Source organism: Solanum verrucosum, unplaced genomic scaffold (assembly GCF_900185275.1).
Source record: "Solanum verrucosum unplaced genomic scaffold, falcon-dt-bn FXZP01000287.1, whole genome shotgun sequence".
In the NCBI taxonomy this organism is placed as follows: Eukaryota; Viridiplantae; Streptophyta; class Magnoliopsida; order Solanales; family Solanaceae; genus Solanum; species Solanum verrucosum.
Genome location: NW_026020292.1, coordinates 15,978 through 88,066, shown reverse-complemented (window position 1 = coordinate 88,066; position 72,089 = coordinate 15,978). Strand labels below are relative to the sequence as shown.

Genomic DNA, 72,089 nt, shown 5'->3' with positions numbered 1-72,089 from the left:
AAGAGACTCATTCATTCATTATCATTACTAAGACACACCAAGATCTCCCTTAAATATCTACTTGTGCAATGTCTAGACAATGTTCCATTGCACTACCTATCCTAAGTAGTACATCCTTAAGAGACCCTAATTCATTCATTCATTAATGTGGGGGAAGAGCCTTAACCGACATAGACCATGGAGCTTGACATGGAATCCCGGTAGTACTCTTACCGGATGAGGGATCCCTACTTGCCTAAGGTAGGGTAATTCTTTTAGCCTTTACGTGGTAGAGACCACTAGCTAGTCCTATGTGGGCACATAGGTAAGGGATAGAAGGATTACTTCTAAGTACTCTCATCTCAACTCACGAAAGAGAACATATCTTAAGGGTTGCTACTAAATACTCACATCTCAACTAACGAAGGAGTATCCACCCATCTTAATATCCTCTCTTTGCTAGACATTAATCCCCCACAGAGTTAGGACATTCATTTCACTCATTCATTTAGTGATAAGGATTGCTACTAAGTACTCTCATCTCAACTCACGAAGCAGTACTCATCCTAACCCAACATTCATACATTTAGGGATAAAGATTGCTACTAAGTATTCTCATCTCAACTCACGAAGGAATACCCATCCTAACCCTCATTCATTCATTAAGAAAGCTCTTGGTTTCAAAGATGAGAAAACATTTCATCTAGGAACCTCATTCATTTAAAGGAGTACTTTATGAGACTATCCTTACAATAGACCCAACTTTCATTCATTAGCATTAACTCTCATTATTTTCATTCATTCACACATTCTTTCGTTCTTTCTTCACTAGGTGTGAAAGTTGGTAAACTTAGTCTATCTTAACCTCACCTTCATTACAAGTCATTCAAAGAAGACAACAACCAAGCATAACACATAAAGTCTCTACACAAGGTCACCTTTCATGCTCTTAGACCATACATAAATTCATATCATGTCACATTACCTTCATATAATCAACATTACTCAAAACAACAATCATCCAATTTTGCCTACAAGGCCATGATCACAACATGCTTATAAAGTAAACACCTCCCCACTTTCAAATGGATCAAACCTCACAATTCTAACATCTACTACATATATATATAAAATACTAGAATCAATATATATATATATATATATATATATATAAAATACTAGAATCAATAATTTATTCACAACTTCATCATCATCATAAGCCTTAGGTCACAATTGCCCATTCAAGGCAACATCCAATATAATATAATTGACCATCAATTCCTCATAATTCAATATAGAACAATACATAAATCAATAGCCCATAACAATCTACACATTAATATCACATTATTAGCTCATAATCAATAGACCCACTTTAGACCCAAAAATTAGGATTTCAAGATATGCAAGAGTTCATGGAGTTTTTGATCTTAAAACTATCAATATTAACATAACTCATCGTTTGAAATACTTTCATGCAAGAACCCAATGTTAGAATTGAAATTGGGGTTTTTAGTGTTTTTGAAAAACATTGAAATCACTTTGATTTGGCTCTTTGATTAAAAGGAGAATCAAAGATAAAAGCCCCATACCTTTATGATTAGTTTCCTAGGAATTTGAAGGAGAAATCAATAGGAACCCATCCCCTAGCTAGAAGCTTCATCAATGTCTTCCATGGAGTTCTAGATAGAGAATTTATTTGAGAGGGAAGGTTCAATTTGGGTAATGAGATCTAATTCTAGGTTTTGGTGTTTTAACCACTTAAAATACCCTAAAATAGGTAGAATAACCGTTTATAATAATTCCCCAAAGTACCCAAACTATTCCTCACTTAGTTGGACCTTTTAAACAAGTCAAACTTGAGTTTTATTTTCACAGATTTCTTTGGGAAACAAGTCCGCGACGCGGACGTGTTCCCACAAGTTTCTGCAATTTAAATTTCAAGACAGAAGACTCCGCGACACATCCGCAACTTGGACCAAACTTTTGTCCCTTGGTGGAGCTAGTCCGCGACGCAGACGTGCTCCCTCCATGAGCATATTGCAAGTTGCCTTGGCAGCTTGTTTGGCCAAGAGTTGGGGTCCTTCTCGGGGACCCTTAGGGTGGTCCCGGGGAGTCGTACCCAAATGTTTTGACCCTAAATACATTTATTAAGACATTAGGGTCACCCCCACTGATTTTAGACTCCAAACAGCACATAAAAATATGAACAACATACTAGAACACACCAACACGTAAAAGACTTGTTTCCGAACGTCTTGGTCGTCCCTTGACGTTTGACTTCCAAACTCTTTAAAACTGACTAAAAAGGCTATTTTTCATTATTTTAACATGTTGTAAATGCATAAAACCCATGGGAGGCTCTACTTTATCCTACTTCATTTTGAGGGGTGTTACAATATCCCCCACTTAGGAACATTCGTCCCCGAATGACACTTCAAACATTATAAAGTAAAGACTCTAGGACTAGTAGCCCACAACAAGCATGTAATATCAGTACTACTGCACACATCAAGGAGGAAACATCAACTCCACATAAAAAGCATTACAATAAGACTTTCATGCAATTCAAGGAAGTAGGAATAACATCTACTACTCAATATGCACAAAACTTTACCATTTCTCATTTCTTTGGAGGAACTCCCTTCTCCATAGTATATCATGCTCATTACAACATTTATAGGCTCACCATCCAATTTCTCTCAATAGCATAATCATGCAACATCAAGATCGCATCAAGGCATGCTCAACTAGGCATCTCATGGAGCAATTTAAACAATTCTTCATAAATGCATATAAATCATGAGGGACATAATCATGAAAACTCATTTATTTATTTAGACAAGAATTCAACTAAAATATGCACATCATAAGGAGAACATGGAAACTCAATTCACATTAGACTCCAACATGCAATATGCTACTAAGAACTCTTTGTTTCAAGCTTGAATTAGAATAGAAGGAAAAGATAAGGATATCAACAACCTTACTACTCAACTCATCATCCCCTACTTAGGGTAAACCCATCTAAAGTTATCATCAAACAACAAAGAAAATTGACTTACCTTTATGTGTTCCCTTATCCTTGTTAGCTTGAGGCATATAGAAACGGTTCCTCTTAGGAGCATTTGGATCCGAGCCATCATGAGCAACTTGATTGGTCTCTTTCCCTTTTGTCTTAAGTGTAGGGAAATCTCTCATCCTATGACCCTTACTCCCACATCCAAACATCTATCCGTACCGGCAAGACACTTGCCCAAATATTGCTTCCACAAGTAGCACACCTAGGCCTCTCAAAAGTAGAACCACCTTCATTCCCTCTTTGAGGTTTAGGGTTAGACACCCTATCATTGTTGACTATTGAAGAATCTTGGTTGTAGAACCTCTTCTTAGACATAGATTGGTTTTGTTCATCCGGTCTAGCCCTCTTCATATCTCTATTCATCTTTCTAAGCTTTGTCTCCTCAAGTTGTTGAGAATAAACCATAAGCCTAGAGATATCCATATCATGATGGAGCATGGCCGTATGACACTCTTGTTCAACCAAACCGGAAACCCCCATCACAAACTTATTCATTCTAGCCCTAGAATTTGCTACGAAGGTAGGAGCATACTTAGAGAGTTGGGTAAACTTGAGAGAGTATTCCTTCACACTCATATTCCCTTGACGTATGTTCATGAACTCAACCAACTTTTGTTTCCTCAACTCTAAAGGGAAAAATCTATCAAGAAAGGCCGTCTTAAACACTCCCCAATCTATTGGGTCAGTCCCTATGGGTCTCTCATCCTTCCATTGCCCAAACCATACTTGAGCTATATCCTTGAGTTGGTAGGAAGCCAACTCCACCTTTTCCCTAGGAGTCACTCCCATTGCATCCACAATCTAAGCACCTCATCTATAAATTTTTGTGGGTCCTCATCTACCTTAGAACCAAAGAAGGTAGGAGGATTCATCCTTGTGAAATCCCTTAACCTTGAGGCTACGGTACTCTCAATAGCATTCACTCTAGGCCTCACATCTATATTTTCTTGAGTAGTCATGGCACGGGCCAGGGAGAGAAAAGCCTCTCTAATCTCCCTATTAGTAATATCTGGGGGAACCACCGGAACCATATTCGCTTGCCCACCTAAAGGTGCTTGACCACCTTGGACTACTTGGGGAAGAACTCCCCCATCATCTACCTCCTCTTTCGCTCTCCTCCGGTTAGCCCTCGTATTCAATCCTATAACACACAAAAAATAGATTAGGAAAATGACACTTATAGACCAAACTGTAAGGCACGACATCAAGAATAATGAAAGAAAGTGAAATTTTTATCGTCCTATAGCAACTCGCTCATAGATGTGTCGCGATTCACACCGATGAACAAGACTCTACTAGACGTGGCTTTTGAGACTTTGAATCTGTAAGGAGAAGATTGATTCACTCAAATCTGTAACGACCCGAGAGCACCCTCTAGCCATTACATACGTATTCGACCTCTCGGAGGTCTTATACAAGCCTTAGCATTCATTCATCGCATAGATCATAAAAATCACTATGAACTTAACACTTTTATTCAATAAAACCATAAGACTTCAAGAGTCATCAATATTTGAAAACATCAATACGTAAGCGGAACTACTAAGTCTATTTAGACAATCTTAAACAAGAACTTAAAACATACTAAGGGACAAGACCCCTTACAAATGAAATGAAACTTAAGTGTCTATTACAATGACTAAGAAACTTCTAAGCATAGTCCTCGAATCTTGAGGACATACCAAAGAATTGGAAGAGTGAAGCAATCCAAGCAACTCCAAAGCATAATCTCCTCCTAGTTACCACAACCTACACTTGTAGTAAATTAGAAGAAAGGGGTTAGTACAACACACGTACTAAGTATGAGGATATGCAAAACATGCTAAAAAGGACATTTGTTCAGAAGTTATGCTTTCATGCCATTTTGATAAAATCTCATGAACATCAGCATAATAGGCACCTTACAAGTCACAACCAACAATACAAAGTCATATGCTTCACAGTACCTCATAAACATACTTAACCCATTTACCTTTACCTTCTTACCTTGGACCTCCACCTTAAGTAACCCTTAAGCAATACCTTTGTGCAATGTATGGGCAACGTCTCATACCATCACCCACACTAAGGCACCACATTCAGGCCACACAAAGTGCACTTGCATGCCCAACCTTCACCAATTGATCACATGAGACATATAAGCACATAAGCCAACAAGTCACTTCATAAAACTAGAGCACTCATCAAATGTCATCCCAAGACTCACCTAAGTAAGACATGGTGAAGCAGCCCATACTACCTCTCCATACCACACGCAACTGATCCTTAAGGCTACACAAGACAAGCTTCATACACATATCAACATAAATCGTTGATTCAACTTAATGCATTTAGACAACTTCATTCACTAATAACATAAGATCATCACATACATTCAATTCAAGATAAGCACTTACAATCAATTCATTACGACTTACTTTCACATTAGCATGCTCAAAGACCAACATTTTCATTAATTAGCCCAAAGAGGCTCATTCACTCATTATCATTACTAAGACACACCAAGATCTCCCTTAAATATCTACTTGTGCAATGTCTAGATGATGTCCCATTGCACCACCTATCCTAAGTAGTAAATACTTAAGAGACCCTAGTTCTTTCATTCATTAATGTGGGGGAAGAGCCTTAACCGACATAGACCATGGAGCTTGACATGGAATCCCGGTAGCACCCTTACCGGATGAAGGATCCCTACTTGCCTAAGGTAGGGTAATTCTTTTAGCCTTTACGTGGTAGAGACCACTAGCTAGTCCTATGTGGGCACATAGGTAAGGGATAGAAGGATTACTTCTAAGTACTCTCAACTCAACTCACGAAAGAGAACATATCTTAAGGGTTGCTACTAAATACTCACATCTCCACTAACGAAGGAGTCTCCACCCATCTTAATATCCTCTCGGTGCCAGACATTACTCCCCCACGGAGTTAGGACATTCATTTAGGGATAATGATTGCTACTAAGTACTCTCATCTCAACTCACGAATGAGTACTCATCCTAACCCAACATTCATTCATTTAGGGATAATGATTGCTACTAAGTACTCTCATCTCAACTCACGAAGGAATACCCATCCTAACCCTCTATCATTCATTAAGGAAGCTCTTGGATTCAAAGATGAGAAAACCTTTCATCTAGGAACCCCATTCATTTAAACGAGTACTTTATGAGACTATCCTTACAATAGACCCAACTTTCATTCATTAGCATTAACTCCCATTCTTTTCATTCATTCACATATTCTTTCATCCTTTCTTCACTAGATGTGAGAGTTGGTAAACTTAGTCTATGATAACCTCACCTTCATTACAAATCATTCAAAGAAGACAACAACCAAGCATAACACATAAAGTCTCTACACAAGGTCACCTTTCATTCTCTTAGACCATATACAAATTCATATCATGTCACATTACCTTCATATAATCAACATTACTCAAAACAACAATCATCCAACTTTTCCTACAAGGCCATAATCACAACATGCTTATAAAGTAAACACCTCCCCACTTTCAAAGGGATCAAACCTCACAATTCTAACATCTACTACATATATATATATATAAAATACTAGAATCAATAATCTATTCACAACTTCTTCATCATCATAAGCCTTAGGTCACAATTGCCCATTCAAGGCAACATCCAATATAACATAATTGACCATCAATTCCTCATAATTCAATATAGAACAATACATAAATCAATAACCCATAACAATCTACACATTATTAGCCCATAATCAATAGACCCATTTTAGACCCAAAAATTAGGATTTCAAGATATGCAAGGGTTCATGGAGTTTTTTATCTTAAAACTATCAATATTAACATAACTCATCGTTTGAAATACTTTCATGCAACAACCCAAGGTTAGAATTGAAATTGGGTTTTTAGTGTTTTTGAAAAACATTGAAATCACTTTGATTTGGCTCTTTGATTGAAAGGAGAATCAAAGATAAAATCCTCATACCTTTATGATTAATTTCCTAGGAATTTGAAGGAGAAATCAGTAGGAACCCATCCCCTAGCTAGAAGCTTCATCAATGTCATTCATGTAGTTCTAGACAGAGAATTTATTTGAGAGGGAAGGTTCAATATGGGTAATGAGGTCTAATTCTAGGTTTTGGTGTTTTAACCACTTAAAATACCCTAAAATAGGTAGAATAACCGTTTATAATAATTCCCCAAAGTACCCAAACTATTCCTCACTTAGTTGGACCTTTTAAACAAGTCAAACTTGAGTTTTATTTTCACAGATTTCGTCGGGAAACAAGTCCACGACGTGGAGCTGTTCCCGCAAGTTTCTGAAATTTAAATTTCGAGATAAAAGAGTCTGCGACACGTCCGCAATGCGGACCATATTTTTGGCCCTTGGTGGAGCTAGTCCGCGACACGGACATGCTCCCCCCATGAGCTTTTTGCAAGTTGCCTTGGCGGCTTGTTTGGCCAAGGGTTCGGGTCCTCCTCGGGGACCGTTAGGGTGGTCCCGGGGAGTCGTACCCAAACGTTTTGACCCTAAATACATTTATTAAGACACTAGGGTCACCTCCTTTGATTTTAGATTCCAAACAACACATAAAAACATGAACAACATGCTAGAACACACCAACACGTAAAAGACTAGTTTCCGAACGTCTTGGTCGTTCTTTGACGTTTGACTTCCAAACCCGTTAAAACTGACTAAAAAGGCTATTCTTTATTATTTTAACAAGTTGTTAATGCATTAAACCCATGTGAGGCTCTACTTTATCCTACTTCATTTTGAGGGGTGTTACAAAATCAATCTAAGAGAAGATTGAATCAATTTGATTGAAGCCATAAAGGTTCACTCATACAGATAACAAGTAAATCAAGAGCCGCACTAGACAAGCTCTATGCGACTGGCTCAACTCAGAAGGCATTGAGAGGGGATCGATCCCGGGTCATCCGTGTGGATAACCACCCTCCAAACCAACTGAGCCATAAAACTTTCATCTTTCATAAAACTTTGTACACACTTGAGTGAACAATTGAAAAAGAGAAAAGAAGGAAATGTTCTAAGTGTAGGTTATACAAGTAGAGGTTGTGTCAAGAAAGAATTTCTGATCAGACAAGTTTTTAGGATCAAAACTCTGTACAACTGAAGTTTTCTTCAAGCTCTAAAGAAAACCCTTGAAATCCAAGAGGACTGGACTAGGCACCACATTAGTGATCCAAACCAGTATAAGAATACTGTGTACCTGTTTATCTTCTGTTCTTTGCCTATTTATATTATGTGAATCTAACTTGTAGGAAGAGTCAACTACTCACAGTGTTCAGTCGACTTCTATTATTTTAATTCACCCCCCCCCCTTAACTTTCATATCAGGCCCTTTTCACATAAATCAAATATCTTACAAAATAATTTTAGTATATAATATAAAGAAATAGTCATACAATTTTTTAAACAAATGAATCACTATAATATAAAATTATAGTACATATAGTAAAGAAAGTCTAAACAAATGAATAGGGAACTTGGAAAAGTACAATGAAAAATAGGAAAAGCAAATAGGACCAACATGCATACGAAAGTTGAAGTACAATTTTTTGATGGATATGGTAATGACTTGGTCGATCATTTTTGGAAAGTTTTATAAATTTACAATTTCACCCTTTGTGACCTTGACCTGCGTCTTTTATGTTTAGGTTTTGAAGGATGAGTTCGAACTTTGAGTGAAAAGTTGAAAATTTGGTAAGTTTGTGAATTTGAAAGGCTAAGTTGCTTAAAAGTGGTTTTCGGAGAATTTTGGAGTTTCGAGTGTCAGAATGAAATTCGGTCAATTTCATTAGTTCTGAAATGTGTAATATGGTATATGAGCTTTGTCAGTTTCTAGATTCGGAGCCTTTATGAGGATTTGAGGTCCTTAGTTGTGAAATTGTGGAAAATTAGTTTTTGGATTAACTTTGGTCAACATTAGGGGTTCGCGTGCTCAGATCGGAATTCTGAGAGTTCTGTTGGATTCGAAGGATGATTTTAATTCTAGGTGAGGTCTTGATTGATATTTTAGAGGTCCCGAGTTTGTTTTAGCCTTTTTAAGTGTTAAGTAAGTTTCTTGTGGTTTTCACGGACGTCGGATTAAAGAGACCTTGTATCCGTGTTTTAACATTTCAATTGAGTTTGTAACGTCGAGTATAATTGATTTGCATATGTGGTTTGTGTGCTCGGGGTTTCAAACGAATCCCGAGGTTCCTTTTGATGTTTTTGTGTGTTGGGTATTTTTCTGGTGCCTGAGTTCTATACCATTCACTTCAGCTATAGGCCTTCCGCTTAAGCGAAGGCCAAACTTTTCGAAGGGTTCGCTTGAGCGAACCATGGCTCGCTTTACCGATGGTCGCTTAAGCGGAGCCTGGTCCGTAAAAGCGAGACCTCCAGTTTAGGTAGGTGTCATCATGACTCGAGTTTTTGGGTCGTGATAAAATTGGGATCAGAGTTCCGATTAGCCAGTGTCGTTGGTACAAATCTCATGTTTGGTAGAGTCTTGTGGATCGGTGCGGCGACGTTTGTATTCTATCTTTTGGAGGATACATGGCATCCTTAGGAAGATTCCTTCTTTTGACCCTATATCGAGTGTTGATTTTGTTAATTGGTTTCTAGAATCTTACTTGCTACACGTGGTTCAGCGGCAGGAGGTGATGCCCCCAGGCCAACATATAGAGCCACAGTTAGGGGTAGGGGGTGACCCCAAGGTTGTGCGCGAGCTACAACACCAACTCAGGATCGGGTCAGAGATGTGATGCATGAACCAGTTATGGAGCCATAGCCAGCTTTTATTCCTCAGCAGTTGGTGGGGCCGAGACCAGCTCATCAACCACACGGGCCATCTATGACACCAGACTTACAGACGACTATCACTCAGTTACTAATCATTCTAGAGAGCATGTAGCAAGCCCCAACTCCAACTATGTCAACACCATAGGTTCACCTGGTAATAGTAGATCCCACATTGAGGTGCCAGCAGAATCAGTTGTCGCTCGGCTAGTTATCGCACCACTTCTTCGAGGTTTTTTGGGGATGTGTGGTAGGACGGCCACGAGTTTCTGATGACCTTTAGAGAGAAGTGGTACACTTTGGGGTTAGTAGTGAGAGGAGCCAACTTTACCGCATATCAGCTTGACGGACCAGCCAGACAATGATGGCATTTATATATGGTGTAAACTCATTGGGTCACCTCTCATTTCTTGGATCAAGTTTTCAGAGGCCTTCTTAGCTATCTTTATACCGAGGAACGTTATCGAGCGACTCTAAGATCATCGTACTAGGTTGTAGCAGGGCACCAAGACCGTGTCGGGGTACGAGAATAGAGTCCACGAGCTCTCTAGGCATGCTATAATGATTCTACCGCTTGAGCAGGAGAGGGCTTATTGCTAAATTTGTGGTTTGAGGTTGCAGTTGCGGATCGAGACCGAGTCTATGACTTCAGTGGGCAGATCCTTCTAGGATGTTGTTGACCACTTTCATACTATGGAGGAGCTTTGTCGCGAGGCCTAAGGGGGCAGTGATAAGAGGGCTCGTCACCAGGGCAACTTCAGTGGTTACCAGTCTAGGGGAAGGGGCTCTTATGATAGACCTACCAGTGCTACCAGCATCAGAGTCAGTCTATGTCATGACCCAGATCTCTGTGACTGGAACTCACACTAGCCCTCAGGTGGGAGAACCAATTACTAATCCCAAACTATCCCATTAAGCATTTCAAGAAGCAAAATCATTATATATAACACTAGGAAAATAGTTTGTAAACAATATAAGATCAAGTTCCCATAAATTAATATCCATTATCATTAAAATAACTATGTAGAAACATTCCCCTACAAATTGAAAGTCGTGGTACCAAAACTCTAATAAGTCGAGATTATAGAGATGCAACCCCAAAACATAAATAACTAAAAAGAGTCTAAAATCTCGAATATGGACTAGAAAAGACAAACAAATCCATGGTAGTTCGGACAAAGTGCTCACCCTTGAATTCAAATAGCGCTAAGGTCATAAGTGAGGTATCGTATCATCCGACTAAATATGTCATATATTCAACAAAGAAAGAGCAAGTGCAATATTAATACATAAATCACCGTGTACTGGTAGAATCATACGACCAGTCCCAAAACATGAATGTAAATAAGTAACCACAGTACAGTAATACATGCCAACACATATATCAATAATCCACAAAAGGTATAGACTTCCAGTCACAAATCTTAATGTAACCAATGCATGCAACATGTCCCACATGATCACAACAACACATACAATCCTCTCATGGAACCCATAGATAAACTGTTAGTGTATTGGTGTGGTACCCGAGCCAACCATTAATATTTCATACCAAGCATGGTATTCGAGCCAATTGTTAGTATCCTGTACTGGCGTGGTATCCGATCCAACCAGCAATCACAAACAACATGCACAATGACAATCATAATGAACAACCATTCTTGAAACCACAAGTAAATAAATAAGTTTATTGCATGAGATTAGTGCCGGAAAAGTGAGCTCATATTTTAATGGGTTGGGCAAGTGATTTTTTAGATGGGTAAAATATGGGTTTAAACTTATATTCAATCCATAGAAATATGTGTATTCATCGGTAAATTATGGGTAAAATATGGGTTAGCCAAATGGGTTAAGCTTCCAACTTTCATTCACTTAGAATTCATGATATCACCAAAAATATTGTAATTTCCCTTCCTTTTTATGTTCTTTAGTAAAATTAATTATTGCTCTCCATAATTGAAAAAGTGAAGTATTTGGTCCTCCAATATATATATATATATATATATATATATATATATATATATTTATCAAATGTAAATTTCTTTTGTTGATTAAAATTATATATTTTTATTTTTTCAATTTATTTTATATTGGATAACAAATATTAGTGTAAAGTTAATTAGAATTCATGATATCACCAAAAATGTTGTAATTTCCCTTCCTTTTTATGTTCTTCAATAAAATTAATTTTTGCTCTCTATAATTGAAAAAGTGAAGTCTTTGGTCCTCCAAATAATATATACATCAAATGTAAATTTCTTTTGTTAATTATAATTATATATTTTTATTTGTTCAATTTATTTTATATTGGATAACAAATATTAGTGTAAAGTAAGCAAATCATATATTAGAATTAGTATTGCTTAAAGTACATTAAATACATTTTACTCCTAAAATGCAAATATTCATTTACTTTGAAATTAGAAATATATTTCCCCTTGTTATTACATAAATTTATTTTATATTGAAAAGTAGTAGAAATTTTTATTGACTTAATTTTACGATACAATAAAACTAAATAAAGTATTTTCAACATTTTTCATCCAAAAGAAGACTAAAATATTTTCTCCATATTGAATTCTAAAGTATTTGCTCATGAAAATATGGGTATATATATGAGTCAACATGTATTTTAACCAACTCATTTGTTACCCAAAACCATTTTTACCCATATGAAATATGGGAGGTTGAAATATTATCCATTTTATGTAACCTCTCCCAAATTTGATCCAACCCATCGATTTGTTACCACCACATGAGATTATCAACATGATGGCATGCCACATTAGCTTTTTAGTTTTCTCTACATGCATTGCATAAGATCCCTTTGTTTAAAAAAGAATGACATGGTTTGACTTGGAATGGAGTTTAAGAAAAGAAAGAAGACTTTTTAATCTTGTGGTTTTAAATTAAAGTTGTGTCAAATGTACCAAAATGCCCTTTAATCTTATGGCCTTAAACATGCCACGTGGAAAGTTGAAGTGAAAGTATTGCCCAAAAGTAAAATGGGTCATTCTTTTTTAAACAAACTAAAAAGAAAATTGGGTCATTCTTTTTGAAACAGAGGGAGTACTATACAATAGTTAACATGAACACATTACATAAATTGTAAAAACAGACAACCATAACCTACCTCAAAACAAGCCTGAACGCTCTAAAGAACCCGAGCTTTCCCCTTTTGTAATGTTTAGTCTTGTTCTTGGTCTAAACATTATCAAAATAAAATAATCAACTAACAATGGCCTCATTAAACCTGGATTATTACTTACTCCTAACCCTAGGATAATTACATGATCATTCTATCCAAATAAAGGGTTTACCATAATTAATTCAAGTCAAAATCCTCCCCCAAGAGTAACATCCTAGATTATAAGGCAAATTAAAATACGAGTTAGGGGAGTAATTAACTTACCTTTACTAAAGAAATTAGTGGAAAAGCTGAGGAGAGTTGCCCTAAATCGCCTTTCCTTTTTCCATGAATGAAGTTACAAAAGATAAAAGGTTTTGGGACATTTTTTTTACACAAAAACCTGACTAACTCCGCTTTAGCATCCCGATTAGCTCTAGCGGCATTTCCATAGAAGCCCACCCGCTATAGTGGGAATTAATTTACCCTGCTATAGCGGCTTGCACAGAGGTAGAGACTCGAAAATCCTCCCCAAATCCCCCTTTTTTGCAACATGCATTCGAATATTGGTGTTTTATACTAACCTCTTCACGCCAATTCCAAAATTGAGAGTTCTACATACCTTAATTCACTTTTGAAAAGCCCTATGGATTCCTTAATGTCTTAGTTACTAGAAAACACGATCCAATCTTAAACATACCACCTAATCTATTCTCAGATTTCCCTAGACCTCACTTTGCTCAGAATTTGTCTGAGACTGGCCTAGCCTATGATTTCAAGTCACTATCCAAAAAAGTTTTTGACCCAATTGTTTCAGAATTTGTCTACACATAACTACTGGAAAGAGTTATTATAATAGATACCAATTTACCCATCACTCGTTGATGTAATGTCAAAAATATATATTTTTAATCATTATTTGTCTCACATTTAGTATTTCATTTGTCTTTTTTGAACATGAATTTTATGAATTGTGCTAAATAATGTATTTTATTTGTATAATTAAATTGATGTGAAGATGAAGAAATTTGGAGTTACAAATTAAAATGGAGATTATAAAAGAAAATCAAATAGAAAACTTAATGGATTAAATTGAATATTATATTATATTGATATATATTCAATCGTTGCAAAAGGAAGTAAGGAATTAATACTGTCACGTGTCAAACTTTAAAGGCCCTCCCAAATTATTGAGGCGGTTACATAGTTTCACGCGTACACCAGTTCTCATTTCTTTGGGTTTTAGGTTTTTCAATTTGTTTTAGACTCAATTATTTCATTTAGGTTTTTTTATATTTATAAATAGTGCATAAGGATAATTATAAGGAGAAACATCATACTTTATAGTGCAAAGTCATTATACATTTTAGGGTTTTTTCTTCTTCTTCTTTTCTTAGACGTTAGTTGCTAAAGACCCTTGTTCTGGGATGTAGCTATGAATGATTGTTGAACATCGATTTTACAGATGAATTTGGTTATCACATAAATTATTCTTGTATTCATGATTTAGTATTTCATGCTTGATCACCATAGAAATAAAGTCATTGTCTATTCTTGAACTCGAGAAACAAATAGGTAGATAGACCAGAGAATATAAGGAGCACGATCTTTCTTACATATCACTTGTTTAGATTTGTGTTCAGGATTAACACCCGGATGAACATTGTGCTTGATTACGAAACATGATGGAAAATAATTGCTTCACAGTTGAGTCTGTCTATCCCCGCACAACGATGTAGTTAGATGGTCAACTGAGATAAGTAGTTAGAGGTCGAGAGATCATGATTATAATATCAACCCTATAAATAAGTGATTTTATAACCTTATGAAACCCATGGATGAGATGCGATGCATGAATTCTTAGTATGCTACAATCCAAAAAAATTTCGATCATTGTAAGTTAATCTTATTATTTGATTCTTTTATTCTTTTGTTTACAAATAAAAATCAAACTATGTTGGCACGCTTGGATAGATAAATAAACTAATATAATTTAGTAAAATAGTGAATCGATAAGTCCTTTGGGCTCGATAAACCGATTCTTTTAGAGCCACTATATTACTTGCGCGACCACGTACACTTGTGTGTGCATTATGAAGCAACACTCGTCCCCAAGCGATCAAGCAAGAAAAAGTTGGGCTGAATCAGAAATGAAGTAGTACCTAAATCCTCAAGCAAGTGAAGGTACTTATTTTATATGTCTCTCATTTTTCCGAGTAGCATCCTCAACCGGACGATGCTTTCAATGAACCTTCAATGATTTGATCTCTTTTGTTCTCAAATTCCGGATATCTTGATTAAGAATCGCAGTCGATTTTTCTTCATACTACAATCCTTTTCTAGTATTATCAAGTCTCGCTTGATAATATAATCCTCATTTCTATGGTACTTCTTCAGCATGTGCACATGAAAAACTAGATAAACCCAGATAAGTTTGGTGGCAGTGCTAACCTGTAAGTCATTGACCCCACACTATTAAGAACCTCATATGGATCAATGTAACGAGGGCTAAGCTTACCTTTTTTTGTCGAATCTCATTACTCCTTTCTACGTTATGCTTGCTCAAAAATTGATCCACCCTTTAAAAAATGTTTAAAGGTTCTATCATAGTAGTGAAAAATAACCCTCAAACCTTGTTGGGCTTGATTTTGAACTTTGCAAAAATTTCACCCAAAATAATACATAGTAGCGCAGCATGCCAGCCAATGCCCTAGTCAGGGTGGCATGATTGCACCAATGTTATGCCTTTTTCACTCTCTAAAGTTTGAGTTGTGGTGCATTGCACCAAAAAATGCCACAATTAGGATGATGCATTGCATCAGTCAATGCTCCAACTTTCTTAATCTATAATGCTTTTGAACTTCGCTCCTAGCTTTTCTTCAATTTTTATTTGGAATTGTCACTCCCCAAACAAGGGTAGGCGTGACTAGAACTAGATATTTTATTCAATCGAGTTAACCATACTAACCGACTCAATTGTGGGACAGAAGGTCAGGCAACATTACATCTAAATTACTAAGCATGGACTATTAAGGTCATAACCTGAATAACAACAAGTAATATAGATGAAAGTAGACAAAACTAAAATAATATAGTACTAGCTGGCTGATGAATCCGCAACTGAAGACATATATATGTACATACACATATATACATGCCAAGACTATGGGGCTGGAGACTGAAAGTTGCAGAAAGATACCCTCTAAGAGTGTCATACGCACTAGTCAGGACAAGGCCTCGACTATACCCAAAATGTACAATAAAATTAAACATCTTATGGAAGTTCTAGGAAGAGGTGGAGCTTATCAACTAACAACTGAACCTCGAATCCTAGCTGATGGGTCGATCAAAATCTCTACCTGGACTTTCACGCACGAAATAAAAATGCAGGATCCCAGACAATGGAACATCATTACGAATAAAAATATACTAGTATGTAAGGCAGAAAGTAGAATCATAAATAGTTGTTGTAAAAAGGTAAAAGAGATACCACCTGAAACTGAAACTCTTATAACCTCCATGACTGACATTCGACTTTATATAAATTAAATATGCATGGTATGCTCGTGTAATCATATGTTGTGAATACATATATATAAATGTAAATACATGTCATACCCGATTAAGTGTTAGTAATGGTGGTGTCTTTCGGTAACTAATCAACATCTTATTCGCCAACTTATGGTCATCTGTGTCTCATACATATACGTATAAATATAGGCAATAAGCCTCATACCTCCCGATTATAGCTCGGGAGTAGAATACATAGCATGTCATGTCATGAATTTGTAATGTATATATGTTACCATAATCATGTTGTCAATCTTGGCCCGTTGGTACTCTTGTTCTCATTATCTCGTAATCATTTTCGTATAGCATGCAAATATCTCGCAGAACCTCATATACTTGTAAAATAAATTGGAACACTTAACTCAACTTTAGAAAGGTAACTTAAAACTTAGTTTCTATATATTTTTTCTTATTGTAAAAGAAAGTATTAAAAAATTATGTCCTTTAGTTGTTTAAATATATGATTTACATTTGAGAGTTTTGGAAATCGACGTATCATTTTAAAGTTATTCAAAATAACATATTAGCGAGAAAGGAGGCTGATTGCAAATCTTTAATGTTCCTCCGCAATCTTTTTAAGTCACAATACCCAAAGAAGAATAAGAATTTATACACATGGACCTATAGTTAATGGAATCGACAAAACGACATATAGACGCCGAATATCCTATATAACAAAACGAGTGGAATATCAACATAATGAAGTCACGAAAATAATTCAGTTGTGATTCAATGCCTTTTACAGAAGGTCTTTCTAGCAGTAGGTTAGTAAAATAATGCATTTGAAGATTTAGGAGCTTTCTAAAATTCGTGCTCAATTGAATGACAACGCTTAGCCTTATCATACCTCGATTCTAGGTCTTTTTGTATTAATATGAAATGTACACCTTCCTTACAGTATGTAATCTACACAAAATCAAGTGAAACGACCATAACAAACATAATATTAACACGTTAGGGTCAAAGTAGGAATTTAGAGATTACTAGGAGAGTGATCAACTTGTCATAACTTTTTTAAACGTATGTTTCATTACATTTTCTTCTCCAAATTACAACCACAAATTATTGACATAACTGACATTTTCTAGAAGCTATTAACAATTGGAGGGCTACGAAATAGTCCACTACAACCAAATAGAGTATGCTTGCAAAACAATAAAAACTCGGTGTATCGTCACACTCCCCATTTCCAACCCCAAAAAAGCCACAACCAAAACCCCCCAAAACCCAACCATAAGTATTTAAACCTTTAAATCCATAATATATTTAATACAACCCTAAAATTGTTCAACATAGCCATAATAACTCTAACTCACGGCTTCCGATCATCATCCCGTGAGTTTGTCCAACAACTACATCTGAAATCATGTATTTCTCCTCAAAAGCAATAATGGATTAAAAGGGCAGAACTTTAACTTAAACTTGATGAATTTTGTAGTATTTTAATTTGTCTCCTTGAATAATAAACAGTCTTCTCAAATACAAGACCTTAAATAAAAAAGAAACCATTTGAAAATCACAATGCAATAATAACAGTAGCATTACGCCGGTTTATCTTACAATTAAATACCCATCTTTACTTCTTCTATCCCAGATGCATATAAAAAATAACCACACACATACAAATCATTACCAAAACATCCAGCAACAACATCATCATGAAAACACTTCAAAACAGCCCAACATCACATAACAATCCAAATACACTTTTCCACCCATCTATTCATATATTCTTACTTACATAGCTTAGCTATAACTTGGATTCACTCAATAAAATGAAGGGTGAGAATTATTACCTCCAAACATAAGCAACACCACCTAAAAACGAGGCTCCTTAACCTTGAAGAATCCTTCAAATTACAATCAACGAGGAGAAAAGAAGCAACTACAATCTCTACAAACATTCCGAGGGTGAAACCACGTTGAAATCTTATAGATCTTGGCTTTGATGGTAGGGGAACCCTTAGAGAGGATTTAGGACTATTTTTCTTCTTATTTGTGCTAAAATAATGAGATAAAATGAAGGGAAATCAACTCTTATTAAGTTAAATCGGCATAGGGGCTAGGAGCCTACCTTCACATGCTTGCTTGTGCAATCTCACAAAAATGTAAATATCTCTCTATTCTGAATTTATATTGCTTTTATCAAACATTCTACTATTACAGAAGCTAAGTGTGGGTTAAACAATATTGGTATCAACATGTCAGTTTAAGGGTATAAAATTCCTATTTAAGGAGTATTATAGTCTTTTCATATCTAATGTAACGTGTCTCAACCTAAAATCTCAACAGCCACGGTCGGCAGCACTACAACTCTCTCTCTCTCTCTCATTAGAAGTTTCACCTCATTATTCTCGATGGACATTGTGTTTTTTCCCCTCTTATTTTTGTCAAAATTTCTCTATTTTGATTTCAAATCTATCTGTTACGTTCTATATATATATCATTCCTCTTTGTTTTAAGGTAAGGAGAGAATCAAGTACTCCCAATATGGACAACAAAATTCACGTTTTCAATAAGCGCACAATGCAAAGATTTGGAAGACTGGGTTTATCGATTTATATAGAGTAAGTAATTCAAAGTTACTTTGAGTAATTACGTACGGATCATTCCTGAAAAAAACGAAATAAGGACCAACATATGCAAAAGAAATTCATGACATACTGTTATAAACCTTTCCCAAATTCATCATGTCATGGTACAATGCATGGAATGATTGACTACGATTTGATAAAAATAATAGTAATTGAACGCACTCCTTAATTAGAAGGTACTAATATTTATTTTCGATTTTTTATTATTATCTGCATATAGACACTGAACTGTATGTTATTTGAGTTGTTGTTTCTGTTTGTGATATGTGCCACCCAGTAACTTTATATTAAAAAAATACTACTGTTGTTGAGTACAAATTGAACTCCGATTCAATATTACACAAGGGTTCTTTCAAAAGAATATTTATGGATAAAAAGTTAAGGTGTACGATGTTGAATAAGGAGTCCTAACAAGAATTTTCGAACAATGTTGCTTTGTATTGTAGCTCTTAAGTTTAATAATGCATGAGTTTCTTTTTGAAAACATATATATGTACACAACTACAATTGGCTAGAGATGTACCATATATAAATTAAGTATAATGATTTTGTTTCTTAACAATTGAAAATTTCATATCTTGCAAATGAAAAAACTCATTTAATGGTTGATACTCAACCATCTCAAACCTATTTGAGATGATTGATTAGACTTGAATACCTATGCTCTGATCCAAGAAAATTCACCCAAAGATCAATATTTTGTGAATTGAGGACATAAATTGGAGAGAATGGGAGGAGCCAATATTTAGGAAGATATGTTCTAGATTTATTAGTGAATTATTTTTTGAGATGGTTACTTGATGATAACATCTTCCTCCAGATATAAGAGGAGCAGAAGTAAACGGTATTATGAGACTCAATATTACAAAGTGAAAAATGATATATTTCTTTTTTTATATATCTACGACTTCTTAAATCATTGCTTCATAATTTTCTGAATTTTCGTCGTTGTATATAGGTGTCACGACTAAAATTTACAAGTCGTGATGACACCTATGTTCCCAACCAATAGGTAAGCCAACCCAACATATTTTACCAATCTTAACTAATTAATGAGGTAAAAAGGTAAACAACGAGTAAAAATCTTCAACACTAAGTTCTTTATAAATACGAAATGTGGAAAGCTAAAATACCCCCCAAAAATTGGTGTCATAAGTACAAGAGCTTCTAAATATGATGCACGTCTGAAACTAAATGACAAATCCAAACATATGGGATATCCTGTCTGAATAATAAAACAACAGAATAAATAAAAGATAGAGAGAGGTGTGGGCTACAGAACAGCCAAGCAGCTCACCATAACTCCAAGATACTTCAAACTTGGACTCAAAAAGCTCCACGAGAAGTGCTCGTATTAGGAATCGAATCTGCACCACAAAAGAGTGCAACAAGTGTAGTATGAGTACGAAACCACATGTACCCAGTATATCTCATAGACCGACAACAAAGAAGTAGTGACCAGAGTTTATATAAGAAAATCAGTCCTTTACTTATACAAGTTTATATTATACTTACCAGTCAAGTTTCATCAAATAAGGATAATCAAACTTCACGTAATGTACAACCACCAATAAAGCACATAAACAACAATAATAAATGATGCAATGAGATGCAACGCAATGTGACACCATGAAATAATATGCCTCAGATGTCAAGTACTCTCTCAACCGTATATATATGATACTCCTCTGAAATACATCGAGAGTTCATGACCCATGGGGCACTCACGAGGTCCATATACCGATACAGACGATCTCTATGTGTCTGTGCGGACAATCTCAACGCACTATCATAAATCAAATAATTTATGCATAGACGATCTCCACGTGCCCAAATTATAATCTTAACATCTCACCATCCCAGCACGGACGATCTCCACGTGCCCAACTTATACTGAATTTCATGTCAATGCATGTGCACAATGTGATTTCAAATAAAGGGGATGATGGTGCATCTCAATCAATCAAATATCAACATAATACATAATCACCTCAACTATCACAATTATACGGGTTCAATAAAGACACACAATCACACAAAAAGTTCAAGTCAATAATACATCATCTAATGCTCATATGCTTTGGCATTCTTGAATTAAAATCCGCATTCTATAGTAATAAACTTTCCCTTTATAACACCGGTACTCGTACCAATGCCTATCACACCATTGGTACGAGACCCCTATCTTTCTCCCATACCTATTGTCTATTCCATTTTTAATCTTTAATTAGGAAAATGTCCTTCAACGAAGTCTAAAAGTTTTAACATACCTTGAATGCCGGACACGTGCCACGAATCCTCAAGATTTTTCCTTCCCTTTTCGCAAAGCTTCGGAACGTTTCCAATCTACCAATTATGTAATATTTGTAAGCACGCGAATTCTTAGACACTCATATTATGATATGTCTATCCTAGACCCAAAAACTCACTCAATCTCTAATCAAGCTCCTAATTTTGATATAATTCATACGTCAACAAATCATATTCGCTAAATTTCAAGCCTAAGATTAAGCCTCAATCTCTCCAAATGTCCTAAAATTCAATGTTAATCAAATAATATACACCTAATAATTAATTACCATAGAAAATAAACTTGATTTACACTATAATAATAATAATTGAAATAGTCCGATTTTCAAACCATGCGTTAAACACCAAAATCCCAGAACCTCGAAATAACTATCATCTATATCCCTGTATATTAATTCTAATTGGCCTAAGTCATATGTGGCCCCTTAAAGTTGTCCGCATAATTCATTTAGACGCCTCAACTAGGGCGAGTACCTATTGAACACTTTAACCTTAAGAAAAATTTATATCTATTAGACACAAAATGATAATCAGTTGAAAAATAAAACTGCGTGTAACTCAAACCCAAATATATAACATGTGTACCAATGAAACAATGACACGTGGCGGTTGAATTCAATTTAAATATTCCAAAAAGAATTTTAAGAAAATAAAAATTAACTCTTTTAATTAACACCCCCACCATCCATACGTCATCTTCTTCTTCGTGTTGAGACCCTTTCCCCTTTCCGTCGGCGCCGACACGCAAATAAATCATCGCCCCACTCTTTCATTCCCTTTCATCGGCAGCACCTCCTACCATTGCCATCATTTTCTTTCGATTAATAAATATTTATCATAGTTACATGAAATAATAACAATTTTTTGCCTGAAAAATAATTGATTCAATTTTCTTACATCGGAATAAATGGAGTTTCGCCGGAATATTTGAAACCTGAAAAAAGAAGAAAAAAATAGAAGAATAATTGGAGAGGGTGAGAGAGAAAGTTGGAGGGGTGAGGTGGAATGATGTTGGATGGAAATCGTTGAGGCATCATCCTGTGAAGAAGAAGACGTCCTGCTTTTTTTTATATTGTTAGTTAATTTTTTTTTGGTTTCTTTATTAATTAATGTCAACGGTCAATAAAGCAAAAAAGTGTATTTTTTCAGGAAAAAGAAAAAGGAAAATGTTATTTGGGTATCTTCACGTGCCCATGGAAAGTGAAGAACACATTTTTTGCCACATCAGTATTTTGTGCTTAATAGATACACATTTTAAATATTTTAGGTGTTCAATAGGTACTAGCCTTAGTTGAGGTGTCTAAGTGAATTATGCGGACAACTTTAAGGGGTTGCAGATGACTTAGGCCATTCTAATTCTACACATTACTACCTATGGCAATCATTAATTAGCAAATCATTGGCAGTTCAATAAATAAATAAAAAACTAAACCTTGGCAATCATTAGGAAAATCATTGGGAATTAATGTAGAAACAAAACCCTAGAGATTAGGAATTTACAAACCGGAGTCACACGTAATACTTTTCCGTATACCCCAACACTCACTTATTCCCGTATAAAATTAAAGCTAAGCAGAATTTTTTTTACCTGAAGATCCAAATTTTATCCTTTTTGTCCTTCCTGTTGGTTGCCGCTGGAGAGTTCTCCTGTATTTCCCTTGTTTTTTTTTTTTTTTTGTTTTCTTTTCCAAAAATATAATTGGGTATTAAAGTGGGAATTTCCACTAACTTAAATTCAATATATGGGTCAAGTGGTAAAGGATACTAAATAATTTATGGATGTGGCCCATTAATTATTAACTATTAATTATTGGGAAAATTGTACATAATGACAAATTATTAATTCAAATTAAATGTTATAACCACACTTTGATTTAATTGTGCCCTGTAGCAAACTGTTTGTCAGTCGCCTCTCTCCCTCAAACTCTCAATCGTCACTTTCCCTCTCTCGCTCGCTCTCTCTGTCACTCGCCTCTCTCGCTTTATACAAACAGAAATATATATATTGTGTTTCTGTTTGTATAAAGCGAGAGAAAATTGTATATACACATGCAAATATATATATCTTCGTCATATACACTTATAATTATACAATACAAATATTTCTCTGTCCAGTTCTCTTTTGCCTTTCTCTCTTTCTCACTCTATACAAACACAGATTATACAAAATACAATGTATAATTTATGTTTGTATAAAGCGAGAGAGAACAATATTTGATATACAAACGTTTTATTTTGATTCAATTGTATACAAATTCAAATTTTATACAGATATACAAACACAAAAAATTAAATTGAGAGACTCTCAACAATTTATACAAACGAGAGGCTGACAACAATTTATACAAATGGCCTGCCAGCGAAATTATATAAATCTGAAGAGGAGCCAACGAATTATACAATTGCTTCTTTTGTATATATGTATAGCGACATAGCCTAGTCATAGCATGTTTGTTATGGAGCGCAATTATGCAAACTTTGTTATAACATACAAATATGAATTTTGTGTCTGCTATATGTGAAAGTTGCTCTTAATTGTTTACTAATTATTCGTCAACTAAAAACTCGTAGTTACTGAATAGTTTAAAATTTCTTATTTAAATTTTACAGGAAAAGTCAAAATAGTCCTAGTTTTCAAAACGACCTAGTGGATCGTTATAGTAGGATTGTGAAATACATGCATGGTTTTAGTCTTTCACTTCATCCCACACAATCCTAAAGTTTGAATTCTAAACTTCAAACATCAGGACGCAACCTTGAAGTTTTAACTCTACAATTCAAACTTCAGCCTGAAGTTTAAAACTTTTAGGATATGAAGATTATTATCTTCTTATTTTAGTTTTTCTTTTCAAAATATTATTATAGATTTTGAGTTCAATTTTGTGTTTAGAATGACTTGGTAACATTAAAGGGATAAAAATAAATGCTATTAAACTTGATTACTTGCTAATCATCTTCAAATCAACAATAGAAGGAATTGTGAGAGTAATAATTGATTTGTGAATTATGATAGATAATATTGTCGGCGGAAATTAAAGAAGTATGGCATATTTAGATGGCTTGAAGATACGTACGATAGTGAAGTTTAATGTGTTAGTCTTCAAACTGTTGAAATAAACATAATACTTTTAACTATGGAGCTTTAGGACATGCATAGAGTTCAAATTTCAGGATCTGAGCATGCATAAAATTTAATTAAATCTGTCGAGGGAATGATAAAATTTCCTTTTTTGAGATAAGATTGTTAGAAATTATAAGATAAGCTCTAGCTAGCAATAACATAAATATAGAAGTTTGCTTTCGTCTAGATGGGTTTGGATGGAATTTCAAAATTGTAAAATAATAATATAACATCTATGTATGTAAGTTCGTCATCCTAATTTAGATTACTTTATATTTTGTTGTGATCATCCTTTTCCGCTGCTAAATGTAGGTGTCAAGCTGATGAAAGGCATGAAGCTCCTTTTGTATTGGAAGGTTTTTTTTTCGAAAAGAGTACATTTTCAATAAGCTAAGGCACAAATGCAAGCACATGGACTATTGTGGAAGGTAGTTTTTGCTCTTTCTTTTGTATTCATTTAAGAAAAAACAGATCCGATGGATTAAGACTCAATTACTTTTGCGTGGTTTGCATTATATTGAGATATGTGCATTAATATATATTTCATTCAGTACTTTAGATTAGATTGTAATTACGGCTACTAATCACTTCAAGAAAATGTGATAGTAGAGAATTACATATACTTTAGCATGTGTGATGCTCTCATTATTGTTAAAGTATTATCATTTGCAATCTAAATGGATGTAAACATCACTCTCCAATAATTAGTGTTAATTAGTTGTTGTTCATATGTCATAAGTTACCTGCACTCTTTTTTCCTTTGTAATTTTACATCAAAACAAAGTTTAATAGAAAACATTACTTGCAATATTTATATATAATATTTGGCCACCGTCTAGTATTGTATTGCAAATATGCATCAAACACCCTTATTAAACAATTTATTGTTCTCAAAATAAGACAAAACATAGATAAAAGTGACAAAATAAATATACAAATTCCCCCCTATCACATAATTTACCAGAAGTATCAACTCATATCGTATTTAACATGAGAAATTTGGATGTGAATTCATTAAATTGTATTTTCTTGTGATTAAAAATATCAAATTTGTAATGTTGTTGTGTGTTCCACTTCCACAGTAGTTGCCCTTTTGAATGGTTCACATTTTTGTATGGGGATTTACCAAATCAAACTAAATCTAAATTTAATAGTACTTAAATATTTGATATCAATTATCAAATTATTAAACTCAAACTTTAAAAGTACCTAATGGATGTGAAGACGCGGAACCATGATTAAGAATTTGGGGGTTCTAAATTTCCTTTAGACCCGTCAATCAATTTTGTTAGGGTTCACAAATTAATATACATATATATATTTAATTGATTTTTTAGTACAAATACAAGATCTACAAAAAAGTTACTGGGTTTGTCTGAACCCACGAATCCCCCACCTAGCTCCGCCTATGCCCCTTGTAAAATTCTTAAAACGAAAATCAAATCAAATATAGTATATATTTATCAGTTTGAAAATTATTGATATTGATTCGATTATTAGTCATACACGGAAAAGAAATTCAAAAGTCCCAAAGAGGAATTAAAATACAAAATTAGTTAGCAAACAAAGAACTACATAAATCCCACTACTTTAAATCCTAATTACTAGGAATTCCTTTAGTTTTTAATATTACTTTCTATATATATACCACTTTCGGCAATCGGATACATGTACCATAAGCAGTTAGATACATGTATCTAGCAGATTTAAAAGGACGAGATAAATGATTTAATTGATTTGAATTAAATTATGTAACTTAATTCCTTAATTAAAGGAGTAAATGATGAGGTATTAACAAACAAAACGAATTTAGTGGATCCTTTTGTATCAATTATTATCAGTTTTAATATGAAATCTAAATCATAAACATTAGTAATTCTGAAATTGTAAACTTCATCTTTCTTTCTCTTCTTTTTACTCTCAATATCACAGTATTATCAGTTTTAATATGGAATCTATGGAATCTAATCTGGTTGTGTGTTACTTGCTACATACTACCAGCCACGTTCTTTCTGCATTTAAAGTTCAAGAAAAAACCCATCCATCCAGTCACCAACTATGAAGGAAATTCCAACTTAAGATACTCAAATCTAATTCTAATCTTTATCGGAAAATAAATTATTTAACCCTTAATAGTGATTTGGTGTTAAGGCATTCGGGTTCATGAATCTCTAAAATCGAATGTGAAAATTATAGAAGGAAATAAGTTACACCCTTTAATTCAAAGTAATAAATTGTGTATCTCGACTTTTAAAATCGATGGATACATGTATCTCGTGAGTAATGATACATGCATCTTAATGACAAAATATTCGAAACTTTAAGATACAAAGAAAGGAATTGATGAAGAAGATGAAGTTTACAATACTCAGATACATGAAAGTAGTGAAAATCACAGTATTGTTGAGGCATTCGGGTTCATGAATCTCTGAAATCGAATACGAAAATTATAGAAGGAAATAGGTTACACCCTTTAATTCAAAGTAATAAATTGTGTATCTCGACTTTTAAAACCAATGAATACATATATCTCGCAAGTAATGATACATGTATCTCAATGACGAAACATTCAAAACTTTAAGATACAAAGGAAGAAATTGATGAAGAATATGAAGTTTACATTACTCAAATACATGAAAGTGGTGAAAATTGAGATACATTAGAATATGAGCGAAAAATTGAACAAAATGTAAATGACTATCTTGGAAGGGGCGGGTATGGTAAGTCCTAAAACAATATCATTTGACATTCATTATCGCTATCATAGTTCTCAATTTTTGAAAGATTTCTGAGAATGATGACCTCTCAGCAGGATCAGGGCCCCAACAATTCTCCATTAGCGCTTTTCATTCGGGATCACACCATGGTGATTATCAATAAGTAATTATGAATGTGTGAATTACATAGGGGTGGGGGTTAGATACATACGAGTAAATGGGATTGGGATGAGAAACGATGGTGTGATGGGATAGAACGAAAATTTTGAATTGTTAGTGTCCCATTAATTAAGGAGATTAGACTTTAAGATAATTATTCATTTCCATGTGTTAAGGGATTTGTGTATCTAATTAAACTTTTTAAAATATATGGTATAATTATTAAAAAATGGTATTAAATGTAAAAATTTTAAACTAGAAATAAAATATGTATATATGATAGTGAAGAATGTCTTATTAAATATTTTTTTCCAACAAAAAATAACCAAACAACCCACCAATCACTCATTAAAGCCCAACAAATCTTGACGAGATTTGATTTTTTACCCCGCAACAAAAAATTATGGAGCTTGGATCTGAATTGGTCTTTTGTTGGACATTTTATTTTGAAATTATTTGCTTTTATAAATAAATTATAAATAATTTTATGATGAAAACATATATAAAATATTTTAAGTTATTCATAAAAAATAATATATTATGTAGAGATAATTATTAAAAAAATACATATAATTTGTTTGTTCGGTTCAATTCAATAATTTCTTTCATTTTTTAACAAAACAAAATCAAACCCATATAAAAATTATTTACTTAATTGATTTGGTTCGTTGAATCCAATTTTTACCCAAATTGTAAACACCCTCAAAGTCTTTGAGTGTTACAAAAGAATACTTTATCCAAAAAGTACCAGATCTAAAGGAAAAAAGTACCATTCTTTAAGCGTACTTTAGGGAGAAAGAGCAAATTGTTTCATCAGTCCCCATATCACAAACAAGTCCACATTTGACTCTTTTTAACTACGGCAAAAGAGTAGAGATCTCCCAATATTTTTCAATTCCGTTCGCCGATTTGCTTCCGCCGCTGCTCGCCGGCGCCGCCGATTAAATCCAGGGTCCACAGATATTTGTGATAACAACTTCTATCTATTACGGTAAACTGTTTGGTCGCTATTTCATATTCTTTTTGGCTTGAAATTTGAATTTTGGATTATTTTTATTTTTAGCTTGATTGAACTGAATATTTGGGTTTCGGATATCTGTTGTTGATTTTTGAGCATCTTATTGCGAAGTTTGATCATTTAATCAACTATGTCGGTGTCAATGTTGAACTGATTGAGATCGTTTACAGGAAACTTTTTATTATTTTTCCTCTCTACTTGGACTTACTTATTTTAGTGCTTGATAATTGTTTTATTGAGTTTGAGGCGCGCCTTGATGCCAAATCTTAAACAGTTGAGTTGAACTGAGCTGTCTGTCAAAGGTTTCGATTTGGCTTACCTCATAACAGCCTGAAAGTGTTGATGGAAGTAGATCTTGTGCTAAAGATTTTATAGCTCAGTATTGTAGAAAGACATTACGGGACCTCCTTTTTTAGTTTCTTCAAAGAATATAAGTTCAAACTTTAGTAATCAAACAAAAAATGGAATTACTTGCTGTGAAGGTTAAAAGAGCGAGGAAAGTAAAACAAGGAAATGAAAGGCTGCATTGGATTGAATTCTCTTTAAAACATCTTTTCCGGAGTTTTCTTGATCATCAAGTGTAGTGTATCCTGCTAGGAGTCATGAAATCCGGCTTGTTAGAAAAAAGGGTGTCTAATATGTTATTTTACAAAAAAGTGTCTGATATGTTATTTTACAAAAAAGTGTCTGATATGTTATTTTACAATGTTAGCCACCCTCTTCATTTAGTTGATCTTGATAGGCAAATAATTCCTTTTGGAAGAAAACTAAAGTTTGCGAGGATTTTTCGGCGGAAAAAACTTACCAGCACAAGATGTTTGCACCGACCATAAATGAACATGTGATCTTGACCTTCTTTATCACCAATTAAGAATATAATTCATTAATTCATATGTATTCTCTACTTGGTTTGTATTTGATGCTTCTCTTAGAGTATTTTTTAACTTGGCTTGGTACAAGCTGGATTGTGTGAAGTGACTCTTCTTGAAGACATTTTTACGGACTGCAATGAAGTTTTGACCTTGAGGTTGAGTTTTAGGAAGGTAGATATATTTTGAATGATATATTAATGCATGTTACCTTGCTTAGGACATCTAACATGTCAAACCTTAACTTTCTTTGGTTAATCATATTCTGATGATTGACTAAATGTTGGTGTGCACTGTGCAGGTTGTAGCTCTTTGCAGGGATCAACTTTTATCTAAAAAGGGAAAGATCAAGGTAAACCATTAGAATTCCTCAGTTAGGATTACTAAAGCGAGATTAGCTAAAGCACATCTGTCCTATTGACAAGGGTCTTCTGCTACCAACTGCTCGATCAATGTTCACCTTTAAAAAATCTAAATAATATCAGTTATTACTCATTTCTTTTTAAAACATCCTACTGAGAATAAAGTGTGCCGGTGCGATTGAAAGTGCCTACTTGGTTGCTGTTTCATGGATATGAAGTCTCCTTATGGGGTGAATGTTAAGAATTGATTACAATGGATAGGGATTTTGGAGAAGGCATGCCGGGACAGCAAAATAACTTTGAACAAGCTCGTTATAGTTCTATAGACACTAGAACAGAGGTCATTGGTTCTTCAAACCAGAATTTTTTCCAGGATCCATCAAGTTCTATCAATACAGACATAAGACCACCTGATTTCACTGTACCAGTCGGAGCTAGACCTGTAATGAACTATTCCATTCAGACTGGCGAGGAGTTTGCTCTGGAATTCATGCGTGAAAGAGTTAACCCAAAGCAGAACCTCATTCCTCATGCTTCTGGGGGTACTGCGGGTGCAACTTCTTGTATGGACCTGAAGGACAAAAGTGGAATATCTCATACAGGTTCTGAAAGTGGATCAGATATCGCCATGATCACCTCAGTTGGAAAAACTCAAGTTCAACATCACGAGAGGTCTACTTCTGTAAATGAAGGGATAAGCAACCACCAAGCTGTGCAAACTGAAACTAGAGCCTTATCAAGAAATAACAACGTCCATGGAATTCAAAGTCATATGTCTTCTAGATCTAGTACATTAACAAAGTTGAAGTTCCTCTGCAGTTTTGGTGGTAGAATTATGCCTCGTCCAAGTGATGGGAAACTTAGATATATTGGAGGTGATACGCACCTCGTCCGTTTAAGAAATGATGTTTCTTGGGAGGAATTCAGGCAAAAGATGTTGACTATATTTAACAATTGTCACACAATAAAATATCAGCTTCCTGGTGAGGATCTCGATGCATTAGTGTCAGTTTCTTGTGATGAAGACTTGCAGAACATGATAGAGGAATGTAATGTATTAGAAAGTGATGGATCACAAAAATTGCGTACATTTCTCTTTTCTTACAGTGACTTGGATGATTCTCTGGTTGGTCTGGAGAATATTGAAGGAGATTCAGAAATGCAGTATGTTATTGCTGTCAATAGCATGGACTTTGGTTCAAGAAGAAACTCCACTGCTCTGGCAAGCACTTCAGAAAAAAACTTGGATGAGTTTTTGAGTGCAACAATTGCTAGGGAGAATGGTCAAGTTGCTAGGCATGTAGCAGGGGCTGATACTTCTGATCCAGTCATTGGCATCCCTCTAACAAGTCAATCTGCTCATGAAGGTGTATCAATTTCATCACATAGAATACTTGGGTCAAACTTGGGGCATGACTCCAATCAACTGGAATACTTGGGTCAAACTGTACATCATGGTGGTGCTGAATGGCAACCTTTACCCTCTTCCATATCAGTTGACAACTTTCCAGGTGTAGGTAGCAAAAACCTGGTTCTTCCATCTATGCAAGTGCAGTATAACCATGGTTATCATCCACCCAACTCTTCACAACTTACAAATAACTTTCTTGTAAGTTCGAGTCATGGTTACATGAATTGGAAAGGAGACATCGATCCCGAGCAGTCTTACGAGAGCTCACATATGAATGACCAAGAATCACATGCTACAGTAGTGAATCTGAAAAGAGATAACTATCCCCGGGAGATGTTTGAACTTAGTAAAGCAAAACCTCGAGAGAAGGAAGTGCCTGAGGAGGGAAATATAAAGATAGAAAGTTCTTTTCAGAAAATAAATGAGCCTGAAAAAATGTGGCCTTTGGAATGCAAAAAAGTTGTTTCCTCAAACCCACTGAATGATTCCGCCTCAAGTCACGTTTCTAGAGTTGAAGTTCCGAATTTCACTGCTGTGGCAGTTGTTGGAAACGATGTTATACAATCTAAAATTAATGACAAGAGTCAGGAACAAGTTCAGAGTTCAGCATCTCCTGTAGCTGTTCAGGAAGAAAAACTTGATAGGTTCACAGAAGATGGCTTCTCCGGATCTGGTAGAATATCAAATTCTGGCTATGGAGACTCGGGGGCAAACCCACATGACATTAGCTACGAACAACCATCAATTCCTCCACGGACTTTTCGCTCTGAATGGATACCCAGGGAACAACCCGGCCTCAATCGTTTATCCAAATCTGATGATTCTGCTGCCTCGCAATTCATAATGGCCCATGCATATTCTGAAGGCTCACAGCAGATCATAGAATCCGTTAATAAATTGAATGATGGGAATGTGGCTTCCCAGACTGAGCATTTTGTACCTTCTGGAAGATATGGGAATGTGGCCCCCCAGACTGAGCATTTTATACCTTCTGGAAGATCTTTGTCTGCTAATCAACAAGCTACTGCAGATAAAGGGGTAAAACTTCAGGAATCTCAAGAGTTAAGTGTCAGTGCCAGAGAAGTTGATACCAAGGTTGGTGGAGAACTTTCTGAAGCAAATTATAAGCCTGAGCTGAAAGCTGCAACTTATGCAGAGAAAGTGAAATCTGGACTAAGTGATCCTATCTTAAGCAATAATATCCAGGCTGAATCTGCTTCCAGGAAGACAGAGCTTCATTGGGGTGATGCATCTTCACATAGAGTCAAGGGAAATAAAGAAGCAGAGCAACTACACTCTTTGGCTGAGAAAGAGTGTCAGGTTGGAGCAGCAGTTTCCACAGGGATACCCTCTGGTACTGTTGGTACACTTGAGCATGGAAGCATTCTTTTTGACATTAATGACCGCTTTCCCCGTGATTTTCTCGCTGATATATTTTCCAAAGCCAAGCTTATGGATGCCTCACCAGTACCTGCCCCACTGTACAGTGATGGAACTGGTTTGAGCTTGAATATAGAGAACCATGAACCAAAGAACTGGTCCTTTTTTCAAAAGATAGCTCAAGGTGATTTTGATAGAAGAAATGTCTCTTTGATGGATCAGGATCATCTTAGTCTGTCTTCTACTCGTGCAAATGTTGATGATGGGGTGTCTATGGATTATGGCTATCCTCCTTTAAAGGGTGATGGAACAATGATAGATCATATGGACTCTCAACTCAATATTGAAGCTGAGTTCCAGCAAGCATCTCCTGAAATTGTTGTCCCAGACACCATGGATTTGCCTTCCGAGTACAACCCTTCTCAAACCACTGACGTTCAAAGTATGCAGTATGATGTTGAATTGAGTTCAAAAGTACCTGAATCGGGTTATCAGGTATTTTTTAGTAGTTCAGATTTCTAGCAGCATTATTTTGCTTCAATTTGAAATTATTGTATTTTCCAGTAACATGCTAATATGGTGAAGTAAATCCTTTTATATAACATGAAGGATGAGAACCAAGGAGCTCAGAATGCTGGCTTTCCGCTTACCAATCTCCCGCTTGGAGACTTTGATCCCAGTTCCTTGCAGGTACTGTGGACTTTAGCTAGAAATTTTTATTATCTTTGGTTTCACGGCGAAATATGTATTTTTATTGGTGGTTGGATATATGTATAAAAGATGCCTTGATAATTAGAAAGAGAACTAAGGCTACTTTTGGAAAGAAGTACTTGGAAGGAAGTAAGAGGAGACGAATGATGCTACTCCACTAATTATTTACTTATAATACATCACCCTTTCTTAACGCTAAATTTCTGAAAAAATGCTCAGGCACTTTTCCCGAGACTGACCTTCTTTAGTCTTTCAACTCAATCGGATATACTACTCAGGGGGATATTCCAGTAGTTTTGACCAGAATCTTTTTCAGGTTCCATTATTTTACATCATGGGTGAAAGGAGGATCTATTACAATGCTGGTTTTAAGTCCTATGACATCCAATTAAAAAGAAAAAGAAAAAAGTTCTATGATATTACCAGAAACTACTTGGGGGTAGAAATATGATTCGACTGGATCGAACGTACCAGAGGTTTAATGAGGCAAGTAGCTATATTAGCCTTTGGCAGTGAATAGTATATGTAGTTAAGACGGTTTCCAAATAACAAAGAACCACAGTAAATAGGTGGAAAGTGAAGGACCACTTTCTTTTGCACTCTTAAATACAACGAACATGGTAGGTACATCAGTTGTACTGCTGTACAAGGGAACAAAAAATTGGTAATTATCACACGAGAGGTCTCTTTGAAGGGAAGGTTGACGAAACCTAGAAAATTGCAAACTTCATAAGCATCCCAAGAAAATAAAGGAGCCAGTGATCTTCAGAAGCCATCAAAATGAAATCTCATATGAGAAGGCCCTCAGAAGTGGCGGATTGTTTTCTCGTTTTGATTGTGTGTGCTGTGGGAGCCGGGAGGTTGGTTGGGGTTGGGGAGGAGAGGGCTTGTCATTCTTACTGCTTTTTGTTTCTGCATATGGCTTGTATATAGATTGTTTCCTACATTTTATTAGTCTATTCTCATACATTCATTATAGCCACTTTTTTTAATGAAGTAAATTCATTATAGTCAATTAAACATCTTTTCTAGTAATTAGGCTTACATGGGTCTTTGCAGCTATTCGTTCTGTCAATCTTTGTTGTTAACTTGCTTTCATTCCATTATAGATAATCAGTAATGAAGATCTTGAAGAGTTAAAGGAATTAGGTTCTGGAACATTTGGGACCGTATATCATGGAAAATGGAGAGGGACTGACGTTGCCATCAAGAGAATAAAAAAAAGCTGTTTCACAGGTCGGTCATCAGAGCAGGAGAGATTGGTGAGTTTCATCTTAAACTGCAATTGTTAAGATTAAACTAGAAGTAGGTAAAAAGTTATAAAATATCAGTCCAATCATCTCCTAGTTGGGGAGATGATGAGGCAATCCTTTTGCCCAAAACCCCCGAAATATCCACCACTTGAACACTTCAGTAATGATGGTGTAGAACAAAAATCCCCAAAAAGAATGTTGTGTTGCCCTCGGGAGAAAAACCATGCTGTTTCTATATCATGGTAGAATCTGTGAAGTATTTTCATGTTGATTCTTGATTGCTTCGATACATTTTGCAATCGAGAAATCTCTAGATTAAACGTAAATTGTACACCTAATTGATACTTTATATCATTCCAAGTTACTATATACATACTTGAAATGGCTTTTGTTGCAGTTTAGAAAGAGTCAGGTAGAGAGCTTCATTGCAGTCTAGTATTTTGTAAAATGAAAAACTTATAGAAGCTTTTGAATACATAAATTTTTTTGGGTAAAAAATACATCTTTTAACTGGTAAGTAAGAGCTTTTAAGTACATATATTGGTCATGTTTCTGCTTTCTTTCCACTAGCTATTTCGTGACAGAACTTGGGAACTATTTCCAGACTGTGGAGTTTTGGCGTGAAGCTGAAATTCTTTCAAAACTTCATCATCCCAATGTGGTGGCATTTTATGGTGTAGTGCAAGATGGGCCAGGAGGGACTCTTGCCACAGTAGCAGAATTCATGGTGAATGGTTCTCTTAGACATGTTTTACTTTGCAAGGACAGGTGTGGTAATACTGGATAGTACACTTCTTAAATTATTCTTTTTGTTTTCTCTTTTTTTCATGAAAACTTATTACGTTCTCCTCCCTACTTGAACTGTCCAGACACCTTGATCGTCGCAAGAGGCTCATAATTGCAATGGATGCTGCATTTGGAATGGAATATTTGCACTCGAAGAATATTGTGCATTTTGATCTGAAATGTGACAATTTGCTTGTCAACTTAAAGGATCCTTCTCGACCCATTTGTAAGGTGACCTTCAAGAATGTGCTGCTTTTGAGTTCTTTCAATGGATTCTGCATTTGCAAGAATGTGCTGGTTTTGATTTGAAATGTGACAATATGCTTTTTCTTTCTATAGCATACAAGTCTGATCATCATATTCAGCGTATTAACCAATATATTAGTACTACCCTTCGAAAGTAGTACATCCAAAACATATAAAATGCAGTTAATCCTGCCATGGTCCAAGCTATTATTGCCAAATTCGTGATACAACCATCCAACAACAACAACATACCCCGTGAAATCCCACGAGGTCTCATACCTAATAATAATGTAGACCTAAACCAAGCAACAGGTAGAATACCACAGAAGGACTCAATACCTAATAATGATGTGATTTCTGTAATTGGTGCATGCTTTCTAGATCTAAGGTTGGCTTTTTACTCTTTTCTGGATTACTAGCTTAATAAATGCATAAACAGAGTTCCTAACCCCAAACTTTAAACAGCTTCTTCAGTCACGTTGATAATCACTCATCATACTTGGTACAAGTTTATTATGACAGTTAGGGGTCGTTTGGTAGAGTGTATAAAAATAATGCTAAATAGAGTGTATTAGTAATGCTTGCATTAGCAATGCATGTATTAATTATGCTTGCATTAATTATACATAGATTATTTTTATGCATTGTTTGGTTTGATGCATTAAAAATAGAATGCATTGCATTAAAAAAATTGTTTACAAAGATACCCTTCACTATTCTGGTGGAAAAGATATAAAAAAGGTATTTAGGGGCAATTGGGTCTTTAATTAAGTTAATGCATGCATTAAAACCATTGCATTGCTAATACCTAGAAATCCATGGTATTAGCAATACACACCTTAATACACAATAGAGTGTATAACTAATGCTTGCATAGTACCAAACAAGATTCTAGTAATACACAAGGCTAATGAATGCATTATTTGTTTTAATACACTCTACCAAACGGGCCCTTAGGGATCGTTTGATAGGGTGTATAAGAATAATGTTGAATAGAGTGTATTAGTAATGCTTGAATTAGTTGTGCTTGCATTATTGCTTATGCATTGTTTTGTTTGGTGTATTAAAAATAGTATGTACTGCATAGTTTTAAAAAAAATATTTATTTACAAAGATACCCTCCACAAATATGGTGAAAAATATGTAAAAAAAGATTGAGGGGCAATTGGGTCTTTTAACCATGATAATGCATACATCAAGTCCTCTTGCATTACTAATACCATGCGTTTCCATGTATTCGTAGGAAAATACACTCAATACACAATAGAATGTATAACTCATGCAAGCATTAGCTATACATAGGTTGAAAAAGTGTACCAAACAAGGTACTACTAATACATAAAGCTAATGCATGCATTATTTCTTCTAATACATCTACCAAACGATCCCTTAAATCTTCATCAAGTAAAGGACAACAAAGATGCCGTAGAGGGATCAGTGCAAAGTTAATGGAAATTGTGTTGTGTAGGTGGCTGATTTTGGGCTGTCAAAAATTAAGAGAAATACCTTGGTTACTGGTGGTGTCAGGGGAACGCTTCCATGGATGGCTCCAGAGCTATTGAATGGTGGAAGTAATAAGGTTTCCGAGAAGGTAAGCTTTGAATTCCTCTTTTACGTTTAACTCTTCAAATGTGATCGCGGAACTTATAGTCTATTTTAGACGTGATTTTTTTTCCACTTCATGTGGGGGATATCGGTACTTAATGCTTATTAACTCAACATGCTGTTATAAAATGTTTGCCAACTTCAAGAATCCGATGAATTATGTGGTCTCTCTTTTTGTTTTGAAAATGGAGTTCAGATTTATCAGCACCCTAAAAAGGTCTGGCTTCAAATATCTACTAGTACAAAACCCATGTAATTCTTGCATTATGTGGTCTCTCTTGTTCATTAGTTTTGCGCCTAAACTTTTGTGTTAAATAGCTTCTGCATTTTCTTGCAACACTTCTATCTTCCCTTTGAAATGTTGTTCCACCATAACTTCATCAGCAAGAGTTCCATACTTAAGATAGAATAAATCATGAAATAATTTTAATCCTTGATGCCTAGTTGCCATTCATAGTAACAAATTTTGAACTTTGCAGGTCGATGTCTTTTCCTTTGGGATTGTGCTCTGGGAAATCCTCACTGGCGAAGAACCTTATGCAAATATGCATTATGGAGCAATTATAGGTTTATATTACTCTATCCCTTCCAACAGTTTTCTCTTTATATCGCCCATTGCAGTGTGTGCTGCCATTGCTGTCTGCATCTGACAAGAAGTTGCTTGTTATATCCTATATTTCCTGCTAAGTGCTGCCTTAATGAAGGATTGATGCCGGAGTGTTAGAGTCCATTCTAGAAGTAAGGAACAGAAGGTTGCTTTTTCACTGGAAAGTGAAAACACAGCAGTATAGACATATTTAGTCAATATATGCACTTCAATTTTATCCCCACTAATTTCTGAAGCAGCTACATTCTTACAAAAAATTCTACTAATAATCAATATCTAGAAATTCCTGATCAAAACTTTGGGTTTTCTAAAGCCACTAAGATGTTAATTGATGTTATGCTATATCTGCAAGGGCATTCCGTAAGTGCCAATATTGATAAAAGGCATTGAAGCTCAACATGGTTCAACTATTTTTGGTGCTAGTTCCTATGCCTGCCAATTTCTTATTTAGTATGCCACTTAGTATGTCAGGTGCAGCTTGAACATACAAGAAAAATACTTGGTATGTAGAATTGAGAATTGAAATGAGCTGAAAAGACACATTATTTAGTATTCGTGTGAAATGGGCTTGAAGAGAGCAAATATTTACCGAGGATTCTGATAGCTGAGCCCAACTATGTTAGGAGTTGAAGTGTAGTTGATTGATTGATAGAATCTAGAATAGAATACCACTCCCCTCCACCCCACTTCTTTTTTTTTTTGAGAATGGTAAAGTTGTATTCATCAGCAATGAGGGTATGCTGGCAACCAAACAAAAGTAAAAAATAAAATTCAAAGGCCAAGTAGTCATGATTACAAAGAGCCTAGGAAATCTACTACCTGATCTACTTCATATATACCCTCCTCTTTACACCAAAAAAATAGAGTATTAATGCAGTTTTCTTTAACTTTCTGCATTGGGTTAGTAATATTCTTAAAGCACCTATTGTTTCTTTCCTTCCAAATTGACCACCATATGCAAGATGGAACTAGATTCCACCATTTTTTCTGTGTTTTACTCCCCCCTCTTCTCATCCAACAGTTTAGTAGGTCAGCAGTATGCTCAGGCACCACCCAAGGATCTTGAACAATGCTTTGAAACATATACCATATCTGGGAAGTCACTCTACAGTGAAGGAACAAATGATTGTTTGTTTCCTCCTTCTCATGGCAAAAGAAGCACCTAGAAACAATCTGAAATCCTCTTTTTTTCAGTCTCTCCTGAGTCAGACATGCTCTTCTGCACACTAACCATGTGAAACACTTTATCTTGGTTGGGGTGTTGGATTTCCAAATTTGTTTCCAAGGTCCAAAAATGCCCCCCGGGTGTGCTGCCAGGTCTCTTTTGTACATTCTTCCAACAGAAAATTCCCCATCCCTATCATGTTTCCATCTGATTGCATCAGGATTAGTGTTGAGTCCCGGAAAATCTTCCAACCTTTGCAGTAAATTGGCTACTCTATCCACCTCCCAGTCATTTAAGAGCCTCCTAAGGGTTATATTCCACCCTTGCTGAGACCACATCTCAGCAATAGATGCTCCAGGGTTGTCGCAAAAAGATCGCAAATCTGCAAAGTCCTCCATGAGGGAGTTCTGTCCTATCCACTTGTCTTTCCAAAAAAGGATCCTAGTCCCCTCACCCACCTTGTAGCATATGTTCCTCGCTAGTTTTGGCCACAAATTTCTGATAGACCTCCAAACTGAGACCCCATAGGTGCTGGTCACAGTGTTGGATGTCCATGAATCAGTTTGTCCATACTTGCTAACAATAACATCCTTCCACAGAGCCTGCCCCTCTTTACCAAACCTCCATAGCCATTTTGACAGTAAGCACCTATTTTGCAGACCTAGATTCTTAATGCCAAGACCTCCTGATTTCTTGCTTAGTTGGGCAGTTTGCCATTTGACCAAGTGAATGCCCTTTCCTTCCTTGTTGCCCAACCAAAGAAAATCTCTCCTTAGTTTATCTAATCTATCTTCCACCTTTGAAGGTAAGGGGAAGAGAGACATAACATAAGTAGGGAGAGCATCTAAGACAGAATTGATCATTGTTATTCTTCCTCCCAGAGATAGATATTGTGTCTTCCAGGTGGCTAATTTTTTCTCAGTCTTCTCCACAATTCCATCCCATATTTCTAATTCTTTGTGGTTGTTACCCAACGGCATCCCTAGATATGTAGTTGGGAGATTTTCTATCTTACAACTCAAAATATTTGCTAAACACTGGATGTTAGCAACTTCCTTGACTTGAAACATGCTGCTTTTTCTCCAGTTCACAGAAAGCCCTGACACTGCTTCAAAGATTACTAATATTATTCTGATGAAACACACCTGCTCAGCCTTGGCGTCACAGAAGATCACAGTATCATCTGCATACAGTAATTGACAAATTTGTAGATCTTCCCCAGCTTGGTTGCCCACTTTGAATCCTTTTAACCATTTCTTCTGAGAGGCCACCCGTATCATACTATTAAGTCCTTCCATAGCTAGAATAAAGAGGAAAGGAGAAAGAGGATCACCCTGCCTCAACCCCCTTTCTGAGGGAAAAAAACCAGCAGGTTCTCCATTAATCAATATAGAGAACCTGACAGTTTTAATGCAAAATCCTATCCACTTCAGCCATTTCTCTCCAAACCCCATTTGTCTCAGGATATTAATAAGGAAATCCCAGTTCACATGATCATAGGCTTTCTCAATATCAAGCTTACACATGATTCCTGGGGTTTCACCTTTAATCCTTGAATCTACACATTCACTAGCTATTAGAGCTGCATCTAGGATCTGTCTGCCCTGTATGAAGGCCATTTGATGTTTGTTGACTAGCTTGCTGATTACTTTTTTCACTCTTTCTGCCAGAAGCTTGGCAAAAATTTTATAAACTCCACCAATAAGACTTATTGGTCTAAAGTCTCTAAGTTCAGTTGCCCCTGGCTTCTTTGGAATAAGGGCCACATAGGTGGCATTGAGGCTCCTCTCAAACTCGTGTCTTTCATGAAAATGGTTTACTGCATTCATAAAATCAAACTTAAGCACCTCCCAAAAACTCTGAAAAAAACACATGGGGAAGCCATCAGGGCCAGGTGCCTTGTCACTGGCACATGACTTGATGCACTTCAAAACTTCAGCCTCCTCAAAGTGAGTTTGCAACCAATCTCTTTCTTCCCTACTAATAGTTTCCAAGCCTTGCAACTTAAATTCCGGTCTCCACTGTTCAGTCTCTGTGTACAACTTTTGATAAAAGTTGATGATTTCTCCTTTAATATCTTCTGGATCTGAGATAGAGTTTCCTTCCACCACCAAAGTGTCAATAGAATTAAACCTTTTGTGAGCTGTTGCAACCCTATGGAAAATTTTTGTGTTTTTATCACCTTTTTTAAGCCATTGTATTCGAGATCTTTGTCTCCACGCTATTTCCTCTTGTTTGGCAACTTCCTCAAATTCCATGGCTAGATGAACCTTTTGGAGTAGTTCATCCTCTGAGAGTAATCTCAGCTCCCGAGTCTTTTCCATCTCTGCTAGCTGGTGGAGGATTTCCTCCTTTTTATGTTTCCAATCATTTCTATGAGTCATTCTCCATTCTTTCAATTTTTGCTTCAGCATCTTTAGTTTAGTAGCTAAGATGTAAGAACCTGTGCCATTTATATTAAAAGACAACCACCATTCCTTAATCTTGTCAGCAAAGCCATCCACCCTCAGCCACCATTGCTCAAATTTGAAATAGGACTTATTCGAATTCAGTTCCCCACAATCAAGCATGATGGGGTTATGATCAGAACCTATTCTGGGCAGCAAGTTCTGTTTGATCTGAGTGAAAGCTTCATCCCATTGAGATGAATGCAAAAACCTATCAATTCTGGAAGCTGAGCTATGGCCATCTCCTCTTCTCCAAGTGAAAGAACCCCCCAAAAGAGGGGGGTCCACGAATTCCATCGCATTTATCCATTCCGTGAACTCCTGCATGTCCCCTGTTATTCTGTGCCCTTCTGATCTTTCATTTGGGTACCTTGTGACATTGAAGTCACCACAAGATACCCATGGGCCACTGCATACCTCCTTGATGTTGCTCAACTCTTGCCCCTCCACCCCACTTCTTTATTCCCTTTAATTCTCTCTTTGCTTTTTTCATTGTGTTCCACTCTTCATTCTCATGCAATATCCCAAGTCCCGAAATTAATGCAGTCTTGTATCCTTTGTATTGTATGCAGGTGGTATTGTCAACAACACATTGAGACCGCCTGTGCCAAGCTTCTGTGATACTGAGTGGAGAATGCTCATGGAACAGTGTTGGGCTCCAGATCCTCCCATCCGCCCATCTTTCACTGAAATTGCCAGACGCTTACGTACCATGGCTGCTGCCTGTCCAACAAGACCACACGCTCATCCAGCCAAGTGATGGCATGGCGTCCCTTCCTTCTTGGTATCTGCATGAGAGTTTCTTTTAGGAGTATACTCTGTTTATTCTGTATTAATCAGAGAGAGGAGAGTGGTCTCCTTTAGAGTGTGAAACAACATTGTTGAATACTAACGAGTGACATTATATATATTCCCGGGAAACATGAAAATCTTTTTATATATTACAATATGTAAAGCATCATTTTGTATCTATGATAAGTAGAAATGTAACTTTTGCCTCAAATTCTTGGTGATATTAATTATAAGTTTTACGTGATTTTTTTCGGTCTTTATTTGGAGTTTGCTGGGGATATAGGGGGTAAAAAAAATTGTTCCTTTTTTTGTTTGTTATACAAAATGCAAAAGAAACCCAGAAACGGAAAGGAGCAAATAGATCATCTCCTCACTTTTTCTTCATTATCTTAGAGGGGAACGAAGTGAAAAATTACAGGGAGAACTATGTAAATTCTTTTCGTTATAAAGTATATTTATTGTATTTGTATATAAGCAAGACACTCAATTGGCAAGTAAGCATTCTAAATTTGAGTATGCACATTTAGATACCTCCGCACGTCTCCACTGTGTACTTGAACACTTGTATTCTTTATATTGTCTGCAGGTGGTATTGTCAACTACACATTGAGATTGCCTGTGCCAAGTTGAGGTGTTTAGATGTGTGCTCTCAAAATTGGAGTGCTTATTTGTTAATTTGGGCCAAATTTGAGTGTTTGATTATGTATTATGCCTATAAGCAAATTAGGAGAAGGCTATGTTCAATACTTCACAATACAAATGGGACATCTACAGGAGATTATTTGAGAATTAGAGGCAATTATATTAAGTAGTATTTTCAAAGTCAGCAATTTGATAATCTACTATAGAAGGCATATTAACCAAAACAGAATGGTTGCGCCTACTCAAAACTAAGAGGGGATGCCACCTACTAATAAAATCCCGAATTTTGCAACAGTTGCATTCTTCTATGCAGCCAGTTGTACAAATAATTATGTGCATTCATCTTATCAAAACAGTGCACTGCTATTATCCAAAAGAAAAAAGTTACTGTATAATACAAGAGATGAGACAGTGAAGAAAATCCATAATATTCGAATTGTTAATTTACACATAGAAAATCTGTCCAACATTCAAGAGGCTCTCATGCGGTACATTGAAGATGACACTATTTTCCCTGCATATTTTCCTAAGGAATGCATATATATAGTCTATAGCAAGTTTCTTATAAAACCTGGATTCCCTTCTTGCTCTAATTACAGTGTTCCCAAGTATGTGTACAACCCCAGCATCTCTACAACTGTTTAAGAATTCCAATTCATCTACTTCGGTCTGGTTGCTCTCGTGGCCTGATGATGTGATTGTGCTGTTTCCCTGAGGATGACATTTGGCAGGGGCTATCGAGTCCATTGATGAATAACTGAGTTCAATATTTGCAGTAGATGAGTTCCCATTATAATCTCTTGAATGTTGGGTTTGCTGTCCATATAAGCTGTATTCATCAGAGTCAGAGCAGCCATCCATCATCGAATCCAGCCGGACAAACATAAAGAGATTATCGAAAAGCTTTTTCTCAAAGTCATCATCCTTCTTATGGAGGTCTTTGTAACCATACCTAGCAACACAGCGGAACATGTGATAATTCTTCGGTCCTATCCGTTTCACAAGGAATCTTTCATCTTCTGGAACTGTATAAACAGGAAGGTACTTTACACACACAAATACCACAACTGAGTGTATAGCAGGTAGGTTGGTAATGAAGTGAGAAAAGATGTGAGGCACTCCACTAGCTAGCTCGGTGTACACGAGTCCAATTCCTGGCACACGTACCAATCCTAAACTGGGGCCAAGCCCAAGAATCCATGCCATAGATACCTTGCTGTGCATCTCAAATTCATAGCGTTTCACTGTTCCATAATGCCATACATACATGATGACAAGAAAAGCTGCAGCAATCACGAGGGGAACCCAACCACCCTGGTCAAGCTTAAAAAGTACTGCTGAGAAGTAGGTACATTCAACCACCAGAGATAAGACAGTGAAGATAAGGACAACAACCCAATGACAGTGCCATACTAGTAACATTATCAAAGTCATGAGCAATGTCGTCACCAGCATGACTATCACCACTGCTGTTCCTGTTCAACAAATGCCATGTCAACTAGTGAGTTTCAAGGTAAGGCTGTTGTCAACAGTAATAAGAAATCAATTGCAAGACTTCAGAACAGGGATTATTAATATGAAAAGATGGATACATCTTCTGGTTTGATTTTGTTGGGACAACTTTAAACTGATGTGCCACTTCAATTTTATTGTTGAACCAATAGACACACCTTATCTTTCTCTCCTCCAAATGATAAGGAAAGAAACCTAAACCATAGACGGCTGATTAGCTCGTGCTAATATTAAACTACATTCTAATTGTTGAACTCCAGACTTCACTTCATTAACAAACTTGTAACTTTAGCATGCATGTCAGCGAAAGCTCCAAAGAGAACTACAGTAACCTACAATGATCTGATTAAGTACACCATCAACATGCATCAGCTTGAGTGCATGTAACTCTATCACCAAAAATAGATATGAACCCCTAATAAGGACCATACATAAAGGAAGACAACAAACAGAAATATATTTATCAGTCAACCAGTGTCCCCTCAGAAATTTAATCTTATCAAGACTGAAATCTGTCTTTGCATGTTTAAAATGCCAAAGGAATCAAGAAATATTAGATGTAAGGCACAAACTCACCGTAAGCATTGCCTATTTGGCTTTGATTTTTAAATCCAGCAGTAACGGCAATGCAAAGAACCATAAGAATCCAATTAATATCAGGAATATATATCTGCCCCAAGAACTTCTTTGATGTATGCACAACCTTTACTCTTGGGAAACAGCCAAGTGCTAGAGCTTGCTTGATTATTGAAAAAGTTGCAGATATGGTAGCCTGACTGGCAACAATAGCAGCTAATGTTGCAATGACAAAAACTGGCCAGTATATGCTTTCTGCATCAAGAAAAAAAGATTATTTCTGGCCAGATACATTATACTAATATATTTAGTAACCTTTTACTACTACCATATCTTCCTTGATAATTCTACTTTGTTTCCCTCTTTTTTCTTCAAAGGTAGGCGGAAAATGGTAATCCACATAGACTGTACACTATGACATGATATATAACCTGATTAGTGCTTTTTAGAATTACGTGAAAATAAAATAGGCTCAGTTTGTATTATTAACATAGTAAATGTGTGAACAATATCAATGTTACATGATCAGAGTATTTAGGAATTTATGAACATGTTTCCACGCCACAACCTCCCGCCCCATATTCAGAGATCCTGTCCTACCCAATACATGAATCCTTATAGCTTGTTAAATGTTAGTAACAATGAATAGGATACAGTGGACCAGCCTTCGTCATAGCATTCAAGTCTTGTTACATGGAAAAGAAATCATCTGTGTCTGATAATCACTAGAAAGAAAAAAGGGATGTTTCCATTACAAGAGATAAGGTGTACTCTTTAGCTTCAATAGGTAAGTGGCTTTATCCCCCCCAAAAAAAAGCTTCAATAGGTAAGTGGTGCTTGATTTAAGAATTTTGGATTTGTGAAAAATCATTTAAAAAGAATTTGGTTAAGTCTCTATTGGCAAAGGAAGTCTCAGATTCTCCTCTATCACTACTCTTCAGCCACAACCTTGCTCGCGACAAGTCCTTCTTGACATCTCACTGGTTACCCCACGCTTAGTTTCTCTTATATATCCTCTCCAATGAGTATGTTCTCTAACTCAATGATTAGATAAAGTGGTAACAGGCTATTTTTCTGTGTACTGAATGTGCACTTTGCCAAAGATACTCCAATCTTCACTCAGAGGCCAGAGCTCTATCGATATTACGACCTTTTAGGTCCACACAATGTTTATCTGTTTTATCACCATTGAGAAAAAAACATCACTTTTGACATTATCAAAGTTCAAGAGCGAGAAATACCTGGAATAGATCGATAGAATGCATCAGCAACATGATCCGTATTTTGCATGAGGTAAGCTGCTTGTCCAGAATAAGCTAAAAGAAGGCAAGGGAAAACAATGACCGTGAAAGCAAGCTGTATTGCTGACACTGGAAAATGAGCAAGATCAGCAAAAAGTGCTTCTGTTCCTGAAATAGCGAGCCAAGCAATTATAAGTAGGAGAACACACTCATCACCTTGGTGCTGTAATAACTATTGACAAATAACCAAAAAAAAAAAAGATGTTTGAAAAGAGAGAAAAGGGCAAGAGGAAAAAACCTGTAATGCTGAGCATGATCCCTCCCAGTGATGTCCAACCATCTCTTTTTCCCCTTTTAAAATACCGATATATGTAGACAGGAGAAAAAGCCCGTAAAACAGAGCTATCGTATTTCCAGATGTTATAGATACCAATACCCCCTACTAAAAGAAACCAAAGCAGCACAATTGGGGCAAACAGCCAACCCACTCTGTCTGTGCCATAATGCTGTAAGCTAAACAAACCAACTAATATAATGACAGCAACAACCACTACTACATCTGCATCAACAAGCAGAATAATGATTTTCTTTGTGAGTGAGTCATAAATAACTGAAAGAGATGCAAGTAAACAAGCTGTAATTAACAAACACATCAAAGAAAGGTAGTTGGAAGGTAGATTAATACCATTACTCATCTTCGGATGGTCCACCTTGATCCCACCAGAAGCCGAAAGAACTGAGAAAAATATTCTGCATAAGTACTTTCTTGCAAAATAGAAGTATACTTCTCTTTGATAAATAAAAAATCTTTTGGTTGATTATTACACCAAAACAAGTGTCATCGCATACAAAATCAAGACATGAAGTTCCAAAATTTCCTCTAACTAATTCGACAACGACAACAACAACTATGCCTCAGTCCCAAACAAGTTGGGATCACTATATGAATCCCCATTTCTTCATTAAGCTCATATCATATTATCATCATACTAAATAAAATAGAAGTGAAAATTAAGTTATAATATATATATATATTTCCTAACAAGTCCAAAACCTGTCCTCAACTAATTTGACAAAAAGGAATTCTTTTCATTACACCAAAATACAAATGAAGTAAAAAATCTCAAAAGCACACAACAAAGGCTGCTTTTGTTTCTCAATGCACGTACTTGCCATAGCATTTCACCACTGTTTGAGAGAACCTAAGCTACATAAAATAAAAGTATACGAAGGTCCATAAACAGAAATAAAATTATAATGCAGTACTAGGTGGTCCATCTCTTCCCATTGTGACTAACACATGCAACACCAACTTAACAAACATCATCTCCTCTTACTAATCTGCTTTTAAGAAAATTACCTAATAAATTTTAAAATGCCCTTAAGAAAGCATTCCATGTAGATACCATGAAAAAGTCATCACTTTCTTAGATGCTTTTCTCTACCAAACTGACTTCCATCCAAGCCTCATTCCCACCATAAGCATCTGTCGTATACCCTTTTCAACATCATTCTGTCATCCTCTATGAGCTCTGATGGCCATAGATCTTTGTCAGGAAATCCTTGAACTCGTCTCATTCCTAATCCTAGATAGATCTTCTCAACGATACTTCCTAGGACACTTTGGTATTTTGTTCTTTCTGAGTATTTTAGCTACCGTGACATGCTTATTGACAATGAAGAGAGTAAGCTGGGAATTCTCTCTTCAAGGTTTAGCCTCTACAAATACTGTGAGCCAGAATCAGATGTGCTAATCATTATCAACTGGGAACCTGATGATTTGAAAAATACTTCAATCCAAATCGTTATATCCTTCCACACTCCTTCCCTTTATGAGGTTACAACATGCCTCAAAACCTATCATGCCCTCGGCATCCATGATAGTAAGAATCACTTCCCACAAGAAGTCCTCCTTTTAACTTTGAATTTTCTACTATAATAACTTCAAATTAAGATTTTACGGAGAAGAAACAACAAACATATATAGATTCACTGTCCCACTTCATATGACACTATTACTATTTAGAGAATCACACAATTGTTTCTTTGATTATTGCTTCCTCTGTTCCATTTTTTGGCACTATTTCCAATCAATCTGTTCCAAAAACAATATAACATTTATTTTCTTTGGAAACAAATTAACTTTAAACTTCACAATTTACCCTTAATGGCATGCTTTAACCGCCACGGAAATCTGTAAATCTCATGGGACATTTAAGACCACAAGTTTCAAAAATCTTTGTTCTCTCGTAAATTTCCTGTCCAGTCAAACATTGTCATGAAGGGACCTTTCACAGCATATGTCTAAAATATTTTTAAGTGTCAACATGATATATAGTAATATTCATGTACTTCCTAAATATGTCAACTATTTCAAAGAAGCTTGAGGGACCAATCATCAATGTCCAGATTTACAAGAAATTAAATGCTTTAACCCTTCGAATTTGTTATTCTTTATGTGAAGGAGAGTAAGTTTTTTAGGAAAACTTTTTTACTAGAACAAGAGTAAGAAGTGTTGAACAACTAAAATAAATAAGAATATCATCTCTAAAATGTAAGCTTGAAGTCAATCACAGAAGTCAGTATGATATCAGAGTAGGAAGAAATCTTCAATTCAAGTCATGCTTGACCCAAGAAAAAGCATCAGGTCGGCATTGATGGAGCCAGCTGAAAAACTAAAATAGATGACGAAAAGTCAGAACTCAAAAAACACCAAAAAGAAGCACAGGGAACTAAGTGGCACATAGGACTAAATGATAATCCATGCACCAGGATCCCCTCTAGAATTCATAGGGTTCACCTTTAGGAATCACGTTACAATGATGTAGAATTGGCTTTTCATATATGTCTCAGCAGCCAACTTGCCTTTGAGCTGGAAACTATTGGTGAAATGCTCATTTTGTTCATGAAATACACTAGGGGAGGTTAGCTTTGAAGGAGGTTGAGTTGACAGGGAATATCCTCATGTATCAGTAAAAACAAGCACAGTAGGCCGATACTCCAATCAGGTTAGAGCATAACCTCTTTTATGGTGTACTGTCGGTCTCTTACTAAGTCGCGTTCTTGTAGCCAAGCTAATTCTAATCAACATCATCATGTTAGCAAATCTTTAATCCTCGCCTCTCATGACTTTCATCAAGAGAAGCGCAGAAGTATATAATACTATGTGTTGGTCAAGCATGGTGTTTTATTGGTTAAAATTATTGGTAAAAAGCAACAAGTAGCTTTCGCCAAAGCAGAATCTTAGTAATATCAAGTAACTTGTTACTAAAGTGGAATCCCCACCAAGAAAAGTAGAGATAATCGTCAATCAATCTCAGATGTTGTTGCCAAACTTCAATTGACAGTTTCCTTATCAATTTGTGGGTTTAGAAGCATTAAAAGAAATTAAATATGGTGAAGCATACAATGTAGATTCTTGACAACTTAAATGGCATTTCCACCATCAAATGGTGAGTTTGGATGTACAAGGAGTAGCTACAAGAAACGAACAACGCTAGCAATAGTGGATTCTATAGAGTGCAACTCAAGTACTTTTTGTGATGGATGCATGTTGTCATTATTTCCTACTCTAATCACTAAATACAAGTTCAACAAGTAGTCATCAATATAATCTAAGTACAATAAAACTATCAGCAGGTACACTATACTAGAAATGTATTGAAGTGTCGTTTCTAATCATTGAGTTTTATCTATACCGGCTGATAAGATTGGTTTTCTAGAAAAATATTATCAGGTAGAGTTCTTCACTAAATAATAAGTGATGAATGTCAACCTAGTCAGTAACAGCTGACAAGTACAAGATGAACTTCAAACTAATGTACCTGATATGGCAGGAGTGAGAATTCCATCACCAATTACCATGCAGGTGCCAACAACTACAAGAATAAGAAGTGTGTTCTTCCTATATGGATATGCCTCCAACCATCTTTTTGTTTTCGCAGCAAATGAATGCTCATGGAATGTGCTACGGCTATAAGTTGTCAGCTCCTCATCAGTTCGGTGTTGGTTTGGAATTGTATTTATCTTAGCTTGTCGACAGAGTAATGAATAAAGAGCAAAAGTCCCACCTGAAAATGGTAAATTCAGTTCTTCCACCCTAGTGCATCATAGAATACTTATATTGATGCTTCTTTTATTTATCTAATTCTTGCATTAGGAACATGTAGCTGAAGATTCTGGCAGAGAGAAGTTACAATTACATCAAACTGACAAGGTACCAAGTAATTATCAGAAAATGTATCTCGTGATTCACTATAGTTGCACAATAGTTAGGAATTCAGAAAAACATAAAGAAACAAACAGCAACTATCTTAACCTAATGTGACAAAATCTGATGAATGACCAATACAAAGTCATATCAGTTGATTTTAAAATGAAGTTCAATTTTACTTAGTGAAGCTTTCATAATATCATCAAAATTAGAGAATCGGTTTGCTGCAGTGAACAACTAGCCTCAATTTCTAAACAAAACAGTCCATACAAAAAAACATTAATATTCAGGAAAGCATTCCTATCTATGAGACAGTCACATAAGAAGGTTGTTTTGGCATATAATAAAAATTAAGAATCAAAATTCGATATCTCTTGTCAAGCAAGAAAATATTAAGCAAAGGCATTAATTTTGATTAGAGAATCTCTCATTTGTCCAATTTCATATTGTAACACTCTGTCCTTATAGCAATATGAGCTACTTATAGGAGGCATGGTTTCTTAGTATCAGTACAGGTTCTCTTGTCTAATGGAGGATCGGAGTCAGCCTAATGGATAATGATAGGCAGACCAAAGACTACATATTGCAATCTAGGAGGTATGGTTTCTTAGTACTCTTTTTTGTTTTAAGGTATCATTTGATGGTAATAGAGGGAAAATATTCGGTTCACATTTAACGTTTTAATTTGAGAGGACTTCAAGAGACAATTCCTTGTGATAAAACATCTCCAATAAGACTAAGTTGAGGGCAAAATAATTGGATAGACTGCTCACATCTCCAATTAGACTAAGCTTGGTCTAGTAGTAAGAGAGCGGAACATGATGTGTGGGTTAGGCGCACGTCCCGGGTATGAATCTATCACAAACTAAAGCCTGCTATTTGAGTGGAGAAAGGTAGAGAGCCCATTATCCCTGCTGTTCCAAATTGTGCCAGCTTGGCCTCTGGGATTGCTTGGTTAGTAATACAAAAGAATTGGGAAGACCGCTTTGGGGATGCTAGACTGTCTTTTCCTTTTCGACAAAGAGAGCTTAGTCGACTGCAACAGTTTGAGTGCTTCAATCGATGCAGTGACTGAACAAGTGGGCTGTGGTGTACCAGGTTAACAGGAGCTAATCCTCTTTATTAATTACAGTTCTATAACAGATAATCTTGCATCATATTTCTTGTCAAGAATCTTATCATACCTCCAAAGCATTCTGCAGTGGTTCCTTATTTTGAGAGGTGTAAGATGAAATTTCAGGGTTTCATGTAAGTAGGATTGAGTGGCTAAGAATTTAAGACTCATTCTAAGTTGTCTTTATATTGTTCATCGCATTGTGACAGATGGCAAGAAATAGTTTGAGTTGCTTGAGGAACACTGTGTTGCCACATCTTTGCTTAATGAGGTTTTAGCTATTAAATATCGAGATTATGGCGATAAGAAGAATGGACAAATACTATGCTGTTGCTGGTGGTGGTATGGTGCATAAGGTTAGAACCATGCCTGGAATGTGGTGTGTTTCTGCAGGGCATAATCTCTATCAAGATCAGAAGTCTTCTTTTGGTTGATCGTAACTTTTTATTTACGTGAAATAATATACAATTTATCCTCTTTTGTATACATTTATTCTAGATTTGGAAAACATAGGCAATGGGAATGAGAATATCAGTCATTCTCTAGTATTCTAGAAGTTCTTCCATCTATTATTATCTATGTGAAGCAAAAAAAGGAGTTTTTCTGAAGGTAAGTAGTAAGTGCAGGTGAATTGTTGTCATTTATCAACTTAGGTGACATGAAAATGAATGGGGGAAAGGAAGAGTATTGAAACTTTAATTACAATAGATACCAAAAAGAAAGGGAGTAGGGACCGAGAAGCATCACCCAAATTGCTTAAGGAGCAATGACCATTTTGCTTGTCAAACAAATTTTGAAACCATATTGTTAATAAATCATATAAAATATTTCACAGGAAAGAGAGTTTTATAGACCATGTCAAATCTGAAACAGATGTCCTACCATTGGCTGCAATCATACAAAATCCTAGAGAAAATAAAGGAATCTTCTGTGTCAAACTAGGAGGAATCAGCAGCATTATGCATTTCAGTCAGAATTTTTTTTCTTCCCCATACCTACAGCCGCATCATGGCTTCTTCAATATTGTATTCCCTTTTCATACCTTCTTCAAAATGTTTTACTTGAGCCGAGGGTCTATTAGGGAAACAACCTTTCTACTTTCACAAGGTAGGTGTAAAGTATACGTACACACCACCCTCCCTAGACTCCACTTGTGGGATTACACTGGGTATGTTGTTGTTGTTGCCATACCTACAGCCTCACCATTGATTTCATTTTCTCCAAGAAGAAAGCAAGTCCAGAATATTAGGTATATTAGTTTCTTGATATATCTGTTCTATAGTTTCTCCATCTCTCACCCCACCTTACACAACACACACTCTTTCCCGCATCCTGTTGATTTTTAGCCCTGATTATCGATGCTAGGTTCCTAGTTGTAACCTAGAAATTATAGTTCTCTGTTCTCTCTAATTGGCCGGTCTTCAAACTGAGAGAAAGGACAGCTATCTTAATCCAGCCAATGAAAGGTGGACAATCAAAGCTAAATCATCATATATGCCATTTCCAAAATGTGTTAGTAGTACAGAGTTAGAATTTTCAGCTACACAGAATAATTTCATTTAGACATCCTTCTCTGACTTTTGAAGCAGTCATGGAACACTTACTAATCATAGGACATGCTTACACAGATACAAGGTATCAATATATTAATCAGATGTGTAACTTTTACTTCAAAATCAGCTTACCTTGGCCATTGTCATTTGCTCTACATACTATGAAAACATACTTGAGGAGAGGGATAAGCGTAAGAGAGTATATAATTAATGAGAGTGCTCCAATGACATCTTCTGGATCTTCAATTCCACGGGGAAATGTATTATTGTAGACATACAAAGGAGATGTCCCAAGGTCACCATACACCACTCCAAGACTCTGATAAGCAAGCCGCAATAACAACAATGTCGAGAATTTCTGAATTAAGACACATGAATCAGGCAACTCGCTAAACAATGAGCATAACTAAAATGATCCATAAGTTGTTCACTTTGTGATCAACGAAATTAGAGCAAGCACCGGGTCATAACCACATTCAAAGAAATGCAAGTATGAAGTTTGCAGATGATGTACAATTTCAGTTATCTGTTTTTGATCATTCATTACTGTTGCATTCATAAAGATGAAGTATACAAGTCTACACACGATGAACTACATAACCATACATTAAATATATGTACACACACATGTTATTTGATATCAACCTAAAATCATTCTCTAGATCTTATAGAATAGCTATCCAATCATCTATAGTGGCAGATGAACTAATTAATGTCTTACTAGATCCATGTAATTCTTTACATACATATTTTATGAGACTGCAAACTACTCATGCAATAAGATCAAGTAGTCAACAAATCATCCAAGCATCTTTAAGCTGATTGAGTGCTAACACATAAAAGTTCAATTAATCAAATGAATCCAGCAGTGCTTTGGCTAAAACTAAAAGGGGGGGAAAAGTAAAGAGAAACAGTAAAGAAGTAAAGCAAGCAGAAAGCAAAAGGTCCCTAAAAAAAAGGTATCTTTGACAATAACCTATTCCTGAGGAATCAATTTCATGCACACAAAAGAAAGGTACGTGTTACCTTTTCTCTATACATATTTCTTAGCCTTCCAGCCTCCTCATCCATAGGCTGATCAAGCTTTTGCTCTAAATCCCACATCCCTCCTTTATTTTCATTATTCTCTTCATCAATTTCCATCTCTCAGATCAAATCCAAGAACTACTGCTTAACTTGATCCCTCCAAGAGTTTCAGGCCAAAAAGAACCCCTAAAAGCCAAAATTGGAAATGGAACAGTGCAAGAACAGAGTGGATATATCCAAAAAGATTTGATTTTTTTTTTCTCAAGTAACTTATATTCTCAAGTGGGGCCAAGTCAATCAATATCAACCACATAAGAAACCAAGCCAACTTGGTAACTTCAACCCTTTCATTTTAGTAACTCAATTCTCCTCAAAAAACAAAAAGTGTACTGAAATTAAAGAAAGGTTCTTTTTTTTTTCTTCAAAAGAACTCAAAGATTGAATCTTTGAAGAAAGTGACCAAATCCCAATTCTTGAAAAGGAAAAGGGGAGAGAGAGATAGAAAGAGGGAAGTTAAGAGTCTGTTGCAGTCATTGATGCTGCTTCAGTAAACTCATTTTTTCTTCTATCCCATTTACAGAGAAGAACAAACAAACAAACAACTCAAATCGCTTTCACTTTTCAAAGTCTCTTCCTCTTTATCTCTTTGCTATATACTGCTCTGTGTTTGAGAGAGAGATTTGATAAGAGTTATTTCATGCAAAGCTGGCAGTTTTGGAAATTAGTATGATGTTACTGCAATGATTTAATTTCTTACTATATTAATACAAAGAATCAAAATCAATATTCTACCAACCAAATAGATTACTTCCTCTCCTTTTCTTTTTGGTTTAGTTTTAAAAAGAATGTTTCACGTGATATATTTAAAATCATATAATTAAATAATATTTTGGTATAGTTTATATATATCTAATTTAAGATTTCAAATTTATAAATTATGTATGTTAAAATAGGATAAACAAATTGAAACAGAGAAAATTGCATCGTTTAGGCTTGGGAGATTTAATTTATAGTAAACTTACAGGTAGTTAAACGACTGTCATTTGGCAATGTGTTAGAGTTATGCGGAAATTAGTTACGAGAGAATTCATGAATTATTTTATGTAATGTATTGATTTTACGAGGTTTAATTATTCATTTATTAGTTATTCCATCTTCTATCCTACCATAAAATAATATATAGATTCTCTCATTACTTTTAAATTTAAACCAACATCATATTAATTTAATATATATGAATAATTTACCTCCTAGCCAACTATCAAGCATGGTATTACTTATACAAAATTTAATACGTACATGTATAAGTCACTTTCAAATCAACTACCAAACTTTCCTTAGAGTACCAACTTTGTTTGCGTTCTCAAACTAGTGAAATATCAATTTTAAAATATTAAGTTTGTTATAAATACACTATTACACAATTTTCTTGAATAATTTTGTAATCAAACATACAACTTGTAAGTAGCTCAGAGTTTCTTGAAAATCCTTGATGTAGCAACTTCCTCACACTTGCAATTAAGCATATATACAACTTGCAAGTAGTTCAAACATACAACTTGAAAGTAGCTTACACACACAACTTGTCAGTAACTTCTGAAAAGCCTCGCAACAACTTTCTTTCTTCTATAAATAGGAAGACAATTCAGTTCATTGTATATCAGTTCGACGATGAATAATATATCAGTCTCTCTATACTTGTCTGATGTCTCTATTGTATTTACTTTATAGTATTTATTTCATAATGTGTTATCAGCACAAGACTTTGTCTTAATTACTTTAAAATCATCAAAGATATGCATTTACCTTTATTATATTGTTATCTCATGTATTCAGATTAGAAAACCATAAATAATAAAAGATGAAAAGAAAAAAAAAACAAAGAACTATCCGAGTCCACAGAATTCACTGTGTGTCCTTAAGAAATTTAATCCCCTCAAGTACCCGAGGTTGTAGATTAATTCCTCCCAAGATAAAACAGATTAACCATTAAAGAAGTAGTGGTACCTCAAACTTCAATAATTTCAACGAACTCAAAATGACAGCAATGAATCACACACACAGACACGATCGATCGATTTTATTTTGTAAGAAATGTATGCAAAAAAAGGGAAGAATTCGATGCCGAAAAATGAGAGAAAGTCTCTCTATTTATAGCCAACAAAGGGTAAAGGTCACAACTCTTAGGAAAGAAGACAACCTTTTAGAAAGGTCACAACACTTTGGAAAAGGCACAACCTTTCAAACGGTCACAACCCTTTGGAAATGACACAACCTTTCATAAAGGTCACAACCCTTTGGCATAGTCACAACCCTTCATTTCCTGTTCACACCTTTAAAACCCAACAATCCCCCACATGAATAGGGAATGGCTATTGTTAAAACATATGCATGAAAAACTGTGTGATTCGTAAGTAAGGATTGATTGCATCTGGATAAGTGGGTTTCCCTTTGAACTTTCCATAGTGAACATATATAGGATATACTCGGTCAATTGGTAGATTTGATATCTTTGAACCGTCGAGCTTTGTTGTATACCTAGACAGCATAAGTCACACAATCAACCCTTGAACTATTTTTGGTTCTTATTATTTTGTTCATTTCAGTCATGAACACGTCTTGATTTATAAGTGCGTAGAGAACTGGCCTTATCGGATTCTCCTTGAAGCGGCTTACACTTCACACTTACATAGGTGATTTCTAAATGTGTTATCCAGTAGATACACCATTTGATATACCCTGTATCAAACTTAGAAACCACTAAAAAGTCTTAATGCATTTATCCTTGTTACTGAACATTATCTTATCATGAGAATGGACTATAAAAAAAATATTTTGACAATGTTGAACCGTCATCAATGACTTTGTTTGGTCTCCTTGAACCTAAATCTTGGGATCTCCAGTCTTCTAGGTAGAGTTACCGCCACAATGAATTGTCCTCGGCAATAGTCTCATTCCCTTGGATAATCTATCAACTTCCTCTCTAGTTAGGCCTTTTATAAGTGGATCCGTCATATTATCCTTTGACTTTACATAGTCAATTATGATAATTCCACTAGAGAGTAGTTCTCTAACGATATTATGTCTACGTCATATATGACGAGACTTTCCGTTATACATCATGCTCCATGCCCTACCTATTGAAAATTTAACTCTCACAGTGTATGCATACTAGAGCTAAAAGGTTTGAGCCAAAAAACTTTCAAGAAATTTTGGAGTCATTCAACTTCTTCACCGGCCTTATCTTGAGTGATAAACTCAGATTTCATAGTAGAGCGAGAGATACATTTCTGTTTGGAAGATTTCCAAGAGATTGCTCGTCCACCAAGAGTAAATACATATTCACTCGTGGATTTTACTTCATTTGCCTTAGTGATTCAAGTTGCATCACTATGTTCTTCCAATACTGTTGAATATTAGTTATAATGCAAAACAATAGTTTTTAAGTATGTTTTAAATACTCCAAAACTTTTTTCATTGTCATACAATGAGTTTGATTGAGATTACTTGTGAACCAACTCAGTTTACTAATAACACATGCTATATTTGATTGCGTACACTTCATGATATATATCATATTTCTCAATACTCTACCATAATCCAATTGTGAGTCATGTTTGTCTTCATCTTTTGAAGTACAAAGCTCACATTTATTGGAGTCTTGACAATATTGAAATTCAAATACTTGAACTTGTCAAGTACCTTTTCAATCACATCAGTAACTTCAATGTCTTTCATATCGAAGTTACTTTCTAGCATATGCTTAGTAGCATTTATGTCAGAAATGTCTCTTTTGATGATCAACATGTCATCAAGATAAAAAAAAACAATGACCTTGTGATTTGGAGTGTCTTTAATGTAAAAACATTTATCACATTCATTAATGTTGAAGTCATTTGCCAACATAGTTTGGTCAAACTTCGCATGTCATTATTTGAGCGCTTGTTTTTAGTCGACAAAGTGTCTTAACAAGTTTACAAACTTTCTTTTCTTTACTGGGAACCACAAAACCCTCGGGTAGTTCCATGTAAATTTCTTCCTCCAATTCTCCATTTTAAAAAAATGTTTTCACATCCATTTTGACGAATTTGAAGGCCATATACCACAACTAGTGCAATTAACATTTGAATTGATGTAATCCTAGTTAGTGGCTATTATGTGTCAAACAAGGCTTTCTTATTGTCTAAAGCCTATGACAACAAGTCTTGCTTTGTATTTTCCAATAGTTTCATCAACTTTCTTTTCCTTTTTTTTAGATCCACTTTGAACCCAAAGGTTTATTTCTTGGAGGAAGATCAACCAACTCTCAAGTGTGGTTGCTCAAGATTGAATCTATCCTATTATTGACAGTCTCTTTTCAAATAGGATGAGTCCACATAAGACATATCTTCTTCGACTATATGGACTCATTTTCAAGAAGAAATGTTACAAAATCAAACCCAGATGAAGTAATTTGTCCATTGACATTTACTACGCCTCTGAATCTCTTTATTAAGTACATTCTCCTTCGGTTCTTTCCAAGGTCATTTAGACCCTTCACTTGATTATCCGACGATTCGGACTTCTGAACCATAAATCGACATGCTTTACTATTTGTAGCATATCCAATGAACATACAATCCAAAGTCTTAGGTCCTATTTTGACCCATTTGGGAATAGTTCCCTCATTTCCATTTCTCATATGAAATAGACTGTATTGAAAATTGTTTGATCACTATCTTTCAAGAGTTATTGCTTGTATAAACTTTAAGGGACGACAAACAATTCTCTAACAAGATACAACAAAGCCTGAACAAACACAACTTTTTGTTGCTCCCTTTCTTAACAAACAAAAGTTTTTTCTTTTTTTTTTGTTACTCCCTTTACTAACAAACAAAACTTTTTGTTTCTCTCTTTCTGAACATACAAACTTTTTGTTGTTCTCTTTTGCTATAATGATAGCACCCCCCACAAATTTTGTGGTAAACCTAAACTTATAAATAGGACATTCAACATTTCCTTCAAAGTTTGTTTTTTTTTCTATCAACAATTTCATTAGATTGAGGTGAGAATGTGCAGTAATTTGATGGATGATTCCATTTTCCAAATATATTTCTGCAAAAGAAGATTCATATTCTCCATATCTACCACTTCTAATCATGACAATCTTTTTATCCAATTGATTTTCAACTTCAGTTTTATATTGCCTATATGTTTCTATTGCTTCATCCTTACCATACAACAAATAAACATAACAATATCTAGTGCAATTGTCAATAAAATTTATGAAACACTTTTTCCCACCACGAGATGATGTTGACTTCATATCACAAATGTTAGTGTAAATCAATTCTAAGGTATTAAAATTCCTTTGATTTATTGCAGTAAAAGTTAGGCAAAACTTCTAAGTTGATCAGTTTTTGCAAGGTTTTGTAATTGACATGTCCCAAACATTTATGTCACAAACAATTTGATTCAAGCAAGTAAGAACAAACAGAAATACTAAGTTTGAAAAGACCTTCTGTGAGGTAACCTTTTCGCACAAATATTTTGTTCTTTACTATTTATAAATTTCTCAAATACAAACATTGTTTTAGAGTCAACACCTTGACATATGTCCTTTTCAGAAGGACATTTCCATAACATTCAATTTGTTATAGAATTACCCATGACCATAGTCTCATCGGTCCAATAAGGGCATTATGACCCAAATGTTTGTTTTACAACACAAACATAACATATCACTTTTCACCAATATTCACGTCTATACAAAAAAAATTATTTCAATAGACATATTTTCATGAAAAATCACAATATTTTAAGTGAAACTTTTTCATCAAAGAATACAATTATTTTGAACGAGTAATATAATTTTGTGATTTTATACTAGTCATATCATATACTAGTAAAGAGAGACTCAACGACCACAATATCAAATATATTCCAAGAATTTTGTGGATCTAACATAATACAAGAATGTCATTAAATTTCATATCTTGTACTTTCAAATTTAAATTAGATAGTAAGTCTAATTTTGTGTTTATCACAAGTAAAGAACCCCCCACATTTTAAATATGTTCTCAAAAATATTTTTCAAGTATTTGAAATTATTTTCCACATATTTTTTCTCATGCTTTCATATTGTGTACCATCAAAATACACATTGGCAACACGAAGTCTTCTTTTGGAGATTTAATCCATAGAAACACCCATTGCAGGCACAAAAATCACTAATTTTATGTCACTGGTGTTTTTTTTTCATTTCTGTCACAATTAGACAAACCACTTAGTATTTAGAATACTAACAATAAAGATTTAATCTTTATTCAACTTGTTTCTATTTTAACGATGAAGTTTTTATATTCTTCTAATCGTTAACCGAATGAACCTTGAATTCTGATGAGGTTTTTATATTCTTCGAATCAGTTTCATATTCAGACAGAGTAGTAAATCAAAAAGATTTTAATCTCCAGAAACCTCAAATACAACACTGTTTCTAGCTAATTATGAAGATTTTATCTTTTTCAAATCATTTAGCCTTAATATTCCTGACGAAGATTTTGTATTCTTAAAGTCAGAATGTTCATTCAAACAGAGTATTTAACAAATTGGTGAAGTTTCTATATTCTTCAAACCAATACACAATCTGATTTGTTCGTGAAGTTCTTATATTCTTCAAATCAAAGGAGCAAAAAAAAATCAGAAGATTTTAGTCTCCAAAAGTCAAACACAACCAAATTTCACATGGAGTAGAAAGCTACAAAAGTTTTTTTTTCCCTCTAAACAGAATACATGTTAATAATAATAAAGACATATTCTGAGATCATCACATAATGACCATCTATCCTAACATTTATGAAATAAATCTCATAACTTATAAATGATAGAAAAAGAAAAATAATAATCAAGGGAAATAAAGATAGAACCTGATTTTTACTCTCATTGAATCATATATATTCTATCTGTCAGCAATGAATCCATGCAAGTCACTTTTCTTGCTATTTTTTTTTTAAGTTTCCATCATATTCCTATTTTCCTCAAGAAGAATTTAATTTCAACAAGAAACAAAACTCATGTTCAAATATTTTAGGAGACAATATTTGTTCATTTACTTCTTCTCATAGTTATATAAACCAAGAATATAGGGAAAATAAATAAATTGAAGTGCATATCTTAACCATTATGCACAGAATAACTTTTCTTATTGAAAAGAAAACTAAAGGGGTGCAATGCTTCAATGCACTTGGGAAGAAAATAAAAATAATCTTACCCATCCAAGTAAAACATACTACACAAATTATACTCGAACATATTAAAGCAGTACTAATTCACCCCAGATCTCTTTTATCATATAATGAAATAGTTCTCTTATTCTTTTCTTTTTCTTTTCCCAACAAAAAGAACACAGAAAATACAAGTAATTTCCTTACCACAAAAAATATCATCAATATTAAATTTCTGTTATCTCCTATATTTAGATTGGAAAACCAGAAATAATAAAAGATGAAAAGAAAAAAAATAAAGAACTATCCGAGTCCACAGAATTCACTGTGTGTCCTTAAGAAATTTAATCCCCTCACATACCCGAGGTTGTATATTAATTCCTCCCAAGATAAAATGGATTAACCATTAAAGAAGTAGCGGTACCTCAAACTTCGATAATTTCAACGAACTCAAAATGATAGCAACGAACCACACACACAGACACGATCGATCGTTTTTGTTTTGTAAGAAATGTATGCAAAAGAAGGGAAGAATTCGATGCCGAAAAATGAGAGAAAACCTCTCTATTTATAGCCAACAAAGGGTAAATGTCACAACTCTTAGGAAAGAAAGACAACCTTTCAGAAAGGTCACAACCCTTTGGAAAAGACACAACATTTTAAGCGGTCACAACCCTTTAGAAAGGACACAACCTTTCATAAAGGTCACAACCCTTTGACATAGTCACAACTCTTCAGGAGAGTCACAACCCTTCATTTCCTATTCACACCTTTAAAACCCAACATATATTTCATAAATCTCGTAGTGATTAAGTTCATTTAAGTCTATAATAATCAAAATTTGTTAAATTTTATGGTGCTTCATATACTCCTAAAGCAACAATTGTTTTGAAACCCAGTATACTCCGAAAGAAATGTTACAAAAAAATTCTTTGCATTATATGTATGTCCTCGATTTACTCTTAAATTAGTAAATTTGAGTTGACCTCAACTCTAGTCCATTCGGTATTTCATATGTATATGTTGAAGAAGTACCATTTTGATGATTTTCATGTGATTATATGGGACTCGCTGTAATTGAATCAGAATCTAGCTTTTGAGGAGAAATTTATAGCTATTTTGGATAGGGGTGTACATGGCCGGGTTGGTTCCGGTTTTTCAAATATCAAACCAAATCATTTGTGTCGAATTTTTAAATTTATAAATCAAACCAAACCAATAAAACCCGGGTTTTTCAACCTCGGGTTTTTCAGTTTTTCGAGTTGTTTCGGGTTTTTCCAGTAAATTATTCATACAAACATATAGTTTACTTGTACTTCAAATATTTCTTTAGTCCTACCAAAATACAACTATCTAAGATGTTTCTTAAAAATATAACATAATATGATATGACTAATGACACTAAAATATGCAACAAAAATAATAATAGTGAAATTGTGTAAAACAAATATTGCAAATTAACAAGTCATAATGAAAATGATCATAATTTAAAAGTACTAAATCATGCTAAAATTAAGTTTAATAAGTATTAGTTACATGACTAAATATTAAAGGAAACTAAAATTAGATTATGTATTTTAATTGTCTAAACCAATGTAAAACTAAAGAATAACTATTCAATATTATTGTCATTCTTAGTGTTGAATTGATTTTCTTTTTGCATTAGTATTAATTTGATTTTGATTTAAGCTTTATTATAATTACCAACATTTGTGTACTATAATCTTTATTGGCCCATTCATAATTCTAAGTTTCAAACTTGAAATAATAAATTAAAAGATAAAAACTATGAAAAAGTATAAGAAATATTTAAAAATTATATCAAAGTAAATATTTTTATGTATAAAATAAAATTTTAAAATTATATATATAATGTCGGGTTGGTTTTTTTAGTTAAAACCAAAGCAACCCAAATATAGTCGAGTTTTTTTTTTTCAAAACCAAACCAAGTCAAACCAAACCACTAGTTGGGTTTTTTTTTCCGGATTGACTCAATTTTCGGTTCGGTTTTGTACACCCCTAATTTTGGACATACAGATTCGGAAGTTGAGGTCCAAGGAGATAGCATCGATGAAGGTGCAGTGCATTGATGGATTCAGGATTTGAATTGTCACGCCCCGAGCCTACACCCTGGACGTAGCCGGCACTCGAGAAACCATTGCTGGCCCCAAGCGAACCCTTGCCCTGGCTTACTTACTCAATGGAAGACTTAAACACAAGAGATATAGCTCATGTAATAACTTAAAAGATAATAGCTTAGCCAAAAATGGAAATTCAAGTCTTAAACGTGTATAACTTAAATTAATAAGACCAAAGAACTAATACTATCTGTCTATGAAGCCTCTAAAACAAAGAGGGATGTCGGGACAGGACCCCCGATCATCCTAACAACTGAAAACTAGAAAGCAAATGATAAAAGAGTCCTCCGGAATGCAAGGAGGCTCACCAACTGACTCAGAGTGTTGAACCTGATCAACGAGGCGCTAGATGTTGATCCTGGTCACCTGTGTCTGCATCATAAGACGATGCAGGCCAACTAGCATCAGTACATTGAATGTACGAGTATGCTAGTTGGAATGCTAACAAACATAGGCTCGAAAAAGATTATGAAAGAAACACTTACCCTCTTCTCAACTCATGAATACTTAACTGAACACATTTCATTATAAAGCAGTTTAAAACAAATGCAATATAAAGAAAAGGAAAATTGTTTAAAACATGACGTCAAAATCATAATCATAATATTATAAAAACATACCATGCTCCATCTCAAAGTCTACTTGTGCAATGCATGAATGAAGTCCCATACCCCCATTCATACTAAGCAAAACCCCTTGAGGAACCATGCAATTACTACTATGGGAGTTTCTCTAACCGACAACCACTACTATGAGCTTAAGTGGTGATACAACGTTTTTACCATCACGCTGCCAGACTGTCCTATACTTTGCCGTCATATAGAACTACTTAACTTAGTGGATCCACTAGCTTAACTTATGTGATCATCTAAAAAGTATGACCCATTAAAACCCATGATGACTACATGGTTTATGGAGACTTGAGTTAATATGAACTCACATCCCCATATCGGTGCTCAATACTACTCCCAAAATATACTTAGCTCATATGTTTTAAAACAACTTCTTTCTTTGGTTTGAGATAATTACTCAAAACTTAGCTTAAAAGCTCTTCTTGGAATCGATGTTCCCTTTTCTTGTTCAAATGTCATAACTCTTTGGGAATACTTAGTTCCCTAATAGCTATTTGAGAAATGAACTCAACTCTTTACTCTTTGCTTAACTTGAAACTTAAGTCTTAAAACTAAGTTAAAGCATTTGTAAAAGACCCTTGAAAACTTTGACGACTTCACTTAACTTGACTCTTAACTTCACTTGAATTGACTCTTAACTTTCCTTGAATTGAATTATGGATTCAAGGATTATGATTTGTGATAGGAAAGGTCTCTTGATGTTTAGGATTGATTTCTAATAGCTAAACTTGAGAAAAGTTCCAAAATTGGAACAAGTCCGCGACGCGGAGGTGTTTTTAAATAAATGCTTGCGAAATTAAATTTTGAGACAGAGGAGTCCGCGTCCTCTCCGCGACGCGGAGCAGATTTTTGTTCACAAGATGAGCAAGTCCGCGACGCGGACTTGTTTCATGAACCTTACTCGACTTTTTCCTTCTTCGTTTTTCAACCTCAACCCACCTAAATTCGATTATCTTCCTCAAATTCGTTTTAAATCTCGATGCCCAACATGTATACTCAAGAAACTAACTCAAAGCAAACCTAAACTCAATGTAAGGATCTCATAAACTTCTCAATTCATCCTAATTCGCTAACAACATTCGAATTCAAGAATATTTGTCAAAAACATCAATTTTCCAACTCTTCTAGGACGAATCTCACTGAATTAAACATGCTTGACGCGTGGGTGAATGAACCCAACGCTATGAGAGACTCACATACCTTGTAGGATCAATTCCTTGGCGAATCCACAACCAAAATCGATCGTTCTTGGCGAATCTTGCTTTTCCTCTTCTCCTTTCTCTTGCATTCTTTCTCCAAAAGCCCTAACTCTATTTCTCAAAAGCGTAAACTGAACTAATTCAGTTTTTGACCCCACTTAATTTACTAAAATGGATTTAATTAATCGGGTAAGGAAAAAACCAAACTACCCTTCAAAAATCCGGATTGGACTTTCCTTATTCCAACAACCCAACTTCCAAAGGGCATAACTCACTCATCCTAACTCAAAATTGCCCAAACTTGGCGGTGTTGGAAAGATTATTCCAAGGGCTTTCCAACCATATCTGGAAATATACATAACTCATCCTGAGCTAGAAGTTATGGCCGTTTGAAAATGGCCAAAACTCACTCTTCCTAACTTAGACAAATTTTCCAGTTTTTAAATTCTTCCAAAAATAACTATTTCCAATTATAAGCTTCTTCCTAGTTATTTTGAATTGCGAGATGGTACATGAATGTTATCGGTGCTCACTTCCTTTAACGTAAAGTTGCTTGCCAAGAAGGGTTTTCTTCTAAAAGCTTACTAATATTTTTATAGTTTAGTTAGTAATTGAAATACTAAAAATAGAAAAGTGAAAACATAATAAATCAAAAAGAAAAAAAAAAGCAAATAGCAGTGAAAAGGTATAAAATGAAGAGTAAAAATGTAAAACAAAACTTGAGTTTGCCTTTTTTCCAATTAAAAAATATCTGATTTTACCTGAATTTGAACCCTCACACTCGAGGGCATGAACACAAGCTTTAACTTCAGTCTGAGAACCACAACACCCATCAGATCTTTTGTATAATGGGTGCTCAAGAATTAATTATATCAATCTTTCAATATTTTCTATAAACATATATACAAATTATTCGTCGAAGTCAATGAGTGCTCGAGCACCCGATACTCTCTACGTGGGTCTTCTCCTGGTGCAGTGGAGACATTATCCAATGGAAGAAGCTACTTAGGAGATTGAGCTAGACATGCATAACAGATATCTCAATTTTTCAGCAGTTAAGTTACTTTCTTTCTTTTTACCTTTACAGACGAGCGTGCATTTTAGTGGAGGATGTAATGATCATTATGGCTCTTTTGAGTTTTATTCATGTTTTTCCTATTTTTCCCTTTTCATTAGATTTTGTATATTATTTATGACTTGTGCGGATGACTGCCATAATTTTCGAGGTAATTGGACGGATATTGAGTGAGTTTTTCAATTTTGAAAGTAAATTTTTTTGACCAAAATCAACAATTTAGATGAACAAGCTTTAATGTAAATTCTAACAGTTTCTGTAAGTTTTGGGTTTGGGTCGCCCATGTGGATCGACCCTACCCGATCCAACCCAAGATTGTTTTTTGCTGAATAAAAAAAAAAAGAAAAAAAGAAGATAAATATTAATTTAAAAAGGGGTGGGAATAGTTACTATTCTCTCCTTTTTAAATTAAGTTATTTTTTGCTTTTTTTCTGTAATACTTCAGAAAAGAGAAACAGGAAGAAGAACAAAAACTCAAAAAGACTTGGATTAAAGACACAACAAAAAACATTTAGTTTGTAAAACACTATCTTTGTTTCCTAGTGATTCAAAGAAGGATTTGGAGCAAATAATTCAGTTCGTGAATTTCATTCCGCTACAACAATCAAAGGTACACAAATCTTGTACCAAACTTTGTTTAAATTCTATCATTGGTATCAGAGCTAGGTTAATTACTCCATAATTTTGCATAGTAATTCCTTGAAGTGTAACACTGATTATACTAACCTGATATAAATTGAAAAGATTAGACTCATCATAAAATTGAATCTCATATTTTATGTCATCTAATCTGAGATCGAAAGTACCACATGAACACCTTGAATTCGACCAGGAATTTGGGAAGTTTCTTTGTTTTTTTTGAAGATATGTTATGAGTATAAATATGAAAAGAAATAAAGAGGTTCATGCCGTATATTTTTTTTCCTTCTTCATTGATCTTTGGTTTTTTTTTTTAGCATAAGATAGATATCTTGAATGCTAGAAATTTGTGAAGAAAATAAATAAAAAGGGTGATATTTATTTTGTTGATTTTTTTTTTTGAGTTTTAGTATAATTAGAAGACCTTTTCTCTCTCTTCATTTATTAAAAGTGATTATGTTTTTGTTTGTTTTCCCTTTTCACTCGTGTGAAGGGTGGGATTTGTTGTTTTGTTTTTTTGTTGTTTTGTCCTTTTCTGTTAAGGATTAAAAATAAAAACAATAAAGAGGGTCCCACATGAAAAGGAAAAACATGTCAAAGGAGGACGAATCAATTTTTTTTTTATAAAAAAAACAGTCCTTTTTTATTTTAAAGAGTACATATATTTTATTTAATAAAATATTGTACCTTTTCATTTGGAATCATAAAGTGTTATTTCTTTGATAAATAGTCAAAGGAAGAATATTACCATTTTATATTGATAAAGTTTTTATTTGATTTATTTTAACATAAGTTTATTCAAATGGTCAAATCAGATTGAGGCTGACTTTGTTTTATTTTTTCCATGAGTTATCTTCTTAATTTCATAAAGAATAATGACCAATTATTTTGACTAGATTATACTTTTAATATGTGCATTAAAATTGGTCTCGATAAATTAGTTTAATTCTTATGTTCCTTGAGCAGTTCCGTGCCTTTTACGAAAATTTGTGACATATATTGTCGCATTAAATGGTATTAACCATATTTTTTGTTTTGTTCCCATTTCAGATATGGCTGAACAGGAACATGCTCAAACTACTCCAAGTAGGAGTTCTCAAAGTCGAGCAAAGGGACAAGGTAGAAGAGTAAGCCGTCATAAGATGTTTCCGAGGGCATGAAATCGTACAGATTGTTGTCCCAAGGGCGACACAAAATCAGTCAAGGATCCAAAGGGCCATTCGAAGGGGAAAAGAGAAAAAATTTAAAGAGTTTGAGTCATTAAAAATGTCCCCTAATATGTCAGCACGTGATTTTATTCACCTTTTTGAAATAAAATGGGCTGAACTGGCTGATTATACGGAAATTTCAGATTGGAGAGCCTTAGCTTATTTAACAAACTCTCTCCGTGAACCTTGGGGTAATAGATTGACTGATGTTTATCATGATATTTGGCCCAGTCAACCTTTTAGGGTTTACATGTGTTGTCTTGAAGACTTGTGGGAGGATTTTAGTCTTTGAATTACTTGTAAACTTTGTTGCTTATTTGTTTTTTCAAGATATGAATTATGTAGTTGATTTTCTCTCTCAAATTATGTTATTAGACTTAAAAATCCTTGTTATCAAAGTCTTCAATATATTAATTATACACATTAAGAAATTAGATTTGAATTTTGATTAAATATTTAGTTTGTAGATGATGATTGGATGCATACGTGTCTGTTCGATTTAACGTTAAATATGAAATCTTTATAAGAATTAATTTGCTTGAATGTGTATGTCGCATGCATAATTGATTAAAATTCTTGCCTAATTATATGTCAATAACAGACATGGCATCAAAAAGTATCATTGCTGACTTAAACAAAGGTGAAAAACTTAACGGTGATAATTACGACATTTGGAGTCGTAAAATATGGTATGTACTGGAAGAGCAAAATGCTTTGGAAGGTATTAATCATGTTTTGAATCAGCCAGAAGAGGGTAATACTGCACAACACAGAAGGGATCTTGAAGCTTACAAAGCTTGGAAAAAGGCTAACTCCACTGCACGTGCAATAATAGTTAGTTCTGTAGTTGATGACCTCATACATGAATGTGAGAAATTTCTTACTACTCGTGCTATATGGGCACATTTGCGAGGAACGTATGGGGGTACGTCTGTAACCCGCCTCCGACAGTTGACTATCAAGTTTGACACTTACAAAAACGTCATGATCAGAATATCAAACAACAATTTAGGGTGATGTCAGACATGATAGCTCAACTCAAGAGTGCTAGCCATGTTCTTTCAGATGAACAACAAGTTCAGCCAGTGATTCGGTCTCTTCCCAATAATTGGGAACATTTGAAGGTTAACTTGACCCATAATGATAGCATCAAAACTTTTTCCGATGTTGCATGTCATGTTGAACTTGAAGATGAGCGCCTTGGTGCTGCTAAAGCTGCTTCTAATGCCTTTGTGGCAGAATCAAATGGTACAAAATCTTCATGCTTCAAGCGCAAGAAAAATTGGAAAAGAAATGGGAAAGACAAAGAGACTGGAGAAGGACTCTCTAAGAAAAAAAAAAGAATCCAAACTCCAAGAAAGGAAAACGGTTTTTCATGAAAAGAGACAAGAGTAAAATGAAGTGCTACAATTGCCAAGAATTGGGGCATTTTGCTCGTGAATGTACCGAGCCCAAAAAAGTAGCATTTCTAAACGCATCTCTAAGTGCTACATATGTTTCTAGCACTTCTTTATTAATTGAATCTTATCCTATGTGGATTGTAGACTCAGGATTCACCGACCATGTGAGTCTAGATAGAGAGGCGTTTGTGGAGTTTCGTTGAGTTTTATCTAAATCAAGATGGATCTACGTAGGAAATAATGCGCTTGAAGTCAAAGGTATAGGCACTTGCAAAGTGGACTTGCGTGATGGTCGTTCCTTGATGTTGCATGACGTCCTATATACTCCAGAGATTCGATGAAACTTAGTGTTTGTGTCTGTTCTTTTAGACGTTGGTTTTGATTTGTTTTTTAGTTGTAATGGTGTTAGAATAACTCTAGATAATGTTTTATATGGTTTTGGACTTCGTTTTATCGTATTAGATTGTAATCCTTCAACTTATGACTATTATGTTGACCATTGTGTAATGGCATGTTATTCAAGTAACAATGATGCTGATGTTATTACATGGCATGCTAGATTAGGTCACATAGGGCAAGATCGAATGAATAGGTTGGCAAAAGAAGGGCATTTAGGTTCTTTCACCAAAATTGAAATGCCAACTTGTGAAAATTGTCTTGCTGGAAAGATTACGCGTAAATCATTTGGAAAGGCTAAGAGAGCTGAGTTCTCACTTCAATTAATTCATTCAGATATTTGTGGTCCAATGAATGTAAGGGCAAAGTCTGGTGCTACATATTTCAGTACATTTATTGATGATTTCACGCGTTTTGGTTATGTCTATTTGATTTCTCATAAATCTGAAGCACTTGAGTGCTTTAAAAGATATTTGAATGAAGTTGAAAATCAATTAGATAAAAGCATAAAAGCTTTAAGAACTGATCGAGGACGTGAATATTTGTCAAAACAATTTGAAGAATTTTGTACTGAAAAATGGTATTATTAGATAGTTAACTACTCCTTATATACCTCAACAAAGTGGTGTAGATGAAAGATGGAATAAAACATTATTAGACAAGACAAGATCAATGATGGCGCAGGCAAAATTGTCAATCTCTTTCTGGGGAGTTGCATTATTGATTGTGGCTTACATATTAAACAAAGTGCCTTCTAAGTCAGTGTCTTCCACTCCTTATGAACTTTGGACTCGTCATAAAACAAACATGAATGATCTTCGACCGTGGGGTTGTCCTGCATATATTAAAGATCGTTTTGGTGAGTTTGGTAAACTAAGTCCAAAAGGAAAGAAATGTATCTTTATAAGGTACTCTGAACGCTCTAAAGGATATGTGTTCATCGATGAACTGAAGGATGAAAGTATTACTGAAATTGTATCACGAGATGTCTTTGGAAAATGATTTTCCCAAAAAGGGTGAAATAGGTGAAGTTGAGCCTCTGTACGAAATGTTGAATTCAGAAGATCAGGTAATGTTGTCAAACATACTTGATAATTCAATGGATCAAGAAATGATTCCTTGTCCGAGTGGGAGTTATGAATCTCAAAATCCTATAGAGGAATCTGAACTTCAAATACGTAAGAGTACAAGAAAAGGTGTACCTAAACTGTAACATCCGGCAATGTGAAATAATTGAAGAGGCTTAGAATTGGAAATTTTCATTTTTGGAAAGAATTTAAAGTTTTGGAAATTTTGGCTAAGTATGGAAAAGGTGAGTTTTTGGCCAACTTTGATCAGTTGTAACTTCTAGCTCATGATGAGTTAGAAGTATTTCCAGTTATGGTTGCATAGCACTCGGAACGATCTTTCCAACGCCACCGAGTTTGCTCAATTCCGAGTCCGTATGAGCGAGTTATGACCTTTGAAAGTTGGGCAGTTGACAAGGAAATCCGTCCGGGAATCATTAAGGGCATTTTGGTCTTTTCCCTAGCCTTTTATTTTGGTTTTATAAATGTGTTAGGCTGATCATTTTGATCAGTTTTACCATTTTAAAATAAGTGAGAGTGAGGGTTTTGAGAGAAGAAGAAGAGAAGAAGAAGAGAAGAAGAGAAGAAGAGGAGATCAAGCAAGGAGATCATCGTGGATTTTCGTCGGGGGTGATCCCTACCAAGGTATGTAAGCTTTTAGTGTTGGGTGATCCTTTCCCCCACATGCCAAACTCGTTTTATTTTCGAGAAAAGATGGATTGTGTTTGTTGAAGTTGTGAGTTGTTGTGGTTGAAGTTGTTAGAGTTGTTAAAGTTGTTAGTTGTTGAAATTATTGTTGGTATTGTTGTTGGTTGTGATGTTGAGATTCTTGATGATTTGGGACTTGTTTCCGGTTGGGGTTTTGAGTTGAAATCTATTGAATGTTGAGGGATTTCATGTTTCTAAGTGATTGGGGTTGGAACCCTTGAAGTTAGAGAGTTTAGAGTTGGAAGAATGAAGGAGAAAAGTCGGGCTTCTTACATGAAACAAGTCCGTGTCGCGGACTTGTTCCCTCTGTGAACAAAATCTGCTCCGCGTCGCGGACAGGACGCGGACTCCACTGTTTTCAGACTTTATTCTCAAAAATTTCTTAAGTTTGGTTGTTCCAAATCATTCCTAAATCATTCCTAAACACCATGGGGTCCTTCCAAACA

At 35.1% G+C, this 72,089-nt stretch overlaps 2 protein-coding genes across 4 annotated transcripts; one reads left to right on the top strand and one right to left on the bottom strand.

Annotated features, from left to right (window-relative positions):
* Positions 1 to 28,289: 28,289 nt before the first annotated feature.
* LOC125834548 (uncharacterized) lies at positions 28,290 to 42,342 on the top strand. Of its 3 annotated transcripts, XM_049513673.1 has the most exons (10): positions 28,290 to 28,441; positions 29,639 to 32,050; positions 32,099 to 32,985; positions 33,100 to 33,180; positions 34,311 to 34,463; positions 35,059 to 35,222; positions 35,324 to 35,471; positions 36,955 to 37,077; positions 37,571 to 37,658; positions 41,883 to 42,342. In XM_049513673.1, exons 2-10 carry the CDS (start codon positions 29,953 to 29,955, stop codon positions 42,068 to 42,070), a joined length of 3,930 nt encoding a protein of 1,309 aa, XP_049369630.1. In that variant the 5' UTR covers positions 28,290 to 28,441; positions 29,639 to 29,952; the 3' UTR covers positions 42,071 to 42,342. The 3 variants fall into 3 exon arrangements, 2 of the variants coding, with proteins under 2 accessions (XP_049369630.1, XP_049369629.1); XM_049513672.1 differs by having other exon boundaries at positions 29,639 to 32,985; XR_007443363.1 differs by lacking the exons at positions 37,571 to 37,658; positions 41,883 to 42,342 and having other exon boundaries at positions 29,639 to 32,985; positions 35,025 to 35,222; positions 36,955 to 37,079.
* An 806-nt stretch (positions 42,343 to 43,148) lies between these two features.
* On the bottom strand, positions 43,149 to 54,402 carry LOC125834479 (potassium transporter 11). Its single transcript, XM_049513627.1, has 8 exons — positions 53,980 to 54,402; positions 53,086 to 53,311; positions 49,898 to 50,143; positions 46,759 to 46,809; positions 46,372 to 46,632; positions 46,074 to 46,241; positions 44,833 to 45,087; positions 43,149 to 44,219 (listed from the first exon to the last, which is right to left on the bottom strand). Exons 1-8 carry the CDS (start codon positions 54,094 to 54,096, stop codon positions 43,189 to 43,191), a joined length of 2,355 nt encoding a protein of 784 aa, XP_049369584.1. The 5' UTR covers positions 54,097 to 54,402; the 3' UTR covers positions 43,149 to 43,188.
* Positions 54,403 to 72,089: the final 17,687 nt, after the last annotated feature.

Bases quoted from the DNA above. Each gene is read 5' to 3' on its own strand.
- LOC125834548 (XM_049513672.1), top strand. From the start codon at position 29,953: ATGGATAGGGATTTTGGAGAAGGCATGCCGGGACAGCAAAATAACTTT. The intron at 34,464-35,058 runs GTGAGTTTCATC...AACTATTTCCAG, and splicing joins CATCAGAGCAGGAGAGATTG to ACTGTGGAGTTTTGGCGTGA. The intron at 37,078-37,570 runs GTAAGCTTTGAA...TGAACTTTGCAG, and splicing joins GTAATAAGGTTTCCGAGAAG to GTCGATGTCTTTTCCTTTGG.
- LOC125834479 (XM_049513627.1), bottom strand. From the start codon at position 54,096: ATGGAAATTGATGAAGAGAATAATGAAAATAAAGGAGGGATGTGGGAT. The intron at 50,144-53,085 runs GTAAGCTGATTT...TACCATTTTCAG, and splicing joins AGCAAATGACAATGGCCAAG to GTGGGACTTTTGCTCTTTAT. The intron at 44,220-44,832 runs GTGAGTTTGTGC...TTTGTTGAACAG, and splicing joins CCAAATAGGCAATGCTTACG to GAACAGCAGTGGTGATAGTC.